The following is a 62,024-nucleotide window of genomic DNA, read 5'->3' as shown; positions in this document are numbered from 1 at the left end:
AGCAAGATTTTAGCATAATAATGAATTGTATTGATATATTATCTTCATTGAGTGAAAAAGACGTGAAAAACTTATTATTAAATAAAAAAAAATTAAATTAAAATAATTAATTAATTAATTAGTTATTTTAATTAAATTTATTATTAAATTTATTTATTTATTTTATTTTATCAAATACAGATTCTGTATTCCCATGCAACTTAAAACTGTCGTAAATTCGTGATCTAAAATAAACTACAGAATATATATTAAGGACAGAGAGGAACCTGAGAGCGGTTACGTCAGCCTTTTTCATGACACCGTAGAAATCGCTGTACACTACCACCACGAACGTCTATAATTGAGCCGTGGAACTACAAGTTACATCTATTTTGCGACACTGTCGATAAAATCATGTCTCGTGAAATAGATGTGATGCGAGTCCATGCGACATTTGTCCACATCAATAAATTGTATAATAGATGAGAATATATATATAATTATATATATATATATATATATATATATATATATATATATGAAATTATATTAGGGGGACCGGAAAATAATGTCATTTCTGCGCATGTCAATATTTGTTTACCATTTATCGGCTCATTGTATACTTCAAAGTCGTGCCAAAGACATTTTAAGGTTAAAGTGACTTGTTTACTTGTAAATAATTAAATCTTAAATTTTTTTTGCAATTTTGGGTGAAATGACCAGCTAGAAATACCAGAAGAGGAACATATCCGGCATTATATGCTTTTTGAGTTTCACAGGGTAATAACGCAACAGTTGCTATCAAAAACATTTGCGATGTTTATCCAAGTGCATTAGACGTTCGTAAATGCCAAAGATGGTTTTCTAAGTTCAGATCCGGTAATTTTGATTTTTCCGACACATATCGATCAGGAAGACGAACAACTTTAGACAATGACGTGTTAAGGGCGGAAGTGGAAGCAAATCCGTGTCAGACAATCGAGGAACTGTCAAACACTCTTAACCAACCTTGGTCGACCATCCAAGAACATTTGCAGCAGATTGGTAAAATAAGCAGAGCAGCTGTTTGAGTCCCGCATAATCTGTCCGAAGAAAACAAAGCTAACCGATCCACATGCAACTTATTGCTTCAACGGCACAATACAGAAGCGTTTTTTGATCGCTTGATCACTGGAGATGAAAAATGGGTCCTCTATGATAATCCAAAACGCAAAAGGTAGTAGTTCTCTTCGAATGAATCGCCACGAAGTACTGCTAAGCCAGGTTTACATCCCAAAAAGGAGCTTTTGTGTGTTTGGTGGAGTATTCGCGGAATCGTTCATTTTGAAGTGCTGAAACCTGGACAAAGAATGTGTCCAGGTGAATGCAGACCTTTACTGTGAACTATTGGATCGAGTAAATCAATCTTTAATTGAAAAGTGTCCAGTGATTGTCAACAGAAAAGGCGTTATTCTGCAACACGATAATGCAAGACCGCGCAAGATAAACCCTGGAAAAAATTAATGAATTGGGGTGGGAGGTACTGCCTCATCCACCATACTCGCTTGATATTGTACCATCGGATTTCCATTTATTCCGATCGCTACAACACTTTCTATGTGACAAAAATCTGCTCTTAAAAGGAAATGCTTAAAAGAAAATGGAAAGGAAATCAGTTTTGGGACACCTTGTATATATATATATAATAAAAAACGCGCCGGGATCGTTCGAAGATGATATTCTTCAAACTGGTGGGGAAACTAAGGAAACGCCAATCAAGAGGAAGCGATTAGCGACCGTTGGCGAGCATATCAATGAATAATTGGAGGATGTGGAATGGCAGATGAAATTTTCACTAACTGATTCGCCAGGAAATCCGGAAACATAAAAATAACCACAATCCACAGAACACCGCTTTCCTCCTTCTCCTATACTCGCAATTTTTTTAAACTATTATTCGACAGCCAACACAGAAATTCATCATGCTCTCAGATATTCTCACCCTTCCGGAACCTTTTATAAACCGTAACTTGGAGTGGATCACTCTCTCTTCTCTTCATTCTACACCTCCACGGACGGGACCCTTCGGAGTTGTTGGCGAAATATATTTTCAGTTAGAATCTGTGCGCGAAATTTCAATTTCATTGTGATTATGATCCAGCCAAACCACCACAACTCTCATCTGCGCCCCGTCACAACAAAAGTAATTTGTTTCTATTATTCTTTTTCGCGGTTGACTGGCTGTTTAGTTCGCAATCTTAATTTAATTGTTTCTTTAAATCAACCCCCCCCCCCACATTCCAAATTGGCAAGCCGTCGTCTGACTCGGTGAAGCTGTCTTCCCCCGGCTCCTCAATATTCCAAATTGGCAAGCCACCGATTGACTCGGTGAAGCTGCTCTACCACGATTCCTCAATTCTTTTACTTCTCTCAAACTCACTCTGTCTCTCTAACTTAATTCTTATATTTATCATAGTGAACCAAACGAAAATAACGGCCATTCCGAACAAACAAACAAAGCGGGCATCGTTGGGAGAAACAGAACAAGCGGATTCGTCGCGAAAACGAACGTGCTGGGGAACTTGCGGAGCAGTTGATCAAGATAGAAATCTAGGCTAGGAAATAGAATCTAGGCGAATCTCATTAGGCTATCTCATTACAAGAATACGCCACTGCCTTCTGCTCCGTGGCAGAATTCGAAAACCAGTGCACTCCAGAAAACTTCGACGTGGAGAAGTTCCATCTCGTCCGCCAATTTCCTCGATCTCCCACACATCCACCGGGAGTTTTCTATATTAAACGAAAATTCAAGCCCAACAATGAGTTTTGAGAGGAAATCTCGAAGCATCAACCACACGACTATCCCTATGTACATTTCCCGTGACCCTCTTCTCTATCTCGTTCTCATCAAAGCTTTCCGCAGTGTTCACCCTAATCCTCCGCCACACCTTCAACCCCGTTGATATGTGTGCCACAATCAACTTTTTGCCACAATTAGAAGAATTGGGAATTTAGAGATAAGCGGATTCTCAACTATATAAGGTTTTTTTTAATGTAAATGAAAGTTTTTCATGAAACGAAAGTATTCAAATGTACACTCCAACATTTGTGTTCGCTTGCTATTACGTAGGAACGTAGAGTTAAGATGTTTGTATTTCTTTTTTTTATTATTAAATCTTAGTTGACCCGAATTACATTTATTTAAAAAAAATCTCGACCTCAAGCACCTGAAGGTCGCACGAGGTCCATCCCTGAAAGGTTGAAGAGATTCGATTCTTTGACCTAAAAACGGACCACCGGACCCAACCGCGCTAGCGCAGGTAAAGGTTATAGTGTCACCGACATTGACCCGTGCTCTTAGGGCGCGTTCGACTCGTGGATCGAACATAAGATAATAAAAGTTATATGTCTCTAATATCTAAATTCGCGCATGCGTTAACCTAAGGTGCCGTTCGACTGCATCTACATTATTTCGGATGAACGTTCGCAAATTTTAATTTTTCGCGGACGTTACACCTCTCTCCTTAAGAAAGTAAATAACGGAAGGAACACATTATTTACTTCTGAGAGCAGGATAAGATTTGAATTATTTATAATAATAGTCTATGGAAATTATGAACGCAAGATTATATGGCACTGATTGTTCGTTGAGACTTTTTTATAAAGTCCCTTCCACTGGTTGTTCTGACAGAAACTTTGCACATACTATAGGTAACACTTTTGCGTCTATTTGATTGTCTGCGCTCACTTTAATGAATTTCTTTATAAGTTGCGTTCGGCAAAGTCTTCCACATTATTGGAGATGGCTCCGCGCTAATTTGTTCCCCTAGGATTGTTTCATTTCGATTGCTATGGTTGGATATAATGGCTGAATTTCTTAGAAGGATGTGCGTGTCGCAGGTTGAAGTTTATCCACGCGGGCACAGGTTTCATCTGAAATTCCTTCTTCAACTGCTCGAGGAGACGACTCAGGATGGCTGCGTTTCCCCAAGTGCAACAGGAGGTTTGTAATAGAGGAAAAGATAGAGCTCCTAGTAGATGCAAACTCCATCTATACACCGAATGCAGTGCATAATTATGTATTTGCAATCAGTTTAATGAGCCTTATCAACATCCAGATGCCAATAAATCCCGGATTGGCAGTCCCAAATTTCACAAATTCCACTCCACAATTTTTCACCGGTAGAGGTAGCTATTTTATCAAGGCTTTGCTCATCAAGAAAACCTGAGAGGGAGATGCTCGCCAAAGTGACACGTTGTCCGGCTGCAGTCCGTGCGAAGGAGAGCGGTATTCTTGACAGGAAACATGATGTGATCACGTAATCTGGAGAGATCTTCCTGGGAATAAATTCCACTATCGGCAAGATGCTCAGCGTCAACATACTTCCAGACAGGTTTGATCATTGATTCTAAAGTCTGAGGCGACAATACTGCAGGTTTTGGAATAAGACTTATCCATCCTCCTTTTATCTGATACATAAGGAATGAGAGGGTTGTAGTCGATCGACGTACCACTATTAACTAAAATGTAAGTTTTAGGAAATAAATACATAGATCTATTTTGTAACGATACTGGTAATTTTAAATAATAGGTATAATAATAATAATTTAATTAGAAAATATATATGTATAAACTAATAATAGTTTCGGTGGTGCTACGTGTAATTTCGATTGGAATGCATTTAATAATATGAGCTACTTCGCTCGAAATCGTAGCCATGTAGCCAGGGTCCTTCATTAAGTTGTACGCAAAAATATCAGGTTGAGTGTGAGCTATCGATAGATTTTTCAAAACTTGTTGTTCTAATTTACACTTTTGTTCAAGAATGTTATGGTAGAGGTCTTGCATTTGTGACTTTAAATATTTCTCGACGTAGACGAATAAGAGGGGAGGATGTGCGTCGGGGCTCAAACCAGTCGTGAAAATTCGTAATTATTTTGCGAAAAATATCATCTCAGCCAGGAATCGAACCTGGATTTTCTGCTTATCGAGCGGGTATCTTATCCTTTCGACCACAGAGGCATGTGATATTGTGATATTTATCGCAATAACATGTTTAAAACAACATGTCAACAATACAATGATATACACATATATACATATATTACAATATATATATATATACATATATATTCTCTCGAATCCCTGCGACCGGTACTCCAAAGCGATGTTGGTCTCTCATTCGATGGATGCAGGTCGGATTGCAGGTGACACCCTTCATCGTCATTGGCAAATATACAAATAATCCTCCTGGTGCGCGGCAAGAGAGATTGCATCAAGCATGGCTCGAGCTCCCGAATAAGAAGAGAGGATGTGTGTCACAGCGGGGCCCGGCCAGTACTCCATTTAGAATTAATATAAGTGAAGATATCTAAATTGTCGACAGAGATTCTAGTAAGTTTAGCAGAGAGGTTATTTTTATTTGCTTCTACGATTAACAATTTAGGATGTTCAGTTCGTATTAAGGTATAGTCACACACGTTATATTCAGATTTTTTGGATAAGGCAAAAGTGACATATTTTGTTATTAACGAGTATACAATAGGGTATCAAGTGTTTGAATCAGCTATTTTATAAGCTTGACCTCGATACAAGACATTATAAGCATGGAAGTTATATCTCTCTCTCTGGGTAAAGGAGTCCAATATACATTTTCCTTGTCTTCATCGATACATTCATTCCTTGAAAGCGTGCATTGAATTCCTGAGCGGAGTGTAATATAATCTGTCTTTGTCCTTGCAGGTGCAAAGTAATCTCGCAGTGTAATGGTGTAACGGCACGCATGCCATCACTAATTCTAAGGCCGACCATCAGCCCGGCGTTCTTTGAGCGTCACTACCCGTGTAATCTCTACCGCAGGAGACTTCTTCCACCGAGGAAAAACGTAGAGATAGGGACAGCCGGAGCGGTATATAAGCCGGTTCGCCGGACGAGTCGGTACCAGTTCTCGTCTCAAGCGAGACAACTCAGGGTGTTCTCGAGCCTTGACCGAGATTTCCTTTCCAACCTTCCTGTTGACGAGACCGCGGAGAAGGGTGCTATCTTTCCGAAGCCAGGATGCTACCGGCGTTGATCTTTTCCGACTTTCCTGATGAAATCACGGAGAAGGGTGTTATCTCTCCGAAGCTAGGGGCATTGGTAGCGTGCCTGAGCGCACACGCGCGATTGCCCTCGCTTGGAGCTTGTATATATTGTACAAAGTTAGCTTGTAAGTCTCGCGTTCTCTCTCTTGCACCGTGTTTCTCTCTCGCTACCTTTACTCCGTTTCTGCGAGCTTTGTAAATATCGCTACTCCGTTTCTATCTATCTCTGTAGCTATCTATCGTTACCGCTACTCCGTTTCTGCGATCTGTGTAGTTATTGCTCCCCGCTTCTACAATCTTTATAGATACCGCTACTCCGCTTCGCAAGCTTTGTATTTTCGCCTACCGTTGTAAATATTATCACCGTACGGAACATTACACTGCGCCTGAATACACATTCGCATACACACACACACACACACACACACACACACACACACACACACACACACACACACACACACACATACACGCACGCTCACCTACCCTCTGTATATACGATTAGTCACTCAATAAATCTTATATTTTGGTTAATTGCTGTATGTTGTTCATAAGGATCGGATCTCTCCCTTCTCCCGAATCCTGGCACCGGCGAGTTAATCCACGACGTCAGAAAAGTACACCGTTACAATGGTAACGGCGGCTTCGACGATGACATCGTTCCAGGTCCCGTAAGAATCCGAGAAATGGCTTCCTTTACAGGAACCATCCATGTTGGTAGTATCCAGTGACGATCCGATAATTGGTGACATTGAGAAGCAATCCAATGATAGAAACGGAATTTCCCAGAACGATGGATTTCCCGTTTCGTGTAGACGAGCGCATTTGTGTTGATCAAGTTCTAGTAGATATTTTTTATGGCCTCCACGTACTGGAGATATGTGAGTGCATTCCATAATGAAATATTTGTCGATCGATTTCTATCTTGCAGAAAATGATGCCTATCTGCGAGTAATCGGCAACTTGTAGCAGTTGTATATATACAATGGTAGAGTTAGATCAGGAGTCCGTGGTATGGCATTCGCCCACGTCCAGCAAAGATACGGTGATTACATTAAATGACGTTCCTCCGCAATCATATCCAAATAGACCAGAGGCAGTCTTAGTCAAAAGTAGCACCAAGGGTATGGTGAACATCTGTAAGTATATACAGACATTACAAGGTGTAATCCAATACTCAAAATTGTTTAAGGTTTTAACCGGGATCAGTCATATGAGACAATTGTAATTTATTAGTGTGAACCAGTTTGATAGTGTTTTTAAATTCGTACATTTTCGTAGTCAAAAGAATCTCCAGGATTTTATAGGGGTCGGAGTATTTATCCGAAAATTTATTAGTTTTCCTCTCTGTTTTCAAGAATACATAATCGCCAACATGGAAATTTACTTGGTTTAAATTTCTGTCATAATAACGTTTTGAGCGAACTTTTGCTTGTTCCAAATTGATTTTAGCGATTTCTTGTGCTTCGCTTATACGATCAAAAAGTTGCAAGTGATGTTGATACGTTTCCATTCCTTCTTTTACAGGTCATCGACTGGATGGGATCCTGGCCATCTTCCCAAATACTAACTCATGGGGTATAAATTTTGTGCCTTCATGAACATTTGTATTATATGAAAATGTCGCTCTTTTCATAAACTTATCCCACTCTTCATTTCTATCGATGAAAGTCTTTAAGTATTCCATAAAAACGGTAAGAACGTTCGACAGACCCATTAGCTTATGGATGATAGGCAGAAGTACGGTAGTGTTTGATCCTAAAGCGTTTGGCAATATTTTTCAGGTAATTTAAGAAGTTTGTTCCCTGGTCGGTTAAAATAGTTTTCGGGCATCCAAAACGACAGATGAAATGGTCGACGAACACTTCTGCAGTTGTTATTGTGCTCGTTTCTTCCATTGGTACAGCAATCGAGTATTTAGTAAGAGTAAGTAGATTTTGTATTGTTAAAATATATTTGTTACTACGTTTAGTTTTGCGCAGAGGGTCCATCACGTCCATCGCGATCTTGTCAAATGCAACTCCCGGCGTATCTGTAAGGACCATTGGTTGTTTGGTTTTTAGTCTCACCAATTTTTTCAGTTGACAATCGTGACAATTCTTTCTAATTAAGAATTGTCTTTCTTTCTTAATCTTTAATTTTTTGTAATTAAATTTTCCATTCGATTCAAATATACATGTATTTAAAAATTCTTTACAAAAGGATATGCCGGAATATTATGCATACATATATTGAGATTGAATGAAAGCTACTATCACTTATGTTAGATACATATCATTTGAGTTAAATTAGGTTAAACGCAATTTTATGATATCATAATTTTGAAAAAGAATTGCTACTATCATTTGGGTTTTAGAATAAGAAGACTTCAATGAGAATACAAAGATACGAATCATTTATTAATATTTATTTACATTTTTTAAAAGCAATTAATTTTAAAAGCAATACATTTAATTTTCGAGGTAATGAGACTATAACTTGGCGCCATTTTTTGTATATCAAATCTTTTATATAGATGATATACATATTAATTAAGATAAACGCAATTTTATGATATCATTATTTTTTAAAAAGAATTAAAGCTACTATCACGTGGGTTTTAGAATAAGAAGATTTTAATAGGAATACAAAGATACGAATCATTGATTGATTTACATTTTTAAAAGCAATTGTACAATACATTTAACTTTCGAGGTAATAAGACTATAACTTGGCGCCACATTTTTGATGTCAAATCTTTTATATAAATGATATACATATTAGGGTTGAATATTAGATATTATTTGAACTTAATAAGTTGTGATATAATACTTAGGTTTAGGATCTTACTATACTTGACACCCTTTTTTACCTTTTTGTAAAAAGATAATTTTATAGTGATATCAGGAATTTTGTAGTATTAATCATCTTTCTATATTCGAAAAGGGCATTTTGACATTTTCATACTTGACATTTTTTTTCTATAATAAGCATAACGAGAATAAATAGGTTAGAGAATGAAAAAACGAGCGATATGACATATTTTCTCTTTTACTTCTATATGTTATTTTACGTTCAATTATATTATTTTTATACACATATACCTTTAATTGTAAATGTAATTCTACAATCTTATTTACGACACAAGAAGTTAATTCGGACACTACAAATTTATAAATGCGCGGAAAACTAGGCTAATCATTAAATAATCAATAATTAATCATTTAATGATTATTTAATTATTGATTTAATTGATTATTTAATTATGATTGCGTAGTAATTCTTTTATTATACATTTTAAAAAGAAATTATGTGTAAAATTACAACTATCACTTGCACTAATTTGGAGCTTTATGTAACAGTTTTACGCACATTTTTAAATTTGCATGTACAAGTAAACTTCTTGTGTTATAAGATTATAGGATTACATTTACAATTAAATATAAGTGTATAGAAATGATACGACATAATGTAACGTGAAATAATACTTTTACGTATAGAAATAATACTTTTTATAACTACATTATTGCAAATTCAAATTTTAAATTTACAACATAATATTCATTTCGAAAATACTTATTTTGATTTTCACATTTTCATTTATTAATAACTTTTTATTATTATGAATATAATCTTCCTTATTTTTGAATACAGTTTCGCGAATTCATTATTTTTTAAAATAATTTTTAATATCAGCTGCTTGAGATAGGCTGTCAGACATTCAATGTCCAAAATCGCAATGATAGTTGTAATTTTACACGTAACTTTTTTTAAAATATAAAAGAATTATGACGCAATAATTAAATAATTAATAATCATATTTAAATAATCAATTAAATAAATAAATAATCATTGAATAATCAATAATTAATCAGAACGAGAGAGAAAGAAAAAAAGCGCGACGTATAAAGACACCGCGGTCTCTCATTCGCAGTGTGTGAGACAACAAAGGGACACCGAAATTGATATTATGCTTTCTCTCTCGACCATTTCGCGTTAAGAATGCAACATCGAATTATCCCCTATACTATTTTTTCCTTTCGCTCCACGATCTCCTTCGCGCTCCGCGGAAACACGGACATATGCGCTTCGTATGTATGTATAGCGGCCGCGCGCCGAGCGAACAGACACCATTCCCGCCGGGAACATGCGTGTACATTAAACAGTGGCGCCTCCATGACAGAAATTGCAACCGTAGATGAGAACCGGGCAACGATGATAATGACGTTTCTTAAAGTAAAAATTTTCAAATCAAACTTTGCGTAGCAATATCTCCGTTCGTAGAGCACGTAGCAGAAAAATAAAAATACTTTTATTATGTAAGTCGAATACAAGCTATCGATTAAGCCTACTTAAAATTTGATCAGTTTAGCCGTTATTGAGATAATTTCGGATGCTCGCATCTCACCGACTCGCGTAAAGTCACGCGTAAGGTCACAGTGTTCTCGGTTGACTTGACACCCGAGATACTACCGTGTCTCCTGATGACATTCCTCCGCAATTATATCCAAATAGACCGGAGTCTTAATCAGTCTTAATCAGAAGTAGCACCAAGGATATGGTGAATCGCAGGCGGCGATTTTGATTGCGAGGATGAATTATTGTGGAGGGAATTGTGACCACTCGGGTCACGGAGAATCCATTCTCTTTTTGTATACCCGTGATATACTCGTTCTCTCCTTGTATACCCATGGTATACCTGTTCTCTCCGAGAACAATCTCGCGGATGGAGTTGCGAGGGCTCGGATTGCCGAGTGCACTCAGCCGGCTGGAGTGTGCCCCAGTCCTGGTGGAAGGTTTTGGAGTGCCAAGCGTACTCGGCTTGCTACGGTGGTTCCGATGGAATTCGTAGCCGAACATAGCTATTTTAATGTATTGATTGCTTAATACACTAAAGTAACTCTCTAATCTAAACAAATAAAAACACATTATTAATGATTTTAATTTATCTATTTATAAAACACAATGTTATATTCACGAAAATGGTTGCGTTAAAATATTTTTTAAGAAATAATAATGTTATTTTAATCTGATTGTCTGACGTCTTCTGCAATTTTCGATGACTGCAAAAGTTTGAGTATTTTAGATGGGAATGGTTGATATTGTTTTTCAAGAAATTTACGAAGACTTGTTATTAACGGATCAGACGTTAATAAGAGGCGACTGAGTCTTCATTTGCTATTTTTCGTGACATTTTTCTTGTGTGATGCTCACGATAATTTTTTAAATCTTTATTTCTTGACTCGGCTGCTTTTTCCGACAGTTGACCAATTGGCAACAAAACTTCCTGTATTATTTTTGATCCATAAATAAGTATTTTATGCATGGACGCAGATAAATAATACCAGAGATATTGGTTTACCAATAACCTTGCAGTTTCAATAGCAAACATATCGAATGCTTCCGTATTAATCGTGTACCCTAAAGATATAGTTTGTAAAATAACAGAACATCTCCAGATCAAAGTCTCCTCAATCCTTGTTATGGAAGCAGCTTCCGAAGGATTTTGGAAGAAATGCCGCGCCACATTTCCAGTATTGAACGTTCCAGCTTCTTTTTACTGGACCTTGTTTACGATTAAGCCTATTTTTTGCTTGAATTTATCTTGTAATAAAGTTTTTCTTGCCTTCATTGTGGTGTTATCAACTCTTCGTGCCTGCCATTTCTTAAACTCCAATAGACAACATACAAGAAATACTCAAAAAAGCGAATCCAAGCGTGTAGAGGCGAGAGACCGAATCGAAAAGTTGTAGTTAGCTTCGTTAAAACCGCATCAATATTGTTTATTTCCTTAGGTCATGCTTGACATACAAAACACACTTGTGCAAATGAAGTTGAGCTTAATGCATTACATACTTTACGGTCCATCGTTAGGTTCATCTTGTGTGTAATATTTAAATTTCGACTGTGCATAGTCAATTTTATGAGGATTAAAAGTTCACACTAAGATTCAACTTTAGCTTCTTCTTCCTTTGACAAGTCAACAGTTTCTCTTTTTTAAACTGAACTTTATTGGTCTGCAGTACCGAGTTGATGATGGACGAGGGTTTTGCCAAAGGATCTTACGTTCTCTATTATTATTGTCTACGTAGAGTTGAAGAGGCACCATGGAAGTTACGAACAAATCTGTATCAGCAAATTCTTCTTCACATGTTTTTTCACATGATATTCGCTGTAGCTATTGCTTCTGTCAAAATCCTATTTGGATTGTGGTCCCCCGCTCACACAACTAATACCTAACAAAGCATCCACGAAAAGAACCATGGCCCGCATAGCGCAGCCTGGTAGCCTGCCTAAGGACCTAGGTTCGAATCTCACCGCGGCCAACATCTTTTTTCGCCATCACTCAGCACATCGTGGACAATGCTCCTCACCAACGCCACAGGATAACAGAACTAAGCTAGAAAATTCATCGTTGTTAAATTGAGGTAGAACGTTCTTTTGATTTTCCACGATTCGTGCAACAGTATGATCCAGCAAACTCTGTTTAATTTCAGTACACTCAGTTATAGCAATATTTTCTTGAGCAGGATAGCATTTTTTTCTTTGCAGTGACAATTTTTGATAACTTGGAAGCAGCGTTTATATTATGAGTTTTTAAAGCATCTCGTAAAATCATATATTGATGTTTCGATAAGTCTGCGTCAATAAGAGATAATGCTTCATTTTCAGAAAATGTCATAATTAAAAAGATTTCAATCGATTTTCAATCATAGCCAAGTTTTACTTATAATATGAGTTGTCTTGGGAGAAGATGAAGTGATCTCTTGACAAGTTTTGCAGTTGTACGCTTTCCTGATTTTCGTAATTTTAATTCAGCAGCATACATAAGTTTTGTGTTCTTCTACAGTTTTTTTGAACTCTTCGATGCTTGGATCGATCATAAATTTCGTCAAATGATTTTGATAGCCGTTATTGTTTGATTGTATTTTCAGAAATTTCCATTCCAAGTTACACATTTGTTTAGAAACTTTGAATGTTTCAAAATAAATTTTTCCTTTTTTTGATTGCATTTTCCCACTTATCAGATATTTTCTTGCAAAAGAAACGAATTTTTTCTTTTACTTGAAACAATTTTTGAAGAAGTTTTGCGAAAAATAGAACTAATAATATATATAACTAATAATATATTTTTCAATGATTTTGTTTTTTTCAATTTTGTTCCTCAAAGTTGTAATCCAAATATCAAAAAGCTGTTGATTCTTCATTTTCGCTCTTTAGAAAACAATATTTATCTACAAGGAGAAAATTTTGTATTAAAAATTACTATAATGTTGCTACTATAGCTAATAATTGCAAATCATCAGAGAATTAATACATACCGTAGAAATTAACTCTTTCCCCTTTACAATATGGTTTGAACGCCGTGCTGGTTTTACAAAAATTATTTTATTTATGTGATGAAAAGCATTGTTGTTATAGTTACATTAAAAGTTACACCGAAACCATATAAATATTCTAACTCGTTAATGACTTGAGAGGAAGGGATTTATGTAACAATTGAATACAGCAGTCGAAGCCAGTAGTATAGAATGAAAAATTATTTTCGCATTCGAGACAGATTTTTGCGCCTGGCCATTTGTTTAACTTTCTTCTAAGAAAATATTTAAAAAAATAATAGAAGCGCAAATCGGCGCAACATTGTAAGCACAGTTTTCGATGCCCAACAAGGTCACCTGTAAAATATTGTTTTATTTACAAAGGCCGAATTGCGCATTAAAGTTTAAAGTAATACTTTAACAAATAATATTAATCTGAATGAAAATTATTAATTCTCCGGATATTGTTCAAATATTTATTGTACAATATATAAACTAAATATAATAAAATTATTAATATTACAATAGAGTACATATCTGAGCAGACAAAATCCATAAGTAAAATTTCAAGAAACGATTAAGAATGATTCAATAATATTATTTGAAAATAGTTTTTATCCAGAATTTTTGAATATACTTTCGAATGGATTAATGACATTACCACTTTGAAACTTTATTATTAGATGATAAAAGAAAATTAACAGACAAATGCTTCTATATTTCAATATGCTGGATCATTAACTACCTCCAATTCAATTAGTAATATGGAAACAAAATAGAGAAATTTTTTTTCATAGTGATATCCGGACTCCATCGGAACCACCGTGGCTGGGGTGAACCCCAGCACTGATGGAAGGTTTCTTCGACGAGAGTACTCGGCCGACCGGGGTATGCTCCGGTACTTGGACGGATGTGCAGTTGTATCGGGGGGCGCCCGATAATTAGCAGCGGAATTCGGTGGCGGCGGAGTCGGATCGAGCGAACTTGATGCGCTGGGAAATCCCCAGCAATTCTCAGCTTGCCGTGGAAGATTCGGAGACGGTTCGGCCCGGCCAAGCGTATTTGACGCGTTGAGGGGTACCAACCCAGTGTCTTGGCTTTGGGCATATTACTGGAGACTGTCGAGCCAATAAAGATATATGTGGACATTGTTGCGATTTGCATAAATCGAGGATGTGTCCAAACAAGAGTGGCCCTTTGAAATGTTATAATTGTATGGGAGCAAAATTGTCAACAGTCGAGCATTCTGCATTTGATACTTCAAAATGTCCGATTTTACAACGAAAGTTAAACGAACGAACTAAAATAATACAGTACTAATAAGTAGGAAGTCGTAATCACCAATTAGTAAGAGCGGGGATTTGTCGCCCGTCGGAGCCAATGCGCACTTCTTTTACGAACGAATCTCGGCCGCAGAATTCCAACCGTTGCGATAGCCAAGTAAAGACACTAATTGAATGCTTAGTGTCTGGGGTTAGCTCCCTCTTTCGCCCCGTCTTCGCGAGAGGAACTTTCATTGGTGCTACGTTAAATAATAATACATGCGAATGGGGAGGTACTTCGGAGCTTTCCTCCAAATCTCTTTTCACGATGGCTCTCCTTCCAGAGGAACTCGGAAGAAATGATGAGGCTTACGGTTTTGTTGATTGTCAATAGCCGCAGTTTGTTTGCTCGCTTTGTTTTCGATCATTCACAACGATAACTGGTCTAGGTCTCCACGAAAAGAAAAGATCCATTGAATACAATAAAAGAATATCTGCGGGATCGAGGCCCAGGTGAAAAAGAAATTAGACTGGAAGAGGCTTATGCTTCTAAAGGTACACGGGCTACGAATGCATATCTGCTGACAAAAATTAAATCGAAAAGATCTTTGGAAGCGATTAAAGCATAGGTGTCAAGATTATAAAGAGCTGGTAATTGCATATAAAAATCAATTGATTGTTCAAAGTATGGACGAAATACGAAGTTCTTCACATGAGATACTGTCATCAGGCAGATTGACACAACCCCTGTTCCAACGTGATGCTACAATGACTAATGGATATTTCTGAAAAAATAATTTCCGAGATGCATGGCGGCATTTGGATTCGAGCAGCGATCTGTCGTGTTCAAAGACGCTCACCAGATCAATGTTTGAACGATTGATAAAAAAGTGTATTCCCCGATTTGGAGGGCGCAAGTGCTGCAAGAAATTCTCGTTCTTTTCCCGTTACGTGGAAAACAAACTGTCCAAAAGGAAAGCCAGACATAGGGAGTACAAAAAGATGCAGCTTCTGCAGAGAAAAAATAGCCCGTAAAGTCTTGAACGGCGATGCGGATGATATACCATCGATGGAGGAGCAGATTAAGTTTTGAAAGTCTGTTTTTGAGGCAATCAATTGTGCATGGTTATGATTTGAATCTGGATACGGATCTTCGTCAAACAGTAAATGACTTATGATCGTCGATAACACTAGCAGAGATAGCTTCGATCAAATTACCCAGGGCCGGAATTGGATGGAATGACAGTAACTAGATGGATGACGGAGATTCCGCCGATCTTTCGTACAGCTCTATTCAATATCTTCATGGCAATCAAAAGTATATCCAAGAAGTTTCGGGATTCTAGGACAGTATTGTAAGAAGTTCCTAAGGCGACCAGTGGATGGCACCAAAAATGCTGTTCGGCGATGAGAACGGCTCTCGATCGATCCCAGCGCTGTCTTTCGATACTTCGATTTGATCAATCACCAAAGGCTGATGCAATCACTGTTTGAATTGAAATCATCGAACTCCAGTTGTTCGGAGCAGCAGGCGATCGGCACTTTCTCCCCAGTCGGCGGTTGAAACGGACGTATCATCCGCGAGAGTCTAGTCGAATAGTCGTAGTCGAGTCAAGTCGAATAGTCGTAGTCGAACTAAGTCGTTATTGTAAATCCTCACGCCGTCGTTTGTATTTCGCGCTGAAACTGTCAGCTCGAAATGTCGGTTAAATACATTTCCAATATTTTCTATTAAATTGTCTGCAAGTTATTCTGCCCGCCATTCTTATTCCATTATCCATCACGTGACGGACGACTCCACTTTATGCACGCTTTAAACCAACGGACATTTAAATTAAACGGACACCAGTTCCTGACAAGTCGTTAACTTTATTTAAATTTAAAAATCGGAAATAACAAATATCTTACAGTACTTATTCCAAAATCTTCAGATCTGCTGATATCCTCAAACTATCAATTTCTGTAGCCTCAGTAATACTGAGGCATTTTCACAAAATACTAGCTAAACGTCTTTCGACATGGGCTGTTTGGTGTAAGGCAGAGAGAATTTTTATCTGTGGTTGTGCGAAGAATATGTCCATCCTGTCGGCTGTGATGTATGACGCGCGAGTAAATAGAAAACAGATCCATATTATTGCTCTGGATGTACGTAAGGCATTCGACACGGTTAGTCACTACGAACTATATAGGACGCTGGTATATTGAGTATGATATATCACCAGACATGATTGATTACCTCCAGAATTTGTACTCTGCTGCTGTGCTAAGGATTGAGATCGATAAGATGTTTTCGGAAGAAATACGATCCAGTCGGGGAGTAAAACAAGGAGATTTTCTCTCGTCACTGATTTTCAACCTGATTATAAATAAAGTCTTAGCTTCTATCCCGGTACAGATAGGCTATAACATGGGTGGTACTGAAATGAATATGCTGACTTTTGTGGACGATTATAGTCGCTTCTACGAAGGAGGATGCACAGTTGGCTTTGGATAGGGTTGCCAATACTTTGAACAATTTTGGATTTCAGCTGTCGCCTGCGAAGTGCGCTGCATTTTCATTCGTGCCGGCTGGTAAGGCAAAGAAAATTAAGATGATCACTGAGGGATTATTTACTATTAGAGAGCACTTGTTACCGTAGCTTGGAATTTTTCCAAGCCAGCCAATTAGATACTTGGGAGTCTGGTTTAATATGAAAGTCCGATTCACAATTTTAAGGATATGTCGTCACTGTTGGAACGAATACGTAGGGCTCCGCTTAAACCGCAGCAAAGAATGAGAATTCTAACAGCTTATTTGATGCTTCGGTTTATTCACAGTTTAATCTTAGGAAGAGTTCTCTCATGGTAACTTGAGGAAGCTGGATAAGCAGATTCGAGCGGAAGTCCATAAATGGCTATGTCTTCCTAAAAATATTCCAAAAACATTCTTTCATTCTCTGGTATGATATGGTAGACTTGTCTCTTTTGAGACTATGATTCCCATGTTAATTTTGTCCAAACTAGAGCGGTTGGAGTTTTCAGATTTTGAACTGGCATAAAAAGCTGGCACCAATCAATGGGCTGAACGAAAGAGGAGATGGTGTCATTTGGCGAGACAGAAGGACGACGAATGGCCTCACAATCTTCACACATCTTTACAAAACCGTTGACGATTACGAACTCAGGGAATCCGGCAACGTTCAGACGTCGACAGATTGATTGAGAGACGCCATGTATCTACACTATCATCGGACTGGCTTCAGTATTTAAAGGTCTGAATAAACGCACTGCTATCCAAAGTGAGAACGACCAGAGGTAACAGGCGGCAATGTGAAGATGTCAACTGCCAAAGAGGATGTGGCGTGCAAGAGACAGCAACACATGTGGTACAATAATGTTTTCGGACTCATGAAGGATGAATAATGAGACATAATGCTATGGCGATGGTGTTGACAAGTGAGCTTCAGAACAAGGACTACAATATCGAAAGCGAGAATATGTATTCCGTACAGTAACCGGAGTTCAGAAACCTGATTTATTAGCGATCAAAGGTGGTAAGGCTCATGTCATCGATGTGCAAGTCGTCTCAGGGTCTCGTCCCTTATCGGATGACTATCACTAGTCCAATCAGTAGCACTACGCAAACAATGTAGAACTTATTAATTTGATTGGCAGTCTGTTACAGGCCACCTAATAATGTTGAGATTTCGACAGCTACACTGACATGGCGCGGGATCTGGGCCAAAGAGTCAGCGATTGCGCTTGCGGAACTTGGAATTCAGAGATCGGTAATGTGAGAAATTACCACAAGGTGCTTAAAGGATCGGCTATGAACTTTAGGCGATTCAATCAAACCACAATGATAACTTGTGATAGGGCAAGGATGAAAATGTCTGGATGGGGACCATCGCGATAGTATAATTGTATTGCGATTGTATTCTGTATCCATGCAAAAAAGGCATTGTACATTATGTATTAAATGTTTTTGTATATGTATTCATGGAAAATATACGGCTTAACTAATATATGGCTTAACTAGCCAAATGCCTCGTCATCTAATTAGTGACGCGCATGAATGGATTAACAAGATTCCCATTATCCCTATTTACTCTCCCTCATGATGCATCACCTTGTCGTGGTGAGGGGGCTTGTGTGCCTCGATGATCCTTGAAGCTATGCCGTCCGAGACTGATCCTCTGGCAGGTTCTACCATGCCGGAAGGATTCGAGGTGAGAGGTCAGACTAAGAATGTATCAACATCCCAAGCTAGGGTGGAAGGCATTGTCGATGGCTGCATGGCCGCGGGGACGCTAAGCAGCGCGGTCGTAAACGATCCTCTTGGGATACCTGGCAACCCCAGTGATATATAAGTCGCTTTATCCAGATATAGGGGGCTCTGCCTAGATAGACCTTTGACCCACCGTTCTCGTGGGAACAACTCGTGGAGAAGCTGAAATTAAAAACACAAACTTTAAAATAAAAAACTACAAAAACTGCTAAAATTACGTTTTCGGATGCACAAGAGCTTTGGTGATCCCTTTGCACGGAGGGGTTCGGTTCATCGCTCACCATCATATATAGTTAGATCTACTTTGAAGGCCTCCGTTGCTTCAGTTCCAATTCCTGAGGTTGCGGATGCCGATGAGTTTACTTTCACTCCTCCAGTGAAAGAAAGGACTGATCCATCTACCCTTTTTGATGTTATCGGGCTTGAGAGTGATACAGGGGAGCCGGGAGGAGATACCGGAGATGTTCGAATAAGCGTACTAAAGGATGAAAGCATTATGCTCGGATACAAAGTATCCTTGGTTGAGATTAAAAAAGAAAGAGAAGAATTAGAAAATTATCTTTTTAATGAATCAAATAAAATTAAAAAAATAGAGATTAAATATATTCTATCAAAATGGTCGTTCCTTAAAAATAAGTTACAGCAAATTATACTGGAAAAGGAAATACTGGAAAACGTTCACAACTTGTGTTCGCAAAGGCAGGATTTAACTTACGCGCAGATTGCATCCGGTACTGCTCCTGGCCTTAGTCCTCGTTCTGATTCGAGTTCTGGTTCTAATCCTTGCCCCGGCCCTGGTCCCGGTCCTGGTCATCATCATGGCCCTTTGAGGGGGAGGTTGCAACCTGAAAAAGAAAGAGATAAATATGAGATAGTAATATTAAAACCTGAAAACGAAAAAGACAAAATATCAAAGACAAAAGATCAAATGATGAATTGAAGACGGATATTATTGCAGCCCTTGGTGGGGAGAGAAGACTGAGGATTAAGAGTATGAGACAGTACAGAGATAGAAGGATAGTGATGGAAGTAAATAGCAAAGCAGATGTTTGTTGCAGATGTTGTTATAAAACAATTGAATTTAAATGAAAATGGATTGATAACTACAAAATTGATGAACCTAAAAAATTCGATTTGTATATAACTGTGTATGATGTCGAAAAGGAGCATAGGCCTGAAGAATTAAAAGAAGATTTTATCAGTAAAAACTTCGGAGATGATGAAGAAGAAAAATTACAAAATTTAAGAGAAAGAGTTCAATTTAAGTTTTGCTTTAAGGTGAACAAGAATAGTGATAGAGTTAATTGGATCATGCAATTGCCAAATGAAATATATTCGTTGATTTTTTTTGTTGACTGATCAGAGTAGGGTTTTCATGCTCTGGAGGTCATATAAGTTTAAAGAATATATTAACATTTTTTTACAAGTGTTTAGATTTTGTGGCGAAACGTGGCGAAAGGTTGCAGTTAGTGGACAAGTATGCAAATATTGTGGTAGTTTAGAGGGCATACCTCTCTCATTTTAGGAATAATATTCAGTGTGTTAACTGTATACGTAGCGGAAGAAAGAATTTTCAGCATAGTTTTAGAACAATGCTCTGAGTATATGAGATATGTAAAACTTTATAGAAATAAATTAAAATGGAGCTGAGAATTGGTCAGATTAATGCACAAAGATCTTTAGCAGCGTCGGCTGACTTGAGGAAAACAACGATCGAGAATAATATTGACATTCTCTGCTTGCAGGAACTATGTTTATAAGGGCGGAATTAGAGATGGTCCGTCGCTGAATGTTTTGCAGTCGAAGTCTAACTTTCCGTGGTAGCGGCAATAGTAGATACTAAGAAATTGGAAGTATTTCATAACGTAGGGGGATACTGAACACTGTAATGTGCTTCCGCGTCCAGCTTGGAAAGATGAGTTTCTATATTATAAATCTATACTGCCAGTTTTCCTTGGTACCTATGGAAGATAGAAAGAATGGAAGAAGATTTTATAGTTTTATTAGATAGTATTTTAGCTCAGATAATTCGAGAGTGATATGTATGGATGCGAATGTGAAGTCAATAGTTTGACATTCAGGAGAGACTGACAATAGAAGTAGAGTTTTTTCTAGAGTGGGACCTGATTGTGATCAACAGACCGAACAATCTCTCAACATTTACTAGCTCGCAATACGAATTTAATATTGACCATAATAGGCAGAAATATGATAAATTTTAAATTCGCGTGGGAGGTTACTAACTTGTTTCCAGTTTGCGATTATAATTTAATTTTAATTAAAATAGACACAGGAATTAAAACGGAAGATTTATGTACTATTAAAGCTTTTTACAACGTAAATGTCGCCAACTGGGATAGGTTCTGCGATATTATTGAAGAAAAGCTTAACGTTAAAGAAATTGAATGTTTGCGGATACAGTGATTTTCAACAAACGTTTGAACACTATATTAACTATAAGACGTGTCGAAGATCAATCCCAAGGAAGAAATATAGTAATATGGCTGTTCCGTGGTGGAGTGATAGACTGAGTCAACTCAGAAAGACTGTTTCCAGCAAAAGGAAACAACTTAGTGGGCGCGCAGATTGCAGCGGACAGATCTTCTCGATGCATTAAAAAATCGATATGTTACGGTTAGGAATACGTTAAAGAAATAAGAAAAGAAAAAATTGCCTCATGGAAGAATTTTATTAAGACGGAGGAGAATAGAATCTTTGGGGTATTCTACATAAAATATCGCGAAATAAAATTAGACAAAAATGTAACATAGGCGCGATAACATTACCTACTGAGAGGACTAGAATTTGGATTGAATCGGTGATTGGCCTGTTGCAGAAATTTACCACGTGATGATTGAAAATTGGAACAGGATAATCATAAACAAATAAAAATTGTAAATAAGAAATATGTTAATTGTAATTTAGAACCGAATATAGATTATGGAAGTGGAAGCTGTAATGAAGAAATTAAAAAGAAGAAAGCACCTGGATTGGCTTTGGCTGGATGATTTTAATGTGGAAGCTCATAAAAGCTCTGTGGGAATGCAACAGTGTAGTTATACTTATTTTATATATAATAAGTGCCTTAGAGAGGGTAACTTTCCTAAGAATTGGAAAAAAGCAAATCTTGTAATAATACCCAAAATTATTAATACGGACAGAGAATTAATAAATTCTTATAGATCTATAATTTTATTATCGGTGATAAGCAAAATCTTTGAGCGAGTTATTGTAAACAGAATTCAAAATAAGTATAAAGAGATGGGACTGGAAAGTAATAGACAATATGGATTCAAGAAAGATTATTCAACTGAGGATGCCTTTCTGGCATTTAAAGATAGTATATGTGGAGCTCGAAGTAAATATGTTGTTGCGCTTTTTGTCGACATAGAGGGTGCATTTCAACAACTTATAGTGGCCTGCGATCAATAAAACTTGATAGAAGCACACTCCACACTACTTAAGATAATCAACAGTTATTTCTCAAAGCGAAAGATAACGGCAATAAATTTGAAGAAATTATATATCTAAAGTTTACAGAGAATGCCCTTAGGGATCAATTATAGATCATGGAACTGGTTAACATGGAACTGGTGCATGGATATGTTGTTGAAAAGAATAGAAGAACTTTTTGAAGAAGATGAGGTACAAGTTATTGCATATGTTAATGATATAGCATTTATCATTAAAGGAAATTCTTGAAAGGAATTGAAGACGCGTGCAACGGCGCTTTTAAATGAGTTGGATAGCTGGTGCCTTCTGCATAAATTAAAAGTATTGACTAGAAAGATACAGGCCATGTTGATAAAAGTAAACTGAAGAACAATTATTGTTAATTAAAATAAATGGAAATAAAATTAAATATACAAACAATTATAAATACTTAGAAATTTATGTGGACGATAAGTTAAATTTTGTTACACATGTTAAAACAGTAAGAGAGAGACTAGTAAAATATGAAACTCAAACGGTTTGCGCACGAATGGGACATAAGAAGACTCATATTGGACATTTTGTACAAAGCAGTGTTTCTCCTTATAATAACATATGGATGTGTTATGTGGCATGACAAGGTGGAACAGGTGATGGTCAAGAGAAATATTACGGCAGGTCAAAGAATCATCCTACAGTAATTATCGAAGCATACAGAACGGTATCTACTGCAGCAATTCAAGTGATTGGTGGGTACTTAGCTAGTGAACTGGAAATAAAGAAAAGAAGAATAAATAAGATTATTAAGAGGGATAAGTTTGTCATGTGAAAGAATTACAGGTTTAACCCTCTGGACGAATACGTGGTAAGTGAGGAAATTGAGAAACTTAAGTCTTAAGAAACTTAAGCAAAAAACACACCGCCTTCATCTCATATTCGTGGAATAAATTACGATAGATTTAATAGGACTCTTACCCCACTCGGTGAACGGACATTCGTGGCTGTTAGTAATGCAGGATCGCTTCAAAAAATGGGTGGAGTTGCAATTGCTCCGTCGTGCCATCACGCAACCGTCGAGAATCATATTATTCACCGGCACGGACCGCGCACCTTTATCTCTGATAACGGAAGGCAATTCATCGCCGGACAATTCAAAAAATTATTGGAGACATTTAATATTTCACACTGTACTTCTCCCGCGTTTCAATGCAATCCGGTCGAGAGAACGAATAAGACTGTCAAAACAATGATCAAACAATACATCGACCATAATCATCGCCGGTGGGATCAAAGCATTGAGGCGTTGCGCTTCACGCATTACATCGCGTGGCATAAAGCCACCGGGTATAGCCCGGCATTCCTAAATCACGGACGAAAGAACATCCCCCTCTCCACGGATCAACGTGACATTACCGTACCACCGCCAGAATCAAATTGTCGCATCCTCCAGGAAGCATACAAGGTCGTCCGCGCAAACTTCGCTCATGCGTTTCAAAAATAAACAAAATATTATAACATGCGACACCGCGCCTGAAAACCTGTCGGAGATAAAGTATGGCAGCGCCTGCAGAAAAGCGATACCATCGCGGCAAAATTATCGCCTACATTTACCAGATCATTAACCGTCCGAAAAATAATTTCTCTGGTAATTTTTGACTTGCGCGACGACCGGGGAAAGTGCGATACGTACACATCCAAGATTTGAAACCAGCACCGATTGAAAACATAAACAAATCCGAAACCAACGAAATATTCAGACCGTTCTACCGACTGAATTGAAAAATAGCGAATCGCATAAAGCCACGAGTCATTCTTACACCGAGCGGAGTATAGTTTTTATAAAAAGGTAATCATATAAATATATGCGTTTATCCGGCGACGGGAAAATTCGTGTCAATTTCCTACCCGTGAGGAGAGTATCCACGCCAGAGACAATGGACCGAGTCAACGCCGGAAAGAAATACGATCCGGAATTCGAAGCTTCGTGCTATGGGAGTGTCTGACAAAAACCGCCGAAACACCGACCATCGAGCCTCGCTTCCATCCGATAATCGAAGCATCAAAGGCCGCTCCAGCCAGTACCACCGCTGCCAAGCCAACAATCCGGAGCATTACGATCATGCGCCATCCAATTCGTGGTCTCCGCCCGAGGAATAAGAGTGAAGCGATCCATCCTGGCTAATGCCAGGAAGCTGGACGGGCTGCTCCAGGTACCGCCGCTATCCATAAAGGCGAGCAGCTATATGCTATCGCCAGCCAGCCGCTGTGCGACAAAACTTGTCGAATTATTTGGCGATTTGTCGGACCTGTCCGACTCTGACGAGCAGTCGTCACCCGCTCGTCCTGAGCCCGCCGCCTTCACTACTCTGGTGGCGCCAACCGTTCACAAGATCAACGAAAGGATCAGCGGCAGAACTAGTCGCCCCCGATCGATCGTACCCCACGCCACGACCGCACCGGTGGACCATCGCTCCGCATCCACCAACTCTGTATCGGCCGTATCCACCACCACAACCGCTACGCGGGACCACCGCTCTGCACCCGCCAGATCTTCAACGGCCGCATTCTATACCACTGCCGCACCGTTGAATCATCGCACTCCACCGGTCTACTCCAGTCGCATTCGGCCAGCAACCGACGGCGTGACAGATCAGCTGTTTTTACACTATTTTTACAAATCGCGTGTTGACGCGTCAGCACAAAATAGGTATATAAACCCGGCGATTTTTGTGGAAAAGAACCAGACTTATCCGATCATCCGACCTGTCCGCTTCCGAAATCACCGATCCGATCTGAATAACGCAAGAATCTTCTCGCACCGAATACCGAACATTCTCAGTATTCATGTTCTATCCTTTCACGAAAAATCGGAGTGTTCTCGGGTTTTTCTTCCTCGGAATACCGAGCGTTCTCAGTATTCTCATTTTCTTCTCGTCCGAAAATTCGGAGCGTTCTCGGATTTTTCTTCTACAGAATACCGGGCGCTCGCGGTATTCTGTACCTCATCTCCTCTCCCGTGAAGAGTTAGAGTGGTCTCGGTCTTTTCCTTCGAAAACACGTATCGCGAACGCGATTGCTTAGCAAACGTGCGTCCAAACGCTTGGACACGCAGGCCTAGCAACGCGTTGCGTACCCGACCCACGCACTATTCTGCAAATATACTGCGTCACTGTTCGAGCGCGCCGCGAAAATCTCAAATAAAACGAATACAGTGAATTGTTGTACCCCGGATGGGCTACAACGTTAATTTTAGAGATAGTCGGGTTCGTTAAGCCTAAGGAGTTGGGACTCCGAGTAGGATCAAAAGAATGGAAGGAAATCTTCTTAAAATCACTAACACACTTTCTTTATGTTACTTGGTTTATTTAACAATTGCACAATTTCTTGGATTTAGTATTGCTTATTTTATTTCTTTCACACACGGTTAAACGTCGGCGGGCGCGTATCGCGTTACTTTGGCGGCCGTCGACCGAATATGTCACCTGAGACGTTGATAGTACGGCTCGCGTGAACTTCGTTGTGCTCGTGTAATATCTTGCGCGATAATTATAATAACGATTCCGAACGACACGTTATGCTTGATTGATTCCCGACTCTCTCTATTCCGCCTTGTGTAACCGGTTATATAGTCTGATCGATGCCCGATCAGCATTCTGATCGATTGCGTCGATCGGTTGCATGATATTGATTAATCAATATTACGCTCGGTTTGATCATCAAGTTTAGGAATTTGCTGATAGGCTTTTTCGCAATGCATTTCTGCGGTCTTTCGAAAGACTGGTCGCAATTTCGGCGGTCACACATTTGTGTCATCTTTCGAAAGACTTTTCGAGATTCATGCGACCTAATTTTGTTGCCATGCGGACTACTTTTATTATTGGTTGTGGACCTGGCTACAACAGAATATTATCAAAGCCTACTCGAACGATGTTACGCTACGAGAGACACTTTATATTTACTAAACTATCAACTTTTAAATTAGAATAAATCTAATTACTTTATTGTAAATTCAATTCAGGCGTCTGCAATTTCTTTTCTGAACCCGGCATTTCCGACGAGTATTTCCGAGTTCCCGAGTTCTACCGAATGCGTCCCCGCATCCGTACCGAACATTATCCGACCGCGCAGGGACCGTTACACATGTATCCTTAAAACATCAACACTTTTATAATTGCATATAATATTATAATATAAACATTATATTTCGTTATATAAGCTTAAAAATTAATATAATTTTAATAATTAACCATTATGCACCTTCTACAGAAACACTAGAAAAATTCCCACACAAACACTTCAATGCGTGTGTCCCGTTATTAGAGATAGCATCCATGCATGAGTGCTTTAAAAATAAAGATATGTACACGGACAACAGCAATTTTATTCAAAAGCACCAATCCAGAAATCAATGATGAATATAAGTTTATTTATTGATACGACAATTATTTATTGCGCTGCCCGTCTGTCGGAGGTACTGCCGAGAGCGATAGCAATACGCCGCGCGCGGACTTTATCGTGCGACACCGCCGAGACGTCGGAGGTACTGCCGAGACGTCGGAGGTACCGCCGAGCTCGTCAGAGATACCGCCGAACCTGTCGTTGCTCCTCACAAGTGTTCGTTTTCGGCCGTCTGGACGCCCGATTTCGTCTAATGTCATCTCTTTTTCTTTAATGCATCCCGTCTGTGTGGTCGTTGCGTCGACCCGTTCGGATTGATCGTCGTAATCTGATCGTTCGCGTGACTAAGTCCCTCTCGTCTGACCGTGCCCATAAGCGACCGTGCGTAGGACCGTCGCCGATCGCTTAGCCGGCCTGTTGGGTACTATAGGAGGTGCAGTACTCTCGATCGGGCGTTGTCAGATCGTCGTGCAGGTGCGTTTGGCGAGCTTCGCACGTTCAACATGATGTGTCTCGGCTCTCCTGAGTCATGCCGCTATTAGAAATTATATTTTTAGACACAGCATTGCCACGAGTCGGCGTCGTAAGACCGAATGGCTCCTATGTGGCGCGCACTGTTTATCAGTGTTGGCTACACGATCTTCTCTCGTTCGTAGACGAACGCGATCGGATATATCGTCGCAGTTACCAAGCATCAACTCCACTGGTACCGAGCGGAAAGCGAGAGATCGCTTTTCACGGTTACTTGTAAAACATAGCGAAAATTTTCGTTCGTGCTTAAACGCACCAGTGACTCGTTCTTCAACGTCTGAGCATCGCGCCGTCGATCTAGCTCAGGGCGAGGCGACTATACGCCGCTACTTTTGGAGAATGAGAACAACATCTTTATAACAAATATGATCTTTATAAAATAATATTAACGGAGTAGAGTTCCAAGGAGCGTCTGTCTCCAGCTGTATATATTGCGATAGAAAGTGTCGACCAGCTTGAAGGCGCCGGCGATAATAACGGCACGGAGTATCTCGAACGAAGGGCGCTCATCACGTTCGCGGACGTGATAGAGCGCGCGTTACTCCACGCAAGCGACCGAACTCACGAAGTTCCCTGGTTGATCCTGCCAGTAATCATATACTTGTCTCAAATATTAAATATATGTCTTAGTGCATGCTAAATTAAGGTGAAATCGCGAATGGTTCATTAAATCATCAGTTATGGTTCATTAGATTGTACCCACATTTATTTGGATAACTGTAATTCTAAAATTAATGCATGCAAAACAGTATCTCGACCAGTGATGAGAGGGACGCTTTTATTAAATCAAAACCAATCAGTGGCGAGCGGTCTCTATCCATCGTTTATTTTGGTGACTCTGAATAACTTTGTGCTGACTAACTTTGTTGCCGCAGCGGTCTTAGCATCGGCGACGCATCTTTCAAATGTTTTCCTTATCAGTTGTCGATGGTAGGTTCTGCGCCTACCATGGTTGTAACGGTAATGGCGAATCAAGGTTCGATTCCAGAGAGGGAGCCTGAGAAACGGCTATCACATCCAAGGAAGGCAGTAGGCCCGCAAATTATCTACTCCTGGCACGAGGAGATAGGTGACAAAAAATAACGATACGGAACTCATCCGAAGCCCCGTAATCGGTATGAATACACTTTATCCTTTAATGAGTATCCATTGGAGGGCAAGTCTGGTGCCAGCAGCCGCGATAATTCCAGCTCCAATAGTATATATTAAAATTGTTGCGGTTAAAAAGCTTGTAGTTGAATCTGTGTCGCACACCGTCGTTCATCGCTCGCGATGTTTAATTAGCGTAATGTGGGACGTCCTACCGGTGGGCGTAGGCTCGCAAAGGGCGGCCCAACTAATATCTCGTCGCGATGCTCTTTACTGAGTGTCGAGTCGGGCTGGTACGTTTATTCTGAATAAATTAGAGTGCTTAAAGCAGGCTATCCTCGCCTGAATACTGCATGCATGGAATAATAGAATAGGACTTCTATTCTATTTTGTTGGTTTTCGGAACCCCGAGGTAATGATTAATAGGGACAGATGAGGGCATTCGTATTGTGATGTTAGAAGTGAAATTCTTGGATCGTCGCAAGATGGACAGAAGCGAAATTTGCCAAAAATGTTTTCATTAATTAAGAACGAAAGTTAAAGGTTCAAAGACGATCAGTTGTATCGATCTAGTTGTAACCATAAACGATGCCAGCTAGCGATCGCCGAAGTTCCTATGATGAAGTTCGGCGAACAGCTTCCGGGAAATCAAAGCTTTTGGGTTCCGGGAGAAGTCTGATTGCAAAGCTGAAATGTAAAGGAATTGAAGGGAATGGAAGGGCACCACAAGGAGTGGAGCCTGCTTAATTTGATTTAACACGGGAAACCACACTAGGCCCAGACACCGGAAAGATTGACAGATTGATAGCTCTTTCTTGATTCGGTGGGTGGTGGTGCATGGCCGTTCTTAGTTGGTGGAGCGATTTGTCTGGTTAATTCTGATAACGAGACTCTAGCCTGCTAAATAGGCATACCTTATGGTATTGCGAAGGCTCTCGGCTTCGGCCGGCGGGTTTTTACTACCAACGTACAAACAAATCTTCTTAGAGGGACAGGCGGCTTCTAGCCGCACGAGATTGAGCAATAACAGGTCTGTGATGCCCTTAGATGTTCTGGGCCGCACGCGTGCTACACTGAAGAAATCAGCGCCTGGCCGAAAGGCCCGGGTAACCCGCTGAACCTCCTTCGTGTTAGGGATTGGGGTTTGCAATTGTTCCTCATGAACGAGGAATTCCCAGTTAAGCGCGAGTCATAAATTTGCGTTGATTATGTCCCTTCTCTTTGTACACACCGCCCGCTACTACCGATTGAATGATTTAGTGAGGTCTTCGGACTGATGCGCGGCAATGTCTCGGCATTGCCAATGTTGCCGGGAAGATGACCAAACTTGATCATTTAGAGTAAAGCGGTCTCACTTCCGCGCATGGATAACTTCTTAGTCAGACAACTAGGTAAGGAAGTGAGAGCGACAGAGGTTGAAGTGATAATAATTCTTTTATTGATGTCTGCGATGGTGTGCGAGTAAATATGTACAACGATCGAGTCAACTATCTTGGAAGATATTTATTTCTTACGGCCGGGGTGTATAACGCGGGACGCGAGTGCTGCGTGACGCGGAGCGGGTGATGTGCGGTCGCTGGCGTGATCAGCTGGGCTTCGGAGCACGCGGTATGCGCGTGGTAAATTCCGCGAATATTTTGGAAACAGCTGATTCTGACAGAAGGATTGTTTCCAGGGTGCCGTCACTCTGGCGGGAATCGGAAGCGCTCAATTCGTCTGTTAACCCATTGATTCAGGTGGAGGGATGTCGGGTGATCAGACGAGACCAGGGACCCTGGTGCTCGGAGTTGTCGTCAAGAGGGAGGCTACCCCGGTGGCTTGCCAGTCATCAGGGAGCGCCCTGACAAATAGTGACTGTTGAAGTGCTCCTTCTTGGAAGGTATTTGGAAATGGAATGATAAATCGCGGTAGAGAGCACTTGGCTGTGCTGGGGTGCTCCCCAGTACTTCATGATTACCTGCTTGGTTTTGAATTTGGCTTCTCGATTCCTCTTCGCATGATGCTGTGCTCGAGATGTCGGGAACGGGACAGATGCTCTCGGTGGAATGCGAGTCCCTTTTATCTGATATCGGCCGCGGTATTTCGGTACGGAATGGTTTCGGATTGGCTGATCTCGGGGTTGGGCTCTCTTTCCACGGACGGATAGGACATCCGAAGAAGAATCGGAAACGCGGCTAGGACGATCCTTGTTCGGTGGCGCGGTATTCGGCGCGATATGAGGAGCGCAACGGTTTCTTGGCGCAGTGTTCGGCGCGATACGGGGAGCGCGCTAGCTCCTTGGCACTGTAGTCGGCGCGGCGCGGGAAGCATGCTTGCTCTTAGACGCGGCGCAGCGTGAGCGGTGTGCTCCGCGAAGATGAGCATGTGTTCACCGAATGCCCGCGTGGTTTCTTCGAGATACCTCGGAGAATCTTGTGTTTGTATGATTAAAAATGGACGCTATACGCCGGTTTGTGACGACGTATCGCATTCCGTCCGATGATCGGCAGTCCTCGACGGATGGTGTGTCGCAAAAGGAAGCGAAGGGGAGGTCGCTTTGTTATAAGAGGAAGTAAAAGTCGTAAGGTTTCCGTAAGTGAATCTGTGGAAGGATCATTAACGTTACGGAGGTCCTGCTATGCCATCGGTCTCCAGGCATACAGAAGAGAAACACCAAGCGCAGCAGTCGGCGACTGTAAATATTAGATTGTTGGAAAAGTCATGACATATTTTTTCTATGTTTTTTAAAGATCATTTATTTATATAAAGAACAAAAATCAATCAATGATATATTGTCCGTTTTGTTCGATAAGCTTTTGCCATCTTTCAATGAATTTCATAATTCCTCGTTTATAGAAGGACCTATCTTTATCGGCGAACAAGATGTTGATTTATAGCCTCATCTGAATTAAACATTATACCATGCAAAGAGTTTTGAAGAGAGCGAAACAAGTGGAAGTCTGACGACGCAAGATCAGGCGAATATGGTGGGTGTGGCAACATATTCCATCAAACTCCAATAATTTTTGACGGGTGATCAAACTTGTGTGCGGTCTTGCGTTGTCATAATGGAATACAACTCCTTTACGAGCTCTGAACATTTCTAGATGATGGATTCGTTCAAACTGTCTAACTGTCTGCCGACAATACACATTTGAATTGATTGTTTGGTTTCTTGGTAAGAGCTCGAAAAACACGACATCTTTAAAATCCCATTACACTGAGAGCATAATCTTCCTCTGATGAATATTTGCCTTTAATGTCATTTGAGGCGAATCATCACGTTGGGACCAAGACCGTTTGTGCACCGTATTGTTGTAAACAATCCACTTCTCATCACCAATTATCAGTTGCTTCAAAAAAAGAATCGTTTTTCTCACGTTTAATGAGCATATCGCAGATGTTTATATCGCGTCGTCAAATGAATTTCTTTGAGTTCATGAGGAACTCAAATATCGAGCTTGCTTACGTATCCCAATTTCTTCAGGTGAACGCTTGAATAATGAATGTTCAATGTTTCTGCAATCTCTCGTGTCGTATAACGTGGCTTTGACTCGATCAATGCCTTTATTTTGTCGTCATCAACCTCGGTGAGCCTCTCTGACCGAGGATCGTTGAGGTCAAAATCACTAGTACGAAATTTCGTGAACCATCGTTGGCACTTCTTGTGGAACATTGCCACCGTAAGCTTTACGCAACTTTTAAAAACTTGACGCGAGTTTGTCCCTTTACGGAAGTAAAACAATAATATATGGCGAAAATGCACAGTTTGGTCTTCCATCTTCAACTTGTTATAAAATCTCCAAAACTCAACCAAATCGTTCAATTTTTTTTTAGAATGAAGCTAGAACTGTCAGCTGTCAAATAACATAGCAATAACAGCAATAATAGATGCGAATGACTCTAGTACTTCCAAAAGTGAACTTGTGCCATCTATTACAAAAATGCGTCATGACTTTTCCAACAACCCAATAGAGAGAACAGATAATACGAGATATGAAACACGAGGAATTGACGGCTTGTCATGGCAGATGTGCTGAGACGTTCGCGTCGCTCCACCGGAGACATCGGAGATGACGGGTCGACAGCGGATCGATGTCCATGCGCGCATTCAGAGACTGCGCATCATCCGAGCGCGCGTCTTTGTCAGGGTGAGGCATTTCCGATTCTACTCTGCCTAATGATATAATACAATAAAAGATCTTAACTGACAATCTCTCTCTCGCCGTGGTCTCGCCGCAGATGGTCGCCTGCGTTCCGCTCTCGCAACGCCGAAATTCGCGACACGCGGGCGCGCTGGCTTCGCAGCCGAGGCCAGGTGGGCGACCTGCCCGGGATCCGTCCGACGGATTCGTCCAGCGCGACCGATCGAACGATTCGAAATGAAAGGAATAGCGACGGTGACGACGGACGTGTTCGCGGCGGTGAAACCCGGTGGTCGGCGGACTCCATGGGAGTGTGGCACCTCGCGCGCTGCCAGTTGCCTCCAGCTTGACTTCAGGAGAGACGCCAGGCGCGTACTGGTGGTAATCTACACGATGAAGCGAGCGCATGAGCGCTTCTCGAGGGCACCGCGCCAGAACCAGTGGCGCCGGAAGCTCTGGTTTTTCAATGATTTCCGCCCCGGCCCATCGCTTCATGCTATGGGACGCTTCTCGTAAAAGTTTCCGCCGGGATGCTAGACGAGTCTCTCGCGGCCCGTCGCCGGTGTCCCGGTGCCGTAGCCTTCGTAAACGGGGGGGGGGATGGTGGTCCGCGCGTGCTCGGATGCGCGGCTAGGCTGATCAAAGAGCCCCAGAGGAACGAAAGAACCCCGGTGGACAGCGAGCGTAGATATACAAAACAGGATGGGACTGTGTACTTTCGAGTCGCGTTCTCCATGGAGACGCGGCGAGAGAAAGGAAAATGCGATTACCTTGAACGATGGATTACTTGGCTTGTGAGTCAATGAAGAACGCAGCTAATTGCGCATCAATTTGTTAACTGCAGGATACGTGAACATCGACATTTCGAACGCACATTGCGATCCACGGATACAATTCCCGGACCAAGCTTGGCTGAGGGTCGTTTTAGTACCCAGAGACTGCTTTCGCCTGCGTTTGCGCGCCTCGCCTTGCGTCGCCGATGATGGCGATCGGGCGACGGCAACACGCACCGGCGTACGAGCGATCGTTAGACCTTCGCCCCATGCCGCGCGAAAGAGGCGACGGCGGCGAGAGACGCAGCGGAAATCTCTTGCGCGCACACGTAAGGCCACCAGTCGCTCTTCCGCCGCGCGCACGTCGGCTGAGCGTCGTCCGAAATAACGTTGATACGTGACGAAGACTGACTGAGAGTGCCGAGCGACTGGGCGCGAAGATAGAGGAGAAAGAAGAAACTCTCGCGAGACGTGTACGCGGGTAGAGGAGGATTCATCGGCCGGAGAGCCTTCCGCGAGAACAGAACCAGGCACTCCCTATATTGTCGCAGGCCTCCCCCGCGTCGCGCGCGGAGATCCGATTCTTGCCTTACGCTCTGTCCGCGTATCGTTCCCTCCGCGGGGATTGCGAGCCGACCGTGTGTCCGAGTCCACGAAGTTCCTCTCCCTCTCTCGAGTGAGAGAGCAGAGACGCGATCTGGAACCGGCACGCTTCGTCGTTACGAATTCTGTCGTCTGCCCGAACTGTCATCCACACTGACTTTGACGACCTCAAAGCAGGCGAGATTACCCACTGAAATTAGCATATTACTAAGCGGAGGAAAAGAAACCAGAATTTCTCTAGTAGCGGCGAACGAACAGGAAAGAGTCCAGTACCATATCCTGCCGCAGAGAATATAGTGTTTGGGAGGGTCCGCTTATCCCGAGGTGTCGCGTCCAAATCCGAATGAACGGAGAGATTCATCGTCAGCGACGCTGGCTTTGTGTATGCGATGTCCCGTGCAGCCCTCGCGACTTACGCGCGGGCACGCGGCCGATGTCCGGCGTTCATAATCGTGCACTTCTCCCCTAGAACATCGCGCTGGGTGTCGGTCTACTGGATGCGGCGGCTGTCGCGTCGCCGGTAAAACGGCACGCGTTAAACCTTCGGTCGCCCGGCTGGCTGCCCGGCGGTATGCGCAAGGTATCAGGCACACTTCACAAACGAGACTAGTGCGTCGAGGCCGTCGCAAGCGCGCGCCACGGTACACGGAGGCAATGGACCTAGCGTCGTCACCGTGCCTGGTCCGCTGCTAGTCATACGGTTAATCTTCAACAGGCCTGCCAACGTGGGGACTCTGCTCCCGGCGGGATCGATATCGGTCGCTACTGCTTTGGGTACTCTTAGGACCCGTCTTGAAACACGGATTAAGGAGTCTAATACATACGTGAGTCATTAGGACTAACGATATCTAAAGGCGTAATGAAAGTGAAGATTGGCCCTGGTTGTTGGCCGAGGGAGAATAGGTCGCGTCGCGACGCGGCTTCGCACTCCCAGGATGTCTTGTTCTCATCGCGAGAAGAGACGCACCCGGAAGTTGATGAACTATGCCTGGTCAGGATGAAGTCACGGGAAAAAACTTTGATAGAAGTCCGTAGCAATTCTGACGTGCAAATCGAGGAACTGGGTATAGGGGCGAAAGAATAATCGAACCATCTAGCTGGTTCCCTCCGAAGTTTCCCTCAGGATAGTTGGCACTTGGCCGTTCCGCACAAAATGCGCGCGAGTCTCATTTGGTAAAGCGAATGATTAGAGGCCTTGAGGCCGAAACGACCTCAATCTATTCTCAAACTTTAAATGGGTGAGATCTCTGGCTTTCTTGAATTATGATGCCACGAACATCTTGGATCTGAGTGCCAAGTGGACCATTTTTGGTAAGCAGGACTGGCGCTATGAGATGAACCAAACGCAGAGTTAAGACGCCCAACTCAAGGTTCATGGGACACCATGAAAGGCGTTAGTTGCTTAAGATAGCAGGATGGTGACCATGGAAGTCGGAATCCGTTAAGGAGTGTGTAACAACTCACCTGCCGAAGCAACTAGCCTCGAAAATGGCTGAAGCTTCGAGCCTATATTCTGCCATCAGCGGTCAAATGAGGCGTTTGTGCGTTGTCGTACGCGCCGCCACGAAGCCCTGATGAGTAGGAGGATCGCGACGGTTTGCGCAGAAGGGTCTGGGCGCCTGTCTGGAAATGTCATCGGTGCAGATCTTGGTGGTAGTAATAAATATTCCAGCGAGGCCTTAGAGGATTGATGTGGAGAAGGATTTCATGTGAACAGTCGTTGCACACGAGTCAGTCGATCCTAAGTCTTAGGAGAAATCCTATGTCAATGATGGCGTGCGATACTCTAGTGTCCATACATAAAGTGCATACAGAAATAAAATGATAATGTAGATAATGCTGAGTGAGAGGCACGCCCGTCGGGTGAAAGGAAATTCGATTCCTATTTCGGAATTCGGCAGCAGAACCGCATACAATTCGGGCCCTCGTAAGAGTGTTCGTCGGCGTAATCCAAAATGACCTGGAGACGCCGTCGGGAGCTCCGGGAAGAGTTTTCTTTTCTGTGTAAGCGTTCGAGTTCCCTGAAAACCTCTAGCGGGGAGATAGGGTTTGGAACGCGAAGAGCGCCACAGTTGCGGCGGTGTTCAGATCTTCCCTTCGGACCTTGAAAATCTAGAAGAGAGTCACGTGAAGGTGTCGCGTCGGTTCGTACCCATATCTGTAGCAGGTCTTCAAGATGAAGAGCCTCTAGTTCTTAGACTAATGTAGGTAAGGGAAGAGGTTGGCAAATTGGATCCGTAACTTCGGAATAAAGATTGGCTCTGATGAGCGCGGCGTGTCGGGCTTGGTCAAAAAGCGGATCTGGCTGACGTGCCGGGCCTAAGCGAGGTGAACGCTCGTCGTTTTCGTGCCGGTTCCGAGATCCGAGCTCAGTCTCATGCCTTGGCCTCTCGCGGATCTTCCTTGCTGCGAGGCTTCCGTGGCGGCACGAGCCGTTGTGGTCGTCATCTTCGGCCGCCATTCAATGCTCAGAACTGGCACAGACTAAGAGAATCCGACTGTCTAATTAAAACAAAGCATTGTGACGGCCCGCGCGGGTGTTAACGCAATGTGATTTCTGCCCAATGCTCTGAATGTCAACGTAAAGAAATTCAAGCAAGCGCGGGTAAACGGGAGTAACTATTTCTTAAAGGATTCTCTTAAAGGAGTAATTCTATTTGAGAGTAAGTATGACTCTCTTCGACACCTGATCGCCACTGTCTGAACTTAAACATTGTGTCTGGAACTATTCTGGATTGAATACACTATACTGGCAACCCAATCGGGGCAGGAGTTAACTGAAGATCACAAGTTCTCCGATTTTTCCTGAGTTCTCATTCTAGGCGTTCACGTCTATACTGCAAGCAGCCGAATGGTGACTTAAAGTAGCCTGAGAGTAAGAATGTACTCTCACCGGAGGAAACGTGCCCGTGCAAGGTTTGACAGCTATTCTGGCTTTACGAAAGCCAGTGCGGTGGGATATTGTCGTTCAGAATTGTGATTCCTAGCGGTCTGAAAACCACGTTATGCTTGTGCTCTTTGACATTCGGACATGTGTTGTGAAGAAGCATAGTCGGGATCGTGATGCGTAATATAGACCTTTCGTTAGATCCTTGAGCCTCTCATCAAGTCACACAACCACCTTCTCGTACTCCTGGTACTCCTAGACGCATTGCGTAGAGTGGCTGAATGTTGTTGTGGCGATATTGTGGACTGCCAATCTTTCTGACTCTTATTAGCTGGCCCTGTAAATAGAAATATGTCTCGGAACAGTAATAGTAATCCCGGATCCCGGCTTAAGGGGTCCAGCTACTAGGAATAGAGTGCCTTCCTCAAATATGCCTGCAAACTCGGATCTGAGTATGCGTGTGTCTTCCTTGGATGCGACAGAACCTTTAGCTCGACCGGTAGAAGACTTCATCACCGCAAAGCGCACCTGGACTGTTTCAATGTTCAACAAAATATTACCGCCACAAAAGCCCGATATAATGATGAAGAGACTCGTCTAATTGCGAGGCAAAAAGTTGAACTCATAAGGCTTGGTAAAAAATTTCTTAATCAGGCACTAGCTCGGGACTTCTCTTCTAGAATTTTACAGAGCATTAAATCTAAAAGAAGACAGCCTGCTTATAGAGATCTTGTTAAAGACTTGTTAGAAATTGAAAACAAAGTGTTGTAGCCAGACCTACAACTAATAATAAAAGTAGTCCGCATGGCAACAAAATTAATCCGCATGAAAAAAGTCGGAAAGTCTTTCGAAAGACGACACAAATGCGTGATCGCCAAAATTGCGATTAGTCTTTCGAAAGATCGCAGAAATGCATCGCGCGAGAACATTGCGAACATTTGCGAAAAGTCTATCAGCAAATTTCTCAATTTGCTGATCGAGCATCGACCAGTCTATATAATCGACCATACAAGGCAGAGTCGAGAGAGTCGAAAATTACGTGTCATCCGGAATTGAACTTATAATAATCGCATGAGATATCACCGAATCTCGTAGCGAAGTCCCCGCGAACCGTACTATCAGCATCTCAGGTGACATATTCGGTCGTCGGCCGCCAGAGTAACGCGATACGCACCGAGTCGCCCGACGATGTTTAACCGTGTGTAAAATATAATCGTTAATATATCAAGCATCTGTGCACTTGTGAGAATAAATCAGTTAAAATAAAGAAAGTGTATGTTAATGAATTCAAGAAGATCCTTACATTCTTTTGATCCTGCTCGGAGTCCCAACTCCTTAGACTTAACGAACCCGACTATCCCTAATATTAACGTTGTACCCCATCCGGGGTAAAACATTTTGGTGGCAGCGGTGGGATTGTCAAAACCATCCCTAAGAACAACAACTTGAGAGGATCATCGTTGATCAAGCCAGCAGAAAGAGTAAGCCCCGACGCACTGCATTACGGGCAGAAGAAAGGAAAAATTTTCTTGCAAAAACAAAAAGACCTACAGTAATAGATTACAAGCTGCAGGCAGAAGAATTAAATTTCCTGTAAATCGGAAATACAAGACCTGTAGGAAACAGGTAGACGGAAAAGGCCCCGTCAAAAAATAAGCCACCCACGAAAATTGTAGCAGTGTAGTGTAAAAGTCAGCAGAGTGCCGACCTACGACAACGAGTGTTCAGTGGCAGCGGAGCAACGACCAGAGAGTCCACGAGCACCGAGAGCCAGCCAGCGTCGACCGTGTACATCGATACCAGGCAGCGAGGACGCTTCATCGACACGCACTACTACACGCAGCTAACTGACACGCCAGCACAAACAGCGACCATGCGAGCGTATTCGATCTGTCTTTTAGTGTAAGTCAGAGAAAATAACCATATTTTGTAAAGCGAATGTCCGCAGCGAAGGACACCTTAGCGAATGCGACTTGGCCAAAATCGCGGCCAACAAACAACCCCGTAAAATTCCCGCACACTATCTCCGCGATAAATACCGCGAGAAACGCGTTAAAAAAAATACGCGATAACGTGCGCCGTGTATTACGATACGATATTGACAAAGATGTCCACGTAATAACCGAACACGAATTTCCGTACGACGAAAAGGATTATAGCTTGCTCGAACCGAACGACATCGACTCTCACATTAGCACACACGTACAGGCGAGCAAACATATCCGAACAAATTTACGCGACGGAAGTATATTTAATTCTTCTAACATATATCAATCACTAATAAACGAAATGACCCACTCACCCGTCGAACAACAGAACGAAATCGACAACGAAATTTTGCAACTACGGCATTCAGTCGATAGACATGGACCGCAAGAAAATCGAACAAACCGTCGCGTCACAATTAACGCACAGCCCAAAAACATTATACTTTGTGAACTGATGGATGAAATACGCGAACTTCGCGTACACGCGAACGGATTAAGCCGGCAGACACAATTATCTATGAACGAATGAACGAAAATCTCCCAGGATTTTTTGTCACACCCGTTAGACTTAACTTACGGGTGTTCGTATCATGAATACAAAACTAGCCGGGAAATGCACTGATATTTCTCACATTGAAAGACGCGCGTAATGATCCCAGAGATCGACGGTACGTCACGAGGACGCGTGTACGAATTTTTAAATGCAAGTACGTACGCGATAAAAAATATACATCTCGCGGATGAACATTCTTTATTGGAAGCCATTCTTTGCACTAAATTCAAAGGCCATGATGAATTTCCGTACGCGAGATATAATAAATTTCGAACAGTTAAAACGAGAATTAGAAAAAGAATATTTAAGCAAACGAAGTACCGCACATTTACAACTCGAATTTAATTCGCTTAAATAAAAACCAAACGAGAATGCACAAGAATTCAGCAGACGAACAGACAATATAGCCATGGAATTATACGAATCCATGGAAGAAGGAAAAAAATCATACGATCGAGCAGCAATGAGCGATTTTAGAAAATATAAAAGAGCAAGCGCTTTACAATTACCAGAACGGTTTACATGAAGAAATTAAATTGATTGTACGATCGCAGGATATCAAACGATACAGGAAGCGATCGCAGGAGCAACCGCGGAAGAAAAAACGAGGACCTAACACGCGAACCTATCGAAATCGGCCAATAATTAAAACGCACTCACAAAACCCACATTTCAATAAATGCGGAAAAATCGGTCATTATGGGCATGATTGCAGAACTACTCGTTTCACGAATAGATATACCCTGCCTAGGTCGGAAGGACAACTACGAATAAATATTGAGAAACAGTGTAGCTATTCTAAAAAGATAGGACATTTGCGCCACGAATGGATACTGAATGGAAAACCGGAAAATAGTAGAAAAAAATTCAGAAAAAATTTTTTCGAATTCGCGAAGAGAAAATCCCGCGAAGAATTTTAAAAGTAAAAAAAGCGAAACTGGCGAAAGTAAATCGACCGTCCCGCGTCCCGCGTCAGAGTATCGCGTGGCACACGTCAAGGAAACATCGCTCGCTAATACCGGACTAAATGCGATCACATTACCGATTACAGAAGCCACAGAAAGAAAAACAAATTTCCTATTTGATACGGGCGCATCAGCAACAATAATAAAATTAAAACATCTACTAGATCACGTCCTAATCTATGAAGAGAAAACTAAGCTAACAGACATAACAGGGCATGAAATAATAACATTGGGCAAGACACATATTACGGTTCAACTGTCACGAAAAAAGGTACGACATCCCGTATATATAGTGCGAGATAATGCGCCAATGGAATACGATGCGATCCTAGGAGTAGATTTCATTTGGAAATACATAACTGCGTTCAATCCAAAAACAAATTCAGTATAATTTAAAAATACGAAATTCAAACTTTACCCATACAGGCGCGTAACTTTAGGGCCGCGCAGCGAAACAATCGTGCAAGTCACGACTAACCAAAATATAATTGGATTGACGAAACCAGAGGAAATGGTACCTGGAATTTTTATCGGATGCTGCCTAGTCGAACCGCAAAATTATACATGTCCAATCAGTATACTAAATATCACGGAGGAAGAAAAAATCGTTCAAGTACTGCAAGTAACATTAGAAAAAATAGATATACAAGAAAAGATAACACAAAAATCTATGAACGCTATACAAACAAAAAATAGAAACATAAAATTAATATCTCGAGAGGAGCAAATAAACAAGTCATTGCGCACAGAACATTTAAATAAGGAAGAAAATTTGTATTAGAATTATGTCACGAATATAATGACGTGTTTCATCTAGAAGGAGACACATTAACGTGCACAACAAAAATTAAACACGAAGTAACGGTACAAACAGATTCATCACCAGTAAACGTACGACCTTATCGTTTACCGGAAAAACATAAAGACGAGGTAAATAAGCAAATTCAAGAAATGTTGAAACAAGAAATTATCAGACCGAGCGTCAGCCAATGGAACGCACCACTATTAGTCGTGCCAAAAAAGACAGTCGCGTCAGGAAAAACAAAATTATGAATTGTAGTAGATTTCAGAAACTTAAATGATCTCACAATCGAAGATTCATTCCCGTTGCCCAACATAACGGATATATAATAGACAGATATCCTATCTTTAATTCCGGATTGCTTATTCTTGCATAAAACGATGATTCTGATCGTGAAGATGCTATAATGGTCTCCAGTGAAAAGAAAGGTACGTTACAGCCTAATACATCTAGGTATCCGTTTGCATAATCTATTTTAGAGAACATTTGTTTGAAAAAATCATTGCCTAATATTCCAGCTTGTGGTATTGAAAAGTCGTTGGATATTATGTGGAAATTTATTGAAGTTTCGAAAAGAGTTAGCCAAGAGTGTAGAACGAATTTCGCCAAAAATGTAGACGAGGTAATTATTTATTCCGTTTAGTTTTAAAATGTTAGAATAATTAATGTGTATTCCTTCAGATATAAAATTCTTTTTAATTATATTAGGTCCAGAACTGATATCTAACATAAGGGTTATGTGAGGGGTTGTTTTTTGTATCTCTACCTGAACGGTCGGCACGCAACTATGTTTACCATTACAGGTCGAACGTTCGGAGCATTCTTTATTGAGACGCTGAGGATGTCGATGGGCGTGCCGTCCGTTCGGCTCCCTGTTGCACGCCCAGCTTTGAGGGGCCATTGGAGTTTACTGAATTTTTTATCATTCTACGATTACTGCTTGCGATGCGTAATTCACAGTTTTCGAGGAGATGCCCTTGCTCTTTACAGTACACAGTACGACAGAAAGGTATTATTCTTGCTCGAATTTTGATTTATTCCGGATCTACAGTCCTTAGCAGTATGCCCCGATAATTGTTACAATTTTGGCAAATGATTCTGGATTTGCCTTCAATTACGTTGTTCGTTCTGTTTCTTCCAGCAGTTATTAGCCGAATGTCCCTATCTATCGCACTAGCAGATCAGGGGAAGTTTATTAGAGTTGCCGTTTCTGCATGCTTTTGCATCGTGTCCAGAAAGTTTGGAACATAGTTGACAAATAAACATCTTTGCATCTCTTTCGCAATTTTCCGCAACCATTCCGCAATTGTTTCACAATCTTTCCGTATATCTTTGCATCTCTTCCGCAACACTTCCGCAACATTTCCGCAACTATTCCGCAACTATTCCGCAACCATTTCGCAATTCTTCCACAATCTTTCTGCATATCTTTGCATCTCTTCCGCAACTCTTTCGCAACTCTTCCGCAATCTTTCCGCAACTATTCCGCAACTATTCTACAATCTTTCCGCCTATCTTTACACCTCTTCCGCAACACTTCCGCAACATTTCCGCAACTATTTCGTAACCATTCCGTAACTATTCCACAATCTTCCCGCATATCTTTATACCTCTTTCGTAACACTTCCGCAACCATTTCGCAACTTTTCCACAATCTTTCTGCATATCTTTGCACCTCTTTCGCAACTCTTCTGCAACACTTCCGCAACCTTTCCGCAACCATTCCGCAACCATTCCGCAACCATTCCGCAACAATTCTACAATCTTTTCGTATATCTTTACACCTCTTCCGCAACATTTCCCCAACCATTCCGCAATTTTTCCACAATTTTTTTGCATATCTTTGCACCTCTTCCGCAACTCTTCTGCAATCTTTCCGCAAAACTCTTTCGCAATCTTTCGGCGTATCTTTGTACCTCTTCCGCAACTTTTCCTTTAAAATTTATCTACTATCATTTTAAAAATATTTATCTTTATATTGTAAATAACGCAATTTTGTATTTTAATTTAAAAATTTTTTTGTCGCCATTATGAAAATTTCTATTTTTAAGCGTACGGACTTCAAATTTATCATTTGTATATGTTCATTTAAATATAAGATTTTGACAAGTATGACCTTGAAATTCCAACATTATTTTCAAGGTCATTTTTCATTTTATTTTCATAATCTATAGACCTAGAGAATCCTAAAAAATTTTGTATTTTAATTTTAAAACTTTTCTGCCGTTATTTAAAAAATTTTTATTTTTAAATTTTTTGTATGGACTTCATATTCGATATTTATTTAGGTCGAACATTTTGGCACAGGTGTGACTTTGAAATTTCAAAAATATTTTTAAATCTTATTTTAATAGTCTATAGATGTAAAGAATTGTAAATAACGCAATTTTGTATATTAATTTAAAATTTTTCATTTAAAAAATGTTTATTTTTATTGATGATTTATGGACTTACACAAATGACGTTAAAGTTTATATAAATATAAAGATATAAAAAGGATTTTATTAATCAAATAGAAAGTTATTTGATATTACATAAAAATTAAAATATTTTACAAATATGGACAAGATTTTATCTAAAACCAAACTAACATACAATTTCGAATTATATGAGCTGTAATACGCCAATTTTATTGAAACTCAATACATACATTTATAGATCAATTAAATTATTCAATACTTATTATTAATATACTTAATGTATAATAAAAAAATTATTATTTAATTTCGATTTAAATTTTTAACTTACAAATATTTAGAAATTAGTTTAATTTAACTTAACTAAAACCAAATTAGAGATAAATTACTGTTAATAATTCAACTGAGATATAAAATTTCTAGAAATATATAAAATTAATTTATTAATAATATTATTAATACATTTATGTATTTGTTCATAATTTATTTAAAGTTTATACAATTTTCTTAATATCTTCAATATTATACTTTAAACCTATATTTAAGTTTACTGTAGTAACTTTGAAGTAATTAGCAGCTTTCTTCGACGAATCCTAGCAAGGCCAGTCTTGCACGGAAGTTTTTGTACCTTGTGAAGATCTGCGTGCACCAGTGGTTGGGGTTAATCCACCGTTCGCTCAATCTTTCTCGAACATCTTGGAAGAAAGCAAATGTGGTACGACCTCTCTCTGAAGATTCCCATCGAGTCTGCCATATTCTTATAACCTTATTCCTTGTTTGTATTCTGGCTTCTTCTACTTTCTATCACAACCTCTCCAATCTCGGCTTTCCTATCTGTTTTAATCTGCTTTTATCGTGCTCTGCATACCAGAAGAAGTATGTCAATTGGGATTTGCCTTGCTACTACGCACAGGAATTCCCATAATGCCGTGCGGTATGCGCCTGTTTGAGAAATGAGCGCTCTGTGCTCTGCGCTGTGCAGCTCTTAGGATTCGCATGTCGCTTTCTGTACACAAGTCGATCCACCCTGCAGCCGCATACGTGACTGTCAGTTCGAACACTTCCCGATAAATTGTTGAAAGTGCCCTGTTTTGCAGGCCCCATTCTGACCTTGCAAGTCTGCCAAGTTTTGCAAAGAGTGCACCAACTCTGTCGCTGAGGAATTGGCCGTGATCTAACTCTCATGCTTCTATCTAGATTTACGTCGAGATATCTTACCGACTCTTTGAATGCTGTGCGTAAGTTTCTCAATCTCACTACTGGTGGTTTATTGATGAAGTCTACTACCCATCTGTTTCCTTTCCTTTTCCTATGCGGACGGTCACCTCCTCTCCTTCCGATTGGAGCCCTACGAATTTCGTCACTCCTGAGCAGAATAGTCTCGGTCTTTTTCTCCGAGATTTGGAGCTTTGCTAGCCTACACCAGTCCTTTATGAGGTTTATCATTTGCTGGCATTCGATTTCTATTTCTCTTCGCGAGTTGCCACTCGCCAGGATAGTAGATGGAGACATTTCTTTTTTCATTTTTTTTCATTTATTTCGCTTTCTGTGAGGCACCTTTCGTTCATCTTCGCATATCGTACACCCTGTTTGATACGCTTTTATCTTTCAACCTCTAAGCCGTCGGATCTCTTTCTTATCTTTCTGAACGTTGCCTGTCCCCATCACTTGGAGGTGGGCTGAAAATCTATTTCTAGCGTATAATTTTTAATCATATTTTATTTAAATAACATTTATTTTAATCAGCATTTTAATTTTTTAATTTTTTAATCTCTTTTTGTTTTTAATCTTTTATGTTTTAATCTTCCTTTGATGCTCACTTTTAGCACGAAGAAGTTCTTCTGCAAATTATTTTAATTTCATAAAATTTTCTTTTGTATCAATTAGTCTAGCCCACATGTTTTCTTATTTCTGTTCAATAGACTGTATTTATACTTTTCGTATTGCGGACAATCAAATAAAATATGCTTCACTATCTCTTCACAAGCAGTACAAAACGAGGAATTTGGATTTTCCGAACTGTATCCCGTGCATAGAAGGAAGCATTTATTGGATCATAGCCTGTCATCAAATATAAAATCTGTCTATTAACCTTCATTTATTGTTGAGTATATATCGAATATCAGGTATGAATCTTTTTATTATTATTTCATGTGTAGCTATATTCCATCTTGTTTGCCAACTCTCGACTTAATGTTTCTTATCTTTTTCTTCCTCTAGGTTTGCCGGACCTTCAGCTGGAATAAAAAGATTTAAAAGTTTTCCAGATAGTTCCAATGTTTCTTTTAACTTTAAAAATAATAGCCTTATTTACTATTTCTAGGTCCAGAAGTATAGCGTCAGTGATTGCAAGCATCGCATCCGTTGACACAGTGCGACAAAAAGGATACATTACAAGCAGCAATTGTCTCTATAATGCCTTTAGATGCCTCGCTACATGAGTGTTTCTGGTTCTATTGTGCCACACACTCGCTCCATACATAATAATTGGCAAGTATTATGCTATTATACAATAACTTCAAAGTCTCTCTATTTAATCCCCATTTTTCGTGTATCGCTTTTACCATCATACCAATCAACCTTTTAACTTTATTTCTTGTTTATCTAACATGCAATAAAAAATTCATTCTTCTGTCCAGAATTATATCGAGGTATTTTATTTCTTCGGCATATTTAATCTTATCCGCATTTATTTTCGGCATTCGGCATTCGGTATTTATGGAAATTGCTTTTAACTTGCATTGCGGACGTCTTAGTTAAGGACACTTTTAGTTTATTTAACTTGCATCATTTATCAATTATATTCATTGCATGTTGAGCTCTATCTTCTATTTCGTTTTTAGTATTACCTTTTATGATCACCACCAAATCATCCGCATATGCTATAGCGTATATCTCATTTGCTTCTTGTTCTTCTAATTCTTTTAAAAGGGTATCCATACACCAAGACCACATATATGGTCCAACAATGGATCCTTGAGGACATCCTTTTATTTGCTTGCCGACCATTTTATATTTAGATTTAATTTGCATAACTCGAAAAGTAGTGTTTGAGTATATTTACTAATCGCGTAGAATAACCGGTTTTAATTAACCTCAAAATAATACGAGGCCACAAATTATCAAATGCACCGCTTATATCGATGAATATTATTATCACATATTTTTTATCTGAATTTCGTATTTTATTACATACACTTAAGACTGCATCGTCTGTACATCGTCGTATAGATTTTTTTTAAATTCAAACTGCAATGGGCTGCATAGAGTGTTTATTTTATATTGCTCCTGAACTCTATTTGCTAATACTCTGTCATAAACTTTACTACCGAGATAGCTACTACCGATAACAACGCAATAGGTCTGTATGAGTTTTTATCTGTTGGATCTTTGTCTATATTTTTTAATATAAGTCTCACTCGGGCAGTTTTCAAAAGATCTGGAAAATGGCAATTTCCAAAGCAGTTGTTTAGGAGATTACATATAATCTCTCTAACGACCATAAATTGTATATAATTTTAAGATTGAATTTATCCGGTCTCGAGGCCTTTTTCATTCTTTTGATAGCGAATTCTGTTAACTCATTTTCCATATTACAGTTGAGATATTCCTTTATATCACTTCTAATTAACTTCAGATCTTCATTTTCTGCCTTCTCGTCATCTGGAACTATTTTGTCTATCAATTGATTTATGAACTCTTCCCATGTCACTGTTATCTTATCATTTTCACCTACGGCGTAATACAGTTCAGCACTCTTAACTTTATCTTTTAATATTCTGTATATTATCCCCCAAGGGTCCGAATTATTTGAGTTAGTTACAAAATCCTTTCAAGAATCATTTTTACTTTGTCGTATCGCTTTAGTATATCTACGCCTTATACCCTTATATCTCAAACGTGCTTCGTCTATTTGCTCAGTTATTCCATGTTTCTTGACCTTACTTAATTCCTTCTTAGCCTTCATTAGCTCCTTTCGCATATGTCCGAGTTCCGCATTCCATCATGGCACTGCTTTTGTTATTTTCTTTTTCAAGCCTATGCTCTCGCATATCTTCTGTCCACTTGTAAAAATGTTAACAGGTGTCAGGTTTCTCCATTTTTAATTTCCTTTTCATTTTAGTATTAAAATACTCCGTGACTTTAATTTTAAATACATCCCAATTTGCCCTTTTAATATTATAAATCTTCTCGTTTATAATATATTTCCTACGTTACTCATCTAAATCCGATATTTCAAATAAAATCATGTTATGATCGCTAATAATATATTCAAGAGTAACGCTTCATTTTCGAGGTCTAGTATCTTGCCGACATTGTAATATATGGTCCTAGCCTTACAGAACACAATAAAAGATTAAAATTAGTTCTTCAAAGACTAAGAGAGAACAATCTAAAGCTCCAACCGGACAAGTGCGAATTTTTACGAAAAAAAGTAATCTATTTAGGACATATAATTACTGAAAATGGAATTTCGCCAGATCAATCAAAATTGCACGCAGTAAAAAACTTTCCTACGCCCAAAAAGGTAAAAGACGTGCAATCAATCATTGGATTAGTCGAATACTATAGAAAATTTATGGAAGATTTCTCACGAATCGCAAAACTATTAACAAAACTCACAAAAAAGAGAGAGAAATTCGAATGGACCGAAAAACAGCAAAATGCACTTGATACGCTAAAAAATAAATTAACAACGGCACCGATATTGAAATATCCGGACTTTACAAGAGAATTCCTGCTAACCACGGACGCATCGGACTATGCAATAGGAGTCGTCTTATTGCAAGGCGAGGTAGATCAAGATCAACCCGTCGCGTATACCAGCCGTGTACTATCACGAGCGGAACAGAATTATAATACGACTGAAAAGGAATTACTCGCAATAGTATGGGCAGTAAAACATTTCAGACCTTATTTATACGGGACAAAATTCAAAATAATTACTGATCATAAACCGTTAATTTGGTTATTTAACGTAACAGATCCCGGTTCACGGTTAATCAGAAGATTAAAGTTAAAAGAATATGATTACGAAATAATATATAAAGCTGGAAAAGCGAACGTTAATGCTGACGCATTAAGTCGTAATGTGGCAACAATAGTAGAGAAACAACAAACTGACGATGTCGCGTCAGAAAAGTAATATGAAGAAGAAGAAAAGAAACAAATATTATACGAATATCACAACGCATCTAGGAGGACACCAGGGCGTTGAACGAACGATAAATAGAATGCGATTACACCACAACTGGCCAGGATTAAAACGAGATGTTGAACAATACATCTCAAAATGCGAACAGTGTCAGAAAAATAAATTGCGACGACGCACTAAAGCACCGTTAATGCTAACAGATACGCCAACGAAACCATTTGAAAAATGCGCGTTAGATATTGTAGGATCTTTGCCTGTAACAACGATGGAAAACAAATATGTATACATTTCAGGACAGTTTAACAAAATTTAGCAAAGGAATACCGATACAAAACCAAGAGGCGACAACAGTAGCGAAAGAATTTGTCACAAAAATTATATTGGAATATGGAATCCCAGATAAAATCCTGATCGATCAAAGAACAAATTTCACAAGCGAACTATTTAAAAACACATGTAAATTATTAAAAACTACAAAAACTACAAACGACGGTTTATTACCCAGAAACAAATGGAGCACTAGAGCGATCACATCGAAAATTAACTGAATATTTACGATATTATATTAACAACGACCAGACAGACTGGGATGAATGGATACCGTATGCGATGTTTGCATATAATACGACACCGCACACCGCTACGGATTTCACGTCATTCGAACTGGTTTACGGGCATCAAGCACCGCTACCTATGGCCCTAACCAGCTCACCGAAACCATCGTACACATACGACGACTATGTCCAGGAACTCCGCGAAAGGATACGAGCCGCGAACCAAATAGCGAAAGAAAGCGTCAAAGAGGAAAAACAAAAAGCAAAGGAAAACTACGACCAAAAAACAAAAATACGCACATTCGAAGTAGGAGACAAAGTCCTACTACACGACGAAACAGTTCGATCGAAAAAATTAGACGCCTTATGGATCGGACCCTATGTAATCTTAGAAAAAACAGGCGACGTAAATTATAAAATAAAAAAGGGCCGCCGAACAATAAATGTACACGCGAACCGAATCAAAGCATTTATCGACAATTAAAAGGAGAAAAAATAAAAACGTATAATAAAAAATACAAAACTATAAAAATAAACAGTAGGACTCACCAAAGAAGGAAAACTCCAGCAGGACCAGAGATTAGCGCCAATAAGTCATATCCACGCAGGAGTAAATAATAAATCCATATAGTAGAAATAAAACTAACAACTAGTACACTACACTACACTAAAAAGCTAAAAGTAACAAAAGTGGAGTCTTAGGAGCTACCCGGCGGGGGCGGGAAGCTCATCCTCGTCCAGATCGTTGGCTGGCACATCATCCACCGAATCATCTTCCGCATCAACCTCCACATCAGCCAAAACTGCCTCAGGCATGCTGATAAGAAGTTCGTAGAGTTCCACATACCAGGGCAACTCTATAACTCTGGGATCATCAGCAGTAACAAAGTAAATATAATCGTCGCCGACGTGGAACATTGGCATAAAACCGATTCACTATCTCTAACCATTCTCGCACGCAACGGAAATGCACCCGAGCGGCAGAGGCATCCATAAACACTTCAACGTCCGCATCGTCCACTTCAACGTCAAAGCCTTCATCAGACGACGTTTCCGCCGCTGCACCGTCGTTGAACACCGACGCGTCGCGATCGGAGCAATTTCCGTGAGAACTCATTTCAACGAAGATGTTTCGACAACTGATGAGACGCAGTCAAAGGACTCATCGCAAAAGAATGAAATATTAGAAGACTCACACGGAATACCTAACACTGATATAATAAAAAGGGCACCAAAAGAAATAATAAACGTTATAAAAAGCAAGCTCAACAGATTCACAGGAGAATATTTTTAACTAAGATAGTGAAATAAGAATAAAGTAATATTACGCCAGGGAATATGATAAAAAAGAAATGTCGATTTCGAACACCAAACTCTTCATGAGAAATAAGAATTTTTATTTTAACATTGCAGAATACAGATATGGATAATCAATGGAGAAGGAGAAGAAAAACTACCATTTGAAGTAGAGAGGTTCAAACACCATCCCGGAATATACTTTGAGGAAATAGGAAAACTAAACATAATCGATTCATTCTGGAAAACAGTTATAAAAATAGATATCTCACCAATCGAAAAACGAGCAGAGCAAATAGAAGGATACATTCTAAAAACACAAAACATATGCACTATGTTATGAGTTACAAACAAAGGGTCATGTCATAACTATAATATCATAATTGAAAATAATTATCAGCGGTTAAAACATTTAACAAAAAGAATAAACTTTCTATATAAAAGACACAAGATACAAAAACGAAACGAGGGCTGATAGATGGAATAGGAACTATTGCCAAAACATTATTCGGAACAGTAGACAATGAGGACAGAAAATTAATCAATGAACAATTAAATATTCTACATAACAAACAACAAACCACAGAGCATGTATAATAAAAAATCAAATTAAAATTATAAACGCGACAATAGCGCATATAAGTAATCACGAGAAAATAATCCAAAATAATGAAAATATTTAGCTAACGCAATCAAAAAATTAGAAATGGCACTAACAGCGGAAATAAGTAGCGAAAACATAAAAGAACACTTTATAATCATCAACGCAAAATTTGACGAAGTGACACAAAATGTGGAGGACACACTATAATATCTAACTGCGATAAAAAATGGAAAACTACACTCGCGACTAATACTGTTAGAAGAAATAATGAAGAATCTTAAGGAAGCAATCACACAAATACCGCAAGGATCATATTTTCCATTTAAAATAAGGGAAGAGGATTGGCCTACAATAGAAAAGGTAACGAAAATGAGCGCGCACTGTGACAAAACAAACGTACAATCCTACATTTCCCACTAATTTCACTTCCACTATACGAAATATTAAACATAATACCGCTACCGGTACCACACAAGCAAAACATATCCGCATTAATTGAAACGAACAATCCATTAATAGCTTTGGATACTGACAGATACACGTACGCAAAACTGACTCACGAAAAGTTAAGACAATGCAAGCAAATAAATACAAACTACTTGTGTGAACAAATCTTTCCAATTAGAAATGTAAAAACCGACCCGCTATGCGAAATAGATATATATATATATATATGTAGAAAACGACAACTGTTATAACAATTGTAAAATTAAACATATAACAATAAAAAATAGCATATGGATAGCCTTAAGTAATTCATATTCTTGGTTATATTCCACACCAGCGAAACAAACTATTACAATTTTATGTAAAAATAATAAGGAAATGCGTAGAACTATTACAAATACAGAAAAAATAACGTTATCAAGTAATTGTAAAATAGTTATATCAGACGTGACAATAAAATCAACACGTACCAACAAGGGAAAAGAAATAAAAACTTATTTACCAGAATATAACATTACATTACTAAGCGAAACTCTCAAGGTAAATAAAACAGAAGAAATTAAATTAAAAGTTATACAAGACGCAACAGACCTGACAGAATTAACAAAGAAATTAAATATTAGGTGTACAAAAAAGTTCTGACCTTTTTTTGTAAAATTCAATCTTTATTCAAAAACAAACAAGAAAATATTAATCAGCGAAATATTTCCCGTTTGCATCAACGACCTTTTGCCATCTTTCGGGTAGCTTGCGAATTCCTTGACGATAGAAGCTCACTGGCTTCGAAGCGATAAAATCATCAATGCATTTTTGAATCTCTTCAAATCTCACGAAATGTGTATCAGCCAAATGATGCTGCAGCGACCGGAATAGGTAGTAATCGGAAGGCGCCATGTCTGGGCTATACGCCGCGTGCGGGAGAAGTTCCCAGCCTAACGCAAAGATATGGTCCTGAGTCACTTTCGCAACATGTGGTCGAGCAAGTCATGAAGCAAGATCACTTTACGACGTCCTTGGCCAGTAAATAGCCTCTTTTCTTCTAATGCATCGCTCAAATTGGTCAATTGTTGTTGGTAGCGGTCTGCCGTGATTGTTTCACCCGGTTGTAACAACTCGTAATACAACACACCTTTCCAATCCCACCAGATACAGAGCAAAACCTTCTTGGCGTGGATATTGGGCTTTGGCATCGATGTCGAAGGTTGACCAGGGTCAACCTATGATTTTCTACATTTAGGGTTATCATAAAGAATCCACTTTTCATCACCTGTAATGATTTTGTGCAGAAAATCTTTTTTCCGGAACTTTGAAAGCAAAGTGAGTGCAGTGTCACGCCGACGATTTTTGTTGTCTTCGGACAATTCATGCGGAAACTCATCTGCCTTCCTTCCGAACCTTTCCCATCGTATATAAACGTACGGAAATGTTTGCTGCGTAACGCCAAACTGTTCTGCAAGCTCCTTTTCAGTTTGCGCAGAGTTTATATCCAGCAGTGCTTGCAATTCGTCCGTTTCAATCTTTTGAGGGCGTCCAGCACGCGGTTCATCTTCAAGACTGAAATCTCCTTGGCGAAATTTTTGATATCATCTTTTACATGTAGCATAACTTACAGCGTTCTCTCCATATGCAGCACAAATCATTGCAGTGGCTTCAGCAGCATTTTTCTTCAGATGAAACGCGAAGTGGATGGAAAATCGAATATGCTCATTTGTTATTGCCATTGTGAACACTACTGATTTTTGAGGTTATGTGCATCAAACGCCAAATCGTATGGCATTTTAGAAGGCCATATGTCAACGCTTTAAAACCGCAAAAGGGCGGGAAGATATATAAAATTTAAATTGTTATTTCGGTTGTACTAACCTCAGCCAGGAATCGAACTTGGATCTCCTGCTTACCGGGCAGGCTCTTATCCTTTCGATTATCGAGGCATGTGATGATATTTATCGCAAATAACATATTTAGAATAACATGTCAATAATACAATGATACATATACATATATTACAATATACATATATACATGTATTCTTTTGAATCCCCACGACCAGTACTCCAGAGCGATGTTGGTCTTTCACTCGATGGATGCAAGTCGGACCGCAGCGGCGACACCCTCCAACGCCATTGGTAAATATACAAATAATCCTCCTGGTGCGCCAGTGCTCCACCGCTTACGCTTGTTCGATCCCATCACTTCTCAGTCGCCAACATCATCGAAGCTACACGGGGTTTCTCTCGTTGCAAAGTAGAGCCGGAAAAACCAATTATTCCCTCTGAGTGAAGCGCGGCGAAGCCGCAGTTTTTTCAAACAGGTGAAGAAAGAATAATGAGTCCCTCTGCAGGGCGGCAGGAGAGATTGCATCAAGCATGACTCGAGCCCCCGAATAAGAAGGGAGGGTGTGCGTCACAGCGGGGCCCGACTACGAACCAGTCGTGAAAAACTCGCAATCATTTTGCGAAAAAATACCACCTCAGCCAGGAATCGAATCTGGATCTCCTGCTTACCGGGCAGGTATCTTATCCTTTCTACTACCGAGGCATGTGATGATATTTATCACAAATAACATATTTAGAATAACATGTCAACAATACATGATACATATACGTATATTACAATATACATATATACATGTATTCTTTCGAATCCCCACGACCGATACTCCAGAACGATGTTGGTTTCTCACTCGATTGCAATCCATTTCTTCAAAATTCACCGGATTTCTGGATAACGCATCAGCGTTTACATTACAGTTTTTCTTACTTTGTATACAACATCGTAATCGTATTCCGCTAGTTTTAATCTCCATCGGAGTATCTCCATGCGCATATTTGTGTCTTGTGCGTTTTTGAATCACATTAATGGTTTGTGATCGGTGACCAAGATGAATTTTCGTCCATATAAATAGGCCGGAAGTATTTGACGTAATATACTATGGCTAATGCATCTTTTTCATAAGTGTCGTATTTTAACTTGTTATCGGTTAATGTCCGCGACGCGTATGCGACTGGGCGGTCTTTGTTTATCTCTCCTTGATAAGATCCCGCCTATGGCTATACCTGAGGCGTCGGTAGTTAATATAAAAGGTTTGGAATAGTTGGAATATTGCAATACAGGTTCTTCGCATAGCTTTTGCTTCAGTATTTCAAAAGATTCTTGCTGGTAAGTTGTCCAATCAAGAGAGGCTTATTTTGATTAGTACTACGGCATGACTTCGCATTATGACCGGTTTTAGAGTACAACTGACAGACGATTGTATTTTCTCGTATTACGTTAACAGTTCGACGTGATTGCGGGTCGCGCATTCGACCCGCATCGTGCCACATTACTAGCATCGTGACCACATTTTTTACAAATCTGACAAATTAGTATTTCATAAGTATTTCATTCTATTGTGAATTTTGAATGAATTTTCTACAGTTGCTGGCTAAATGTCCGTCTTTATAACAAATTTGGCAAGTCTCGCATTGTAAACTAATATTTTGCGTTTTTGCGATATTACCGCGCCGTAAATCTGACATTGCACATTCTCTTTCTCTCAATTCTCTTTCTATGCGTATTGCGTCGATTGCTTTAACATCCATCTGTGGATTTCTTAACATTCTTTGTTCGATTTCTGACTTTAGTCCCTTGATAAAGTATTTGCACATATCCTTTTCTAATGAATCTTTAATATTTTGTTCGGGAATAGAAGGTCCCGAACTTCGATATGCTTCGAGTATTTGCTTTCCCAAAATTTTTACTCTATTCGCGTATGTTATCACGTCTTCGTCGTTCCCTTGATAGATACATCCCAATTTCCCTTGTAGTTGATAGACATTTTTCGAAGGACCGTAAATTTGTTTTAAATGTTTAGTGAGTTGGGCAACACTGTTAAAGTCTTGATCTTGAATGGTTCGACGTGTTTCTCCGATTATACGCGTTCTAATGATTTTAGCAAATTGAGGCTCGGCCTCATCAGGAAGCATAGATTTCGCTTCTTCGCAACCTTCGATAAAATAATTCAATGGAATATTTTGTCCGTCAAAGTACGAAATGGCGTCGACGGTGTATTTTAGCGTAGCAAAAGGATTATTTTGTGTCATTTTTAAAGATTCCAAATTTTCTATTTTTTCATCAAAATTATCAGAATTATTACTAGCTGATGATATTTCGCATGCGGGAATGTTAGATTCAAATGTTTCGCAAACGATTTCGAACCGTTCCTCCGCTATCAAAGTGTCCTCCAGAGAAAAGGTGACATGTTTGGAAGCGGGGGATTTAGATGGAGTGGATGTGTGTACCTTTTTGATGTGCTCGATTTGGGTTTACCGCCACTCTCTAAACCGAGTTTATAAAGTTCATTTACTTCGGACTTATTCAAACTTGACCTCGTACTCATTCCCGTTAAAGATCACACTTCAATATCCCGGACGAGCCCCCAAAAATTATTCTGTTACGTCCAAGGTTCGAGAGGAGAAATAATATTTTTTGGTCAGGAGGGAGAACTCGAGTGGACGCACGGAACTGTTTTTGCTCTCCCGGATCGACATCGTGGGGTCGATCCGCGAGTCGAACGCGCCCTAAGAGCACAGGGAATGGGTCAACGTTGGTGACGCTATAATCCCTTACCTGCACTAGCGTAGTCAGTGGTCCGTTTTTAGTTAGGTCAGAGAACCGAGTTAGGTCAGAGAACCGAATCTCTTTAACCAGGGATGGACCTCGTGCGATCTTCAAGAAGCCGTGAATGGTTCAAGATTTTTCTTTAAGTAAATAAATAGAAACGCAATTCGGGTTAATTACGATTTAATAATAAAAAAAGGAAATACAACATCTTAACTCTACGCTCGTACGAAGTAGCAAATGTTAGAGTGTACATTTGAATATGGAAAATTATTGTTTACAAAACTTTCATACACAAACTTTATATAATTGAAAATCCGCTCTCTACATTTGAATATGAAAAATCATTGTTTACAAAATTTTCATACACAAACTTTATATAATTGAAAATCCGCTCTCTACATTTGAATATAGAAAATTATTGTTTACAAAACTTTCATACACAAACTTTATATAACTGAAAATCCGCTCTTTACATTTGAATACGGAAAATCATTGTTCACAAAACTTTCATACACAAACTTTATATAATTGAAAATCCGCTCTCTACATTTGAATATGGAAAATCATTGTTTACAAAACTTTCATACATAAAACTTTATATAATTGAAAATCCGGTCTCTAAATTCTCAATTGCTCTAATTGGGGCAAAAAGTTGGTTATTCCGAGTATGTCAACAGGATCAGGTTGAAGGTGTGGGGGAGGATTAGGGTGAGCGCTGTGGAAAGGAATGAAATAGAAAAGAGGATCGCGGGAAATGTACATCGAGATAGTATCGTGTTGTATCGCGAAGTTGATGTTTTGAGATTTGCTCCCAAAACTGGTTGTCGGGCTTAAATTTTCTTTTTATGTAAAAGGTTCCCGGTGGTGAATGAGCGGGAGAGCGAAGAAATTGGCGGACGAGATGATAGAACTTCTCCACGTCGAAGTTCTCTAGAGTCTATTGATATTCGAATTCAGCCGCGGAGCGGAGGGCGGAGGTGTATTCTTGCAAAGAGATGTTAGCGAGTCTCAGTTCTATCTTGATTAACCGCTCCGCGAGTTCCTCGGCGTGTTCGGTTTCGCGACGAATTCGTTTGTTTTGCTTCTCCCGACGGTGCTGCAATGCCCGCTTCGTTTGTTTGTTCGTTTGTTTGTTTGGCTTTCGTTTAGTTCACTATGTAAATATAAGAGTTAGGTGAGAGAGAGAGTGAGTGATGAGTTGAGAGAAGTAAAAGAATTGAGGAATCGTGGTAGGGCAGCTTCACCGAGTCAATCGGCGGCTTGCCAATTTGGAATGTTGAAGAATCGGGAAAGGCAGCTTCACCGAGTCAATCGGCGGCTTGCCAATTTGGAATGTTGAGAAATTGGGGGAGGCAGTTTCATCGAATCAATCGGCGACTTGCCAATTTGGAATGTTGAAGTGATTTAAGGAAACAATCAAAATCGCTAAACAGCCACTCAATCGCGGAAAAAAATGATAAAAATGAACTTACTTTTGCTATGGCGGGGCGCAGGTGATGGACGAGAGCTATGATGCCTTGGCTGGATCGTAAATCACACGAAAATTGAAGTTCGCGCACAGATTATAACTGGGAATTTTTCGATAACAGCTTCGAATGGTCGCGTTCTCGAAGGTATGGAGCGAAGAGAAGAGAGCGATCCGCTCCAAGTCGCGGTTTATAAAGGGTTCTGGAAGGGAATATCTGAGGGCGTGATGAATTTCCGCGTTAGTTTGTCGAATGATAGTTTAGAAAAATTGCGAGTATAAGGGAAGGAGGGGAGCGATGTTCTGTGAATTGTAGTTGTTTTTATGTTTCCGGATTTCCTAGCGAATGACGGAATTTGTTAGTGAAAATTTCATCCGCCATTCCACACCTTCAATTATTCGTTGGTGTGCGCGCCAACGGCTAATCGCTTCTTCTTCTGATTGGCGTTCCCTTAGTTTCCCCACCAGTTTGGGAGGTGTCCCCCTCGATCCGACGCGTTTCTCATCCGTCAAGAATTTGATTTTGTTAATATTTTGAATTTTATCAGTATGTTATAAATCTGTCGGCGCCGACAAAGCTGTCTTTCGCAAAGAATTATTTTTTGATAGCGAGAAGTATCGCGAGAGGAATTTTTATATATTTATTTAGGGTCTTTCTAGATTGTTCGTGGCGCTTCGTTTTCCGATTAGCAATCGTTATCTTTTTCCGACAGAGAAGAATTCGTGAAGTCTCCCGGATAATTGACAGTGCTAACCTCCGACATTTCATCATCTCTTACAGCGTTTTTAGAAATTTTTAAATTTTTACAATCCATAGAGTTCCTACGAGAGTGATAGGTCATTTTGTCCACTGCAGCAGAGCCCTCTATACTACGGTAAGACGACTTAAACTACTGGGATTGCGCCAGATATCTTTACGGGGTTGACAACCGCGCTGCTTAGCGTTCCCGCGGCCATGCAGCCCTCGGCACGATGCCTTCCACCTTGGTTTGGGACGTTGGTACATACTTAGACCTCTCATCTTGAACCTTTCCGGCATGGTAAAACCTGCCAGGGGACTCGCTCCCGCCGGCATAGCTTCAAGGATCATCGAGGCTCGCAAGCTCCCCCATCACGACGTGATGCACAACGGGGAGGAGTAGATAGGGACACACACACACACACACAAAATTTACATTCACACTTGCGGCTCCCGAGCTATTCGCTCATCTCCGCCATATTCCTCTTTATTTATCTTTTTCTTCTTATTTTGTTATATTACTTCAATATGAAGATCTTTATTTAGTTATTTTGGATCTCAGCTTCTTACTACAGAGGTATTCTTTTGGTTCATTCATACATTCTCATTCATCCACTCATCCATACATCAGCCACTTTGCTCCCCAATTATATAATCTGGACGTTGCCCGTCCCTAACCTCGTGGAGGCAGGCTGCTACATTTATATACATTAACTAATAAGTTACTATATTCATATTTATATTTACAATTTAATAAAGTATTTACAGATATATAATATTTACAATTCATAGAAATATTTACACATATATTTACAAATTTGCACATACGAACAATCTTCTTATTTTAAACATCTCTGTGACATATGTACTAAAGCATTTAAAAGTATCCTCGTTTTTCAGGAAACTTTCCGATGTGTCTTGTGACTTGTGATTTTTCCAAGATGCTTTCTCCTCTTATTTCGTTATAGAGTAGGCAACAAAACAACATATGTTTAACGCTTTCGTCTGTCTTTGTGCATTTCGGGCAATTGGGCGATTCGATACAATTTCGCTCATATAACGATTTATTAATAGACCCATAGCCCGTAATTATGTCAACGTATAGTCTACTTGATTTAAACTACTCACAGTTTTTATCAAAAAAACTGACATCTTTGATAAATTTATAAGTCATTCTTCCATGCTGTTCTTCATTCCAGTAAGTTTGCCATTATAGAGTGCAATTTTTAATAATTTGTCTTTTTCTTCTTTCAGGTATCCATCTGGCAGGTATTATTAGGATCGAAATAGTAAGTATCCCAATTTTTTTTTAATTTCTAATTCTAGTTATTAGTGCTCTCTGAATTATCTCAAGTTTTAGTAACATGCATCCTGAAATAATCTGCATTGCCGCCATAGAAAACGTTCTACACGCCCGAGTCATGGCTACTAATAACTTCCTCTGGATCGAATTTAATGTTCTTTCTACATGATTGGGATGTCCTATCGAACCATATACTTGCGCCATACACAATCATCAGTATATATAGATATCTGTACAGTAAATTATATGCCTTTCTTTTTAATCCCCATTCATCTTGGATTGCTCTTCTTAATATGCTGGACAGCACTAATTTTATTTTTTAGATATTGTACGTGCGGCATAAAGCTTAATCTTTTATCAATGTATATACCGAGATATTTATATTCATTTACAAAATCGATTCTTTTATTTTGCACAAATAGCCTTGACATTCTACCTTCATGAAATTTTCCTTTTACTAGTAACGCTTTTGTTTTATCGATAGCAATTTGTAGCTTGTGTATTACGCACCACTCCTGAATGATGTCTAACACTATAGAGGCTTTCTTCTCTATCTTCAATCTGCTGTTTTCACGAATAATTATTGTCAAATCATCCGCATACGCAGTTGCATATATATCGCTCTCCTCTAAGGCCTTCAGTTGAGTTAATAGCTCGTCCATGCACCAGTTTCATGCTGCGGGGCTTATAATAGATCCCTGTGGACATCTCTTTAGTTACGCTATTATGCTTTGACGTTAAAATCATCACTCTTTTATTGAAATACTGTTTTAGGATATTAAATATTTGATTTGAGCAGTTTATTTTTATTAATCTCTTCAAAATTGCAGGCCATCAGAGATTGTCAAATGCTCTTACGATATAAAAAGAAATAACTACGGCATATTTTTTTTCACTGTTTCTAATTAACGTAACTACTCTATTTAAAGCATCATCACGTCCAGGCCTGAAACCAAATTGCGTTTCCGCACTAAGTCCTTGTTCCTCATATAGATTTTGAATTCTATTAACGATTACTCTTTCGAAGATCTTTCTAATTGCAGTGTTACGTTGTGATGACTACACGATTCTTCTCTTTCGGGTATCAGTTATTAGAATTTAATTAAGCGGATAAACGAGTGACACATATTCTTTTACTCTGTTAGATCGCGACGGTTACACAACTGATCTCTTCCGGGGGTCAGTTACTAGAATTTGGCTAAGCGGATAATCCCTATTATTCTAATCGCGGAAGAACAACATGTGTACAGATATTTTCCTCAATAAAATCATATATATATATATATATATATATATATATATATATATATATATATATATATATAGTGCCCTTAAAGGCACGGAACGCGCACTGCTACTTCTTTTTTTTCACGCGATCAGAACAGTTTCAATCCGTCAGTTTGTCAGTAATTTAATCAGTCGGTGTCAGTCGAAATATATTTTTGCACCAAGTACAAGTGACCAAGGTTCCTGGCGACACCGCTTCCACCTTCATCATCTCGCAGGTCCCAAGTCTCCGGCAGAATATATATATATTCCATATAAAATATATATTCCAGAATAACAGTAAGTTTGACTACACATAGTCAAATTCTCTAATAATAGTTTTTTGGGTTTCTTCTCCTTATATTTTCTCATTTCTCCCTTACATCCTTTCTATCCTCTGTCGTTCTTCTTACACTTTGTTGTGCGGGTCGTTTCGGTGGATCGGTCAAGGAGTCGGCGGGAAGGAGGCGCTCATCACTTTGTTTTAATACCAATAAATTTTATTAACACTTGATACAGATTGTCCTTTTTAATTCGGACCGCGACAGACGTGACGGCACGGCGGATCTCGACTTCTCCTCTCCTAGTATCGGTCTTCCGTTTTTATCCTGTTCCAGGCGGTCGGTCCTTGCCGTGTCATCAACATGTTCGTCAGCGTTCGCGGTATATTTCTGGGTCGCGCGGCAGTTTTCTGCGTAAGGGCCGCGCAACCCGGTTAACAGTTGCTTCACGTGGAACGATTACACAATATTTGCGCGATTAGCACGGTAGCGTTGGTAATCGCTATCGCTTGGTAAAATAATAATTCGTCGGATAAAGTATCGCTTGCCGCAATCCGCTTTGTCAGCGGTGAGCGTGATTGCGTTCTCGGCGCTCTCGACATCCCTCCCCCTTTGATGGAAGGGAACCATGGGGGTTCGGCTTCCATGTGTCCTTTACTTGGCGCTCGCGGCATCCCTCCCTCTCTTCGATGGAAGGTGATCTTACTTGTTAGTTTACATATGTTGTCGCGTAACTGTAATATAATCGTGTGCTTATGACTAATATAACATAGCATCGTCGCGGCGCCTCTGTGCGGTCTTGCTTTTCTTTTGCTTTTTATTTTTGTTTTTGTTTGTGCGCCATGTTATTAATCCTATTATAGTTATTATTACTACGCAGG

At 40.0% G+C, this 62,024-nt stretch overlaps 1 protein-coding gene, 1 long non-coding RNA gene, 1 other non-coding gene and 2 pseudogenes across 4 annotated transcripts; 4 read left to right on the top strand and 1 right to left on the bottom strand.

The window, feature by feature from the left end:
- The first annotated feature begins 6,561 nt into the window (after nucleotides 1-6,561).
- Nucleotides 6,562-18,702, top strand: LOC148936250 (uncharacterized). Of its 2 annotated transcripts, XR_016139671.1 has the most exons (4): nucleotides 6,562-7,181; nucleotides 7,570-7,736; nucleotides 7,827-7,962; nucleotides 14,138-18,702. It is a non-coding gene; the product is annotated as an uncharacterized LOC148936250 (long non-coding RNA). The 2 variants fall into 2 exon arrangements; XR_016139670.1 differs by having other exon boundaries at nucleotides 7,570-7,962.
- Nucleotides 8,429-23,488, bottom strand: LOC148936249 (uncharacterized). Its single transcript, XM_089078643.1, has 5 exons — nucleotides 23,277-23,488; nucleotides 19,585-19,714; nucleotides 19,151-19,347; nucleotides 18,711-19,031; nucleotides 8,429-13,697 (listed from the first exon to the last, which is right to left on the bottom strand). Exons 1-3 carry the CDS (start codon nucleotides 23,294-23,296, stop codon nucleotides 19,192-19,194), a joined length of 306 nt encoding a protein of 101 aa, XP_088934769.1. The 5' UTR covers nucleotides 23,297-23,488; the 3' UTR covers nucleotides 8,429-13,697; nucleotides 18,711-19,031; nucleotides 19,151-19,191.
- A 4,312-nt stretch (nucleotides 23,489-27,800) lies between these two features.
- Nucleotides 27,801-29,693, top strand: LOC148936248 (small subunit ribosomal RNA; annotated as a pseudogene).
- Nucleotides 29,694-33,210: 3,517 nt separating this feature from the next.
- Nucleotides 33,211-33,365, top strand: LOC112552277 (5.8S ribosomal RNA). Its single transcript, XR_016139687.1, has one exon. It is a non-coding gene; the product is annotated as a 5.8S ribosomal RNA (ribosomal RNA).
- A 640-nt stretch (nucleotides 33,366-34,005) lies between these two features.
- Nucleotides 34,006-36,012, top strand: LOC148936247 (large subunit ribosomal RNA; annotated as a pseudogene).
- Nucleotides 36,013-62,024: the final 26,012 nt, after the last annotated feature.

The sequence above is a fragment of the Pogonomyrmex barbatus genome, unplaced genomic scaffold, assembly GCF_055798465.1.
Source record: "Pogonomyrmex barbatus isolate J1 unplaced genomic scaffold, ASM5579846v1 scaffold26, whole genome shotgun sequence".
Classification (NCBI taxonomy): Eukaryota; Metazoa; Arthropoda; class Insecta; order Hymenoptera; family Formicidae; genus Pogonomyrmex; species Pogonomyrmex barbatus.
The sequence above is the reverse complement of the archived record's forward strand: the minus strand, read 5'-3'. Positions and strand labels throughout refer to the sequence as shown.

Excerpts from the sequence above, each read along its gene's own strand:
- LOC148936249 (XM_089078643.1), bottom strand. The coding sequence starts at position 23,296 with ATGTCCGTTCACCGAGTGGG. Across the intron at positions 19,715-23,276 it reads ATGTCCGTTCACCGAGTGGG|GTTGCAACCTCCCCCTCAAA; the intron begins GTAAGAGTCCTA and ends TTTCTTTTTCAG. Across the intron at positions 19,348-19,584 it reads GTACCGGATGCAATCTGCGC|TACGCTTATTCGAACATCTC; the intron begins GTAAGTTAAATC and ends TTCATCCTTTAG.